The sequence below is a fragment of the Medicago sativa genome, chromosome 6 (genome assembly GCF_051527215.1).
Source record: "Medicago sativa cultivar Bolivia chromosome 6, Bolivia_mono, whole genome shotgun sequence".
NCBI lineage: Eukaryota > Viridiplantae > Streptophyta > Magnoliopsida > Fabales > Fabaceae > Medicago > Medicago sativa.
The window spans coordinates 35083447-35155535 of NC_140754.1; the positions used below are offsets into that span (position 1 = coordinate 35083447).

A 72089-nucleotide genomic window follows, 5' to 3' on the forward strand; every position below is an offset into this window, starting at 1 on the left:
CTCTCCATCTCTCCATAGGCACAAAGGGTGGGGATAGTAGGATCCTCGGGTGGGTCAAGCTCTAGGGGATTACCGAGATATGTGTTAATGGTGTCTCGGTCAAACCTTACATTGGTACCCCTTACAAAACTAGTATATGTGAACCTAGCATCCATCTCCGTTTTCTCACAATTAGGCAAAGCATTGGCGTAGAACTCTCGCACAATGTCTGGGTTGATTTGGGTTTCAGGTGTCAAAAGCTTATCCCACTTCCTAGATGTTATCATGTTAAGGATGTGGGCATAATTGCCAGCCGGGTTGATGTTGAATGTTTTCTCATGCCAGGTGCCCTTGTTTAATTCATTGTACCTCAAAAGATGTTTCCCGGAAGAGTACCGGTTACGGTCAAAAATACGTGGTACGGGTATGGAACGCTCAATGGTTCCGGAAGTGGAACCTCTAGTTCGTTTGGTGCCGGTGGTTTTGTTTTTAGGTGCCATCTGCAAAACAACCAGAAAAGTCCATATACAAATGATAAAATTCAATTAGAACACATATGGAATCAACATTGTTACACAGATTCGAAAAGCACAGAAAAATAAATGACTGGGGGAGGACGCTTTTGGGACGCTTAAGCGACCTCAAAAGCGTGCTATCATGAAGACTCTGCCATTTGCACGCTTTTTGGACGCTTAAGCGTCCTCAGAATTGCTGAAAAGCGTCCTCCTTCTGCACCTGCATAATTTCATCCCAAAATCCTATACAACACTAATCCAGCATATTTTCAACAACATTATCCTTCCTCAGTTTCTAAAACTGACTAGTGATGAAGAAATATTCACAAGAAACATTCAAACCCTAATTTTTCAAAAGATTCAAAAATGGGTCCAAATTTCAAAACTTGAATGTTCATGGCATTTTTTATGCAAATCTTGTTCTTTTCATCCTAGCTTCCTATTAAAACAGTCTCTAATCACAACTAAGTCTCAAAACCTAACCCTAGCCTTTTCTAAGCATGTTACACATGAATTTTTCAATTTTAAGCAAGACAAGAACAAGCAAAACAAACCTGTTGAGATGATGAATACGGCAGCAAATGATGATGAATGAATGAATTGTGTAAGTGCTTGACTTGAAATGATTGAGGTTAGATTTTTGGGTTGTGTGTGTGAGATGAGAGAAGAAAATGGAAGTTTTGTGTGTGTTTGGGTTTGTGAAACCGTGAATGAGAGAAGTGGGGTAGTTGGTTGTGATAAAGGGGAGTTAATCCCCTTGGAAAACGTTATTTTTTTTTCAAACCAACGCGTAGGACGCTTAAGCGACCTCCTGTCGCGAAAGCGTCCTCCCCAGTATGCTCAAAATTTTGCTTTTTCCAATTCTTGCTTTGATTGCTTAATGACTAAAACTAAATGCATAACATAAATATACTTACAAAACTGGGTGTGCCTCCCAGCAAGCGCTTGTTTTACGTCATGAGCTCGACGCCTTTATCTTTGAAGAAATCACGGTTCGATTAGTGAAATCGTCGACATATTCCGATCAATTTCACCACCGAAGTAGGGCTTAAGCCTTTGCCCATTAACAGTCCAGTTGGCTTTTGTGATTGGATCTTCAAGTTCAACAGCTCCATATGGTTTGACCTCTTTAACCATGAAAGGTCCGGACCACTTAGACTTCAATTTGCCCGAAAACAGTCTTAGTCTTGAATTGAAAAGTAACACCATTTGCCCCGGCATGAATTGTCTCAGAATGATCTTTTTGTCATGATACTTCTTGGTCCTTTCTTTGTAGAGCTTTTAAGATTCATAAGCTTGATTTCTCAATTCTTCAAGCTCATGCATTTGAACTTTTCTTCTTTCACCGGCCTTCTCTTGATCAAAGTTTAGGAACTTCAATGCCCATGCTTTATGTTCGAGCTCGACCGGTAAGTGACAAGATTTGCCATAGACCATTTGGAAAGGAGTGAGGCCTATAGGAGACTTGTATGCAGTCCTATATGCCCACAAAGCTTCATCAAGTTTAGCCGACCAATCCTTCCGAGATGTAGAGACCGTCTTCTCAAGTATTCGTTTGACCTCCCGGTTGGAAACTTCGGCTTGTCCATTCGTTTGCAGATGATACGGTGATGCTACTTTGTGCTTGACTCCATAATGATCTAGGGCTTTGGCAAGTTGTGTGTTGCAAAAGTGTGACCCTCCATCACTAATAAGAACTCTTGGTGTACCAAACCGGGTGAAAATATTCTTCTTTAGGAACTTCACTATCGTCTTGCTATCCGCTTTAGGCGATGCCACGGCTTCCACCCACTTTGAAACATAATCAGCAGCTACCAAGATGTACTCATTTGAAAATGATGAAGGAAAAGGGCCAACAAAATCTATACCCCAACAATCAAACACTTCCACTTCAAGGATGAGTTGTAGAGGCATCTCATTTCTCTTTGACATTGATCTGGTTCTTTGGCATTCATCACAATGCTTGCAATGTAAATTGGCATCTTTGAAAAGAGTTGGCCAATAGAACCCGGATTGAAGTACCTTTGCGGCTGTTCTCTCCCCGTTGAAGTGACCTCCATAGGGCGAATTATGACATTGCCATAGGATCTTCTTTGCCTCTTCATCATCCACACACCTACGCAAGAGATTGTCCGCTCCAATTTTGAACAAATAAGGCTCATCCCACACATAGTGGTTAGCATCATGAAGGAACTTCTTGCGTTGTTGCCATTCAAAATCTTCCGGAATGAACCCGGTTGCTTTGTAGTTCACCATGTCGGCAAACCACGGTCTCACATTGATTGCAAGCAACCTTTCGTCAGGAAATTCTTCACGAACTTCCGGTTCATTCTTGGTTACCTCATTGTTTGTCAACCTTGAAAGGTGATCAGCTACAAGATTCTCCGTGCCTTTCTTATCTTTGATCTCTAAGTCAAACTCTTGAAGCAACAACATCCAACGGATGAGCCTTGGCTTTGAGTCGGACTTAGTAAGGAGATACTTGATAGCTGCATGGTCAGTATAAACAACAATTTTGGAACCTACAAGGTAAGAACGAAATTTCTCCATTGCATAAACTATTGCAAGTAACTCTTTTTCAGTTGTGGCATAATTGATTTGTGCCTCATTTAAAACCTTACTTGCATAATGAATAGCATGAAAAATTTTGTCCTTACGTTGACCCAAGACCGCACCAACAGCATAATCACTTGCATCACACATTAATTCAAAATTTAAATTCCAATTAGGAGCAATGATTATTGGTGCAGTGGTCAATCTTTCTTTCAAAGTTTCAAATGCTAAAAGACATTCATTATCAAAAATAAAAGACTTATCTTTGTTGAGCAAGTTGCTCATTGGCTTTGCTATCTTTGAGAAGTCTTTAATGAATCTCCGGTAAAATCCGGCATGACCAAGAAAACTCCGAACACCTTTGACATTCACCGGTGGTGGAAGCTTCCCAATAACATCGACCTTTGCTTGGTCTACCTCAATACCCTTAGCAGAAATCTTATGACCAAGGACAATACCCTCGGTAACCATGAAGTGACATTTCTCCCAATTGAGCACCAAGCTAGTTTCAATACACCGCTTCAGCACGGTATCCAAGCTATTCAAACACATATCAAATGACGAACCGAAAACTGAGAAATCATCCATGAACACTTCCATGCATTTACCAATAAAGTTGGAGAAGATTGCTTGAACACACCGTTGAAAAGTTGCGGGTGCATTACACAAGCCAAATGGCATTCTTCGATAAGCAAAAATACCAAAGGGGCAAGTGAAAGCCGTCTTCTCGTGATCATCTGGGTTCATGGCAATTTGATTTTGACCGGAGTAACCATCTAGGAAGCAATAAAAGGATTGACCGGAGAGTCTTTCAAGCATTTGATCCATGAAGGGCAAGGGGAAGTGATCCTTCCTTGTTGCTTGATTGAGTCTTCTATAATCTATACACATCCTCCATCCGGTGACGGTTCTAGTTGGGATCAACTCATCTTTATCATTAGTGATCACCGTCATTCCTCCTTTCTTGGGAACTACTTGAACCGGGCTTACCCAAGCACTATCCGAGATAGGATAGATCATGCCGGCTTCAAGCAACTTCACTACTTCTTTTCGCACCACCTCTTTCATGTTTGGATTCAAGCGGCGTTGTGGTTGTGCTATCGGCTTAAAGTTTTCTTCCATCATAATCTTGTGCATACAATAAGATGGACTTATCCCTTTCAAGTCGGATAATTTCCACCCTATCGCTTCCTTGTTGGCCTTGACGACCTTTACCAACTTTGTTTCTTCATCGATGGACAAGGAGCTACTAATGATCACCGGTTTTGTACCATCTTTCTCAAGAAAAACATATTTCAAATTAGATGGTAAAACATTTAATTCTACCTTGGTGTCATCAAATTTTGCTTCTTCCTTGGATTCTTCTTTCAAATCTTCAAGTATGGCTTGATTAGGAAGAATCTCCTTCAAGGAATCTAGCTCCTTCAAACACTCTTCAATGGCACTTGCTTCGTCTTCATCAATAGCATTGAGTGCGTCCACCAAAGCACTCTCAAGGGGTGTTCTATTGTGCAATTACTTCCGAGTAGTCAAGATGACTTCTTCGGTTGCATCCATTTTGAAACATGCACCTTTGTCTTTCGAGTACTTCAAGGCTTCTCGGATGTTGAAAGTAACCTCTTCATCATTTACCTTGACCTTTATGATATTATCATCAAGATCAATCATCATCCGAGCCGTTTGCATGAAATTCCTTCCCATTAAGATAGGCACATCCTCATCTTCTTCGACATCCATAACCACAAAGTCAGCCGGAAAAATAAAATTGTCCACTTTTACAAGAACATCTTCGGCCATACCTAGTGGTTTTGCAAAGGAATTGTCGGCCAATTGCAACATCATCCTAGTCCGCTTTATACAAAGTTCACCAACTCTTTTGGCAACGGACAAAGGCATGAGATTTATGCTTGATCCAAGATCAAGTAGTGCTTTACCTACATGTGTTGTGCCAATAGCTACCGGCAGAGTGACTCTTCCCGGATCTTGCTCTTTCTTAGGCAACGTTCTTTGAATAATAGCACTACAATTGGCATCAATTTGGATTGTCTCTTCATCGTTGACTCTTCTTTTCTTGGAAAGGATATCTTTCATGAATTTTGCATAGACCGGCATTTGCTCCAAGGCTTCTGAGAATGGTATATCAATTTGCAACTTCTTGAAGAGTTCAAGAAACCTTGCGTATTGCCGCTCTTTGTCTTTCTTCGATGGAGCATATGGGTATGGTAAGCGTTGAGCCACCACTTGCTTCTCAACTTCTTGTTTCTTCCCTTTATCTTTCCCCACATCTTTCATCTTCCTCTCCATCTCCTCTTGTTCCACTAGTTCTCTTTTTTGATTTTTTTCTTTTTCAACTAATTCTTCTTTATTCTTTATATACACTTCCTTCTCTATCTCTACAACATCCTCCTCGAACTTCTCTTTATCCTCCTCATTGACAACTTCATCATCCTTCTCTTCAAGAACAACATCTTCACCTACCCCTTTACCTACTACTCTACCACTCCTTGTAGCAATAGCTTTTGACTGCTATGCTTTGTGATGCTCGTTAGGATTTGGTTGAGTGTTAGCGGTGAAAGTTCCCACTTGCGGAGGACCTTGAGCCATTTGTTGTGCTAACTGACCAACTTGCGTTTCAAGGCCTTTGATGGACGCGTCGGTATTTTTCTGGTTAGCCATGGACATTTGCATGAATTGCTTCAAAGTTTCTTCGGTGCTTTGGGAATTGTTAGGTTGTTGGGGGTTATTTTGTGGTGGAAATTGGTATTGATTATTGAATGGTTGTTGGAATTGAGGGTAAGGTTGTTGGTAGAAGTTTGATTGTGGATATTGGTAGTTATTGTTGTAAGGTGCTCTCCATGGTCTTTGAAAGTTTTGATTGGCCGGATATCTTCCTTGAAAGTTGGAAGTACCCGGATTTTGGGATTGTTGTGAGGTTCCGGCTTGTTGTGGTTGGTTAGGTCTTTGTTGGTTTCCCACATAGTTGACCTCTTCCTCTTCAAAAGAACCGGGTGCGGGACAATAGCCGGTGGGATGATCCCCCGTACAAAGTCCACAAGTATTGACTTGAGCGGTTCCTCCTTCTTGCTTGAGAGATTCAAGAATTTGTTTTGGCATAGCTCTCATCTCCTTTTGCATAGCTTCTATTTGTTGAGTGAGAAGCTTATTTTGAGCTAATACCGCATCATTTGCTTCTAGTTCAAGGATACCAGCTTTCCTTTGTTGCGGATTCCGGTTGTGAGAAGATTTTCTTGTGTTGAGAGCCATTTGGTTAATGATTTTGACAGCATCAGCTGGATTTTTCATAGCAATAGAACCTCCAGCACTTGCATCTAGCATCGTCTTGAACATGTCTTGAAGCCCTTGACGAAAAAGATATAGTTGCATTTGGCTATCAAAACCATGCTTTGGACAATTCCTTAGCAATGATTTATAGCGCTCCCAAGCTTCACAAAGAGACTCACTTTGGCCTTGAGCAAAAGTTGTAATTGATGTTTTAGCCTCAAGATGCCTATCCTCCGGAAAAAATCTTTCTTGAAACGCTTTCTCTAGCTCAGCCCAGTTTTCCATCAAAGAAGTTGGTTGATCAATATACCACTCCTTTGCCTTCCCGATTAAAGAATGAGGAAACAATTTCACAAACATACCCTCTTCCTCATCTTCCTTCAAACCAAGTGTCCCGGCGATACCATAGAAGTTGGTTAAATGTCTATATGGATCCTCATGATCCATACCGGTAAACTGGTTATGAGTTATCAAGTTTATCAAGTTTATCAACCCCGACTTCAGCTCAATTGATTTGGCATTTTGATTTCCAAGATTAGCTAGCCTCCTCGGACTAACCCACATTGGTAGAGCATCATTTTCACCTTCATTAGCCATGACTACTTCTGGTTCAGTCCTTGGAGATGATAGTTCAGAAGAGTGTGAAGAACCACTAAGTGAAATAGTATGCACCGAACCGGAAGGAGAAGGAATAAAAAGTAAAGATTCCGGCTGAGCCAGCCTGGCTAATCTCCTAGCTTCCTTTGCTTGCTTCCTCAGTAACCTAGCAGTTTTCTCAATCTCAGGATCAAATTGTAGGTCTTCTTTAGCAACGGTACCTAGCATAAACAAAGTTCACCAAGACTATACCAGATGGTTAGCATAAAAAAATAATGAATGATATATGTATATGCATGAAAGAATTTTGTGCAAAAATTGACTTAACATGACAAAATTGTTTCAATACTTATGATAAAAATTTCCTTTACTCCCCGGCAACGGCGCCATTTTGATGTAGTTTTTCTACATGTCATATAACTATGTACACGTGAGTATATATAGGATCGTTTCCACAGGGAGTTACGTTAATCATAAGCATTTTCACAATTGTTCACATTAAGGGTTTGGATATAATTTGTTTGTTTGTAACACTATATCCATAGATGACAATAAAGTAAAAACAAGAGGGGATCGAACTATTTCGCTTGCGGTATAAGATAACGAGCAAGCATAACAGCAGCAATCTCTCGATCGATTAACAGACTCTAGCTTTATAACCAATATTATTACAATCATTTCTACAACATCCTTCGTGTCCAAAGCGACATCGTTATTTCCAAGTTAACGTTTAAACATTCGTGTCCAAATTCCTTAAACGATAACAAAGTCGATCGGATAATTTAATCGACCGTGTCCAGCCTGATTAAGTATCCGAAAGCATTAAAATCTTGATTAAAAGTAATTATCAAAGGTTTACAAACTTGTCAAGAGTGATATAACATAAGATAGATTGTTATTCTAGTTCTAGATTCAAGAGTTCGTATCCAAATCATCTTGAATCTCTTTGAAAGCATTAAAAGCAAGAATAACAACAATATTGAATCATTAAGCTAGAACCTTATATATTAAAAGATCAAAAGATTACATAATAGCTTGATTGTTACCTCAATACTACAAAGAAGGTGATAGCTACACATAGACATGTAAACTAATGCAAGGAATGAAGGAAAGATGAAGATTCCATGCCAAGATCCTTGATGTCTCAATAAATCTAGGGTTGAATCTACTCCTTAATCACTTGCTTTGTGTTTCTCTCTTTGAAATAGCTCTAACCTCTCTCTAGAAATGTATAAAATGTTTTTAATGGAATAGTGAATAGTCCTAGAGAGAGGGAAAACTTCTATTTAAATGGGGCTGAACTCGTGTTGGACTCTTTCGCGTCCTCTGGACGCTTAAGCGTCCTTCACAAAATATCTCCCAGTGACCAATAGCGAACTGCCACGTAATCAGCATAAATATCTTCTGGCAAAAGTGAATGAGTACGCTTTCGCGTACTAAAAGCGTGCAGAAAGCGTCCTAAGACAGTTTGTTCTGGAGCTTGCACGCTTTCGCGTGCTGAGGACGCGAAAGCGTCCTACTTGAATTATGAAAAGCATCCCAAAAGCGTCCTGAAAGCGTGCCCTTAGCTGCATTCGACATTGTGGACGCTTAAGCGACCAGAGGACGCGAAAGCGTCCTACCTTTGGTTCAAAAGCTTCTTTCTTGAATCTTGCTTGTTATTTCCTGCATAAATTGGGTAGAATTAGGCATTTAAAGCATAAAGGGTATAAATACAACAATTGGTAGCTTTTCCTTAGATAACTTGCATAACAAGTTACTAATATGCCTCTTTTAACACATGAAAACTATTAAGTTTGAGAACTTATCAGACAGTCAGAAATAAGACTCTCGAGTGCATCGGGCATGAATTCAACAAATGATAAGAGAAGTTCAAATCAGCTTTGAAACCCCCAGAAATCAGGTGGAATTGACAAGTCAAATCCGAAAAACTTAAAGTACATCAATTCCTTACAAAAGATGACATATATGGCATTTGATCGAGATGTGTTGCGTGGATCACAAGCTCAAGATGTTTAATATCTCTCTTTGACAAACACGGAATCCATGTATCAAGGTGTTCATTTGTGATCTCGAATTTGTAGTCACGAGGTATGAAAAGACAAAACTTATCTATCGACCCTTTGTGTTACATAAGTACATCTGTGATAATTTTATAATCTATTGGATCATCGAGATCCTCGTATTGATCAAAAAAGTGTTCGTTAAACCGTAGTCATGGGAGTGGGACATAATTCCACATATACCTCAATTGTTTAGACAAAGTACTAGTCCCAACTAGGTCTTTGATGTCCATGTGTGCTAGGATGTCGTCAATGGCATTGCTAGGTAAGTCACAGATCTGATCAATATGATCATCTTGACTGTCAACAAGAGTGACATGATTTACTGCACTAAGACTATTTCCAACAAGAGTGACAGTCAAGATGATCATACAGATCGGATTAGTGACATACCATGCAATGCCATTGACGACATCCTATTGCACTTGGACATCAAAGACCTAGTTGGGACTAGTATTTGTCTAAACAATAGAGGTATATGTGGACTTATGTCCCACTCCCACGAATATGGTTTGACGAACACTTTTGATCAATACGAGGATCTCGATGATCCAATAGCTTATAAAATTATCACAGATGTTCTTATTCAACACAAAGGGCCGAAAGATAAGTTTGGTCTTTTCATACCTCATGACTACAAATTCGAGATCACAAATGAACACCTTGATACAAGGATTCTGTGTTTGTCAAAGAGAGATATTAAACATCTTGAGCTTGTGAACCACACAACACATCTCGATCAAATGCCATATATTGTCCTCTCTTGTAAGGAATTGATGTACTTAAGTTTTTCGGTTTGACTTGTCAATTCCACCTTATTTTTGGGGGTTTAAAAGATTGCTTCAAATTCACTTATCGTTTGTTACATTCAAGCCCGATGCACTCGAGAGTCTTATTTCTGGCTGTCCATTACTTAAAAATCTTCATATTGTATTATGCAAAGATTTTGAGTATTTTGATTTTGCTCCTCCTACTCTTCAAGTCTTATTGATAGAATTTAAACCAAGTATGAAGTCAATTTGTCTCGAGAAAGCACAAAATCTGATTGATCTTACATTCATAGCTACTGAGGGCTGCGTATTTGGTTTGATCAAAAGTTTGCCAAAAAACATTCAAAGGCTTTCAGTCCATGAATCGGTTTTCACAAGGTTTGAAAACAACATTACTATAAATTGTATGTTTATTATTTTTACAGTTGGGTAAGATTCTAACTCACATGTTAGTTTCGTATTAAACAAAGCATAATTTCTGTTGACATATATGGACTTGCGGTTTGTATAGTTAAAAGAGAAGATGTTGATTTTGATTGATAGTCCAATCAAATATTTATGCTGAAAGTTATTTGTTTTCCTTTGTATAGATTGAGTATGCAAATATTATTCCTCAAACACTGCTAAAAGGCTCCTTCAACTCCATAAAGTATCCGAAATTGGGTGGTGTGAATTTCAATGATAGAGGAGAACTTTTTTATATTCTTAGTGCACTCCAATGTGGTCTTGGCTTGGTTGAGCTTGTTATAGAGGTAAACATGATTAATTACCTGAGCTTGTTAACTTATTTCTTATTGTTGTATTTTGACTATTTACTTTTTACACTTCAGAGTTACATCGATGTCTATAACGTACAAGTGTCGGATCATTTAGAGGAGTTGGAATGCAGTAGTGATTGCCTTAATAATCTGCAGATGGTGAATATCCATGTTAGAGCATATAGAATTTCTCAGCACGCAATGAGTTTGATACGGTTCAGACTTGCTAATTCTACATCGTTAAGGACTCTTACTTTTAATGTTTTTCCTGGTTCTAAGAGTTTAGATGCGCATAGAATTTCACAAGACTTGTTACGGATGGAACGAGCATCACAAAGAGCACAAGTTGGAGTTCCTTCCCGGTGACTTATTTACAAACCCATCTTGTGATAAAGGAAATGTGGGTATTTGAAGATGACAGTGAATGTATTGTTTGTTTTATTTTATTTTTCTATTCGATTGGTATTATGTGGGCATTATTTGTAATATAGTTTGGGAATTAGTGGACTCGTTCACTTTCTGTTGTGGTTGTTTGTTGGTTGATTTCAGTTTTTTTTTTTATGATGAATCATAAATGTTTAAATAACAATTTCCATGTTTTTGAATTACCGGGCTAATTTTTTTTCCAACAAGAATAAATAATGAATTTGATATTTAAAAATTGTTGAGTATCAAGGAAGTTGATTTTTTCAATTTTTTTTTTAATTATACCATTATTTTAATCCACCAATAAATTGGAGTGATGAATTTAACTTTTTCAATTATCGCTTCGTTTCTTTTAAGTGTTTTGATACTATGCATTAAAGTTGCAATGAACTTTTCCAATTATCTCTTGAGCTATTTGGTTATATGATGATGTAATCTGATTGCAGATATATTATGCATTTTCGTAATCACGATAGGTTTGACAAAATCATGGTGCCATGATTTTCCCAAATCCTCCACAAATCCAAATAATGCAATTAATTTACTATTATTTTATTCTTGTATTCTAATAAATATTTACTCTTTTACTTGAATATTTAGTTGCCTTATAACTCTCATCAAGAATTAGGTCAAACAAAATGATCACATTGATCGAATTAGTGGCCCACCGTGTAAAATTATTCATGGCATCGTAGAACGCTTGAAAATTGAAGACCTAGTTAGGACTAGCATTTTGTCAAAACAGTGGAGATATATATGTGGACTTCAGTCCCATGACTTTGGTTTGACAAAAAAATTATTGGTAAGTTCGTGCATTATGATGCCATGGATGTTCTTATGCGCCACAATCGACCGGCATAAAAGTTTATTCTTTTCATAGAACAAGGCTCCATCTTCAATCATTTTCAAGAGCACAATTGAAGACATTAACATGTGGACTCTATTTTTGTCAAGTAGGGGCATGGCATATCTTGAGCTTACGAACTTATGATTCAAAATATATCTTGAACAAATGCCATATCCTATCTTCTCTTGTAAGGAATTGACTTACTTTAGATTTGGCGGATTTAGCTTGTTAATTCCACCTAATTTCTATGGCTTTAAAAGATTGCTTGAACTTAGCTTAGAAAAAGTTACGTTCAATTTTAGTGTTCTCGAGAGTCTTATTTCTGGTTGTCATTCTAATTCTCATCACCAGTGGCGGAGCCAGGAATTTTATAGAGCCTGGGCAAAAAGTTTATCGCAAATTCATGTGACATAATATATATATAAATAGTCATAAATCGAAATAAAAGAGGTTCATCCTTTTTTCAATAAAAGTACAATTTTAAATAAGAAAGATAAATATAACCTGCCAATAGCGTGCTAAATAAAATTAGGAGGTAAATGCCCTTTCCGTAACCTCTTTCGAGTGAATGTTCGAAAAGGAGAAGAGTATACGCGCTGAAAAACTAGAAACAAAACACTAAATTCTATCTCTTTTTTTTTTAAGTAGGAAAAATGGCATTGGACTGGGCTTTTACAAAGCAAGCAGCAGTATAGCCTGGGCTACAGCCCAGCCTAGCTGGGTGGTGCCTGCGCCACTACTCATCACATAGAGATTCTCTAAACTTAGAGGTGAAAGCGCTTCCTTTAATCTAGTTATTGGTTCAAGTTGTGTCTTCGAAACAACCACGATGCAGTAAAGTATAAATAGAAATACCAATGATATTGGAGGTCAGAATTGCTGCCAAGGAAGAGTTGCTTGTGTTTTTCCGCATCAATGAGCCTTTATGGGTCATTTATCAAGTTAATCAAAAACTTGTTATTCAACCAGAAAACTATGAAGATGTCTTCCCTAAGGTTGATCACTTCAATGGTGATAAAACAAATATTGAATCATCAAAGGATTCATGAACACTTTGAATTGAAGCAACACATTTGGTGGACATGCTTCTGAATTCGATAAGCATTTATAATATAAATATTTTCTCATAATGATTTTTATTGGGCTTATAGTACTTGGATGAGGCTTTCTCTCAAAATTTTATAGTACTTTAAATTAAAGGTGGACAATTTTCTATCTAGGAAAAATAGACAAACTTCCCACCTATTGTTAGCAAAGCATGTGAATTGTTCATTAAGGTACTATGATTTTGTGAGGAGCCTTTTTCATGTACTTTGATTGTCTGAGCTTTGCTAACAACAAATGGGAAAAGATTTGTCCATTTTCCCTAGTCAGAAAATTGTCCATCTTTACTTTAAAGTACAGTAAAAAAAATATGAAAGGAGCTCTTTCAAGTACTATGATCCCAGTAAAAATCATTGTGGAGAAATATTAATATTATAAATGGTTACCGAATTTAGAAGAATGTCAACCAAATGTGCTTCTTCAATTCTCTGTATCCATGAATCTTTTGATTATTCGATATATGTTTTAATACCATTGAAGTGATCAACCATAGGGAAGACATCTTCAGAATTTTCTTGTTGAAGAACGAATTTTTGATTATCTTGAGATGTGACTTCCTAGAAGGTGAATATTCTTCAAATAAAAGAGAGTCTATTATTAGAACAGAATTGAAGGTATTGACAGGAAAGGTTGTGGAGTTATTCTTACCTCAAACTTGCACTAGGATAAGGTTTATGAATGAGAGAGTTTGATAATGATGCGGAAGTGGCCTGAGGTCAGTGTGTTGGGTTAAGAATATAAAAGGAAGGAAGTTGAGAGAATTAAGGAGGAGATCGTGTGAGTGAGTAGAAGCTGTAACCGACTTAACTAGTGAAGTGAGTTGGACAGATTAGGTCTGGGAGGTGTGTATGCTAGTGACTTGATGCAAAAACTAAGGATGACTAAGTCCACCGATAACTGATTTTCCCCACATGTTTAATATTTTTCTCAAAACTTCTCTTCTAAATATAAAAAAAAAAAATATATGCATAAATTTGAAACAATTTAAGCTCACCAGTTCCAGAAGCACGTGCGGTCAAGAATCTCTTATTCTCACCTGAAATTTCTTCAAGAATCTCTTCAAATTAGCAGAGGTTTAAAAGTATAAGTTTTTTGTAACAAAAGAATAGTATAAGTTTTTTGTAACAAAAGAATAGAGATTTTGGGGTTTTTACATTACCTTTTGAACTTGAAATATATAGAGAAAATTGTAGAGAATCGGAGTTCTCCGTTACCTCCATTAAAGCCAGCTCTGACAGTAACCGAATAGGAAGAGGGAACCGATGGAAGTAGCAATAGATTTGGAATGAATCTATTCTGAAATCAAGAATCAGTTCAAGTATGAGAGATTAAAGGGTTATGAGAAGAAATCTAGAATAGATCTGAATCTGGAATCGATTGAAGATTTGTGAGAAGAAACCCGAAATCGATTTGGATTGAAGGGTTACGGGAAGGGGTTGAGCGATTGAGTTCAGGGAAGGAGTTCAAGGAATCGATCTGGAATCTGAGAAGATTTTGGGTGAGGAACGGTTCTGGAGTTTTTGTGGTTTGAGAGAAAGAAAAAGGTGAAAAAATTAGAAGAGACTGAAAAATTGAGCACGGATTGTTTAAAGTTTTGGAGGTATTGAAATATATAGGGGCGCGTTTTACCCAAGACCCTATACCAACGGCAGGCTTGCAATTTCGGTCCCAATATGCTATATATACCAACGCATTTCTTTACAGTCACTAAAGGTGACCGTTGCTATATGGCAAATTTCTTGTAGTGATTAACCTCCCAACAAACAGATATTTTGAAGGAGGAACATGAATGAACCACAAGATCTTGCCCTATCTAACCTCTTGCAGTTGATGAGACTTAAATTTGTAGGCATCCTTCAAGCTCAGAGAGCCAATGTTGGTATGTTTCCAAACCAGGTCATCATTTCTGGCTTGATGTAGGACTGTTACTTATAGCACACAGGAATTCATGTGGACAAAAACTTAGAAAATCTTGAGGCAAGTTCCAATGTGAGTCAAGAATGAAATCTGCAATCGTTGTATCTTCATCTATTAAAAGATTTGGAGAAGTAATGAAGTTGACTAAAGGCTAACCATACCATGCATTTGTCCAAAATCTAATTTTCTTACCACCGCCTAGGAACCAGGTAGAATTTCCCAAGATAACATTATACTCATTTTTCATGCTTGACCATATTGAAGAGAAAATGTGATAGTTAATTGGCTTACTATTTCTGATTGTTCTACCCCAAAGAAGCTTAGCCCAACATGAAAGTGCCGACAAGAAATAAAGGTTTTTGCTGCTACATGCAAAAATCTAAGAAAAGGGAAGTCTTGTTTCATGAGGTTTTGCCGAAAATGCCTCTCAAACATGTTTGTCTCATGTTTTATTTTAAATTATTCGGAGTACAAAGGTACAATAACTTATTGTGTGTATGTTATTTTTTGTATGCTAACGATTACTGTGTGTTGAATTTAGATATGGAGAAAAGGCAAAAGAGGTAAACATTTTGAATAATTGGATGTGACCAAAGTGTAGAGTCATTTACAACTGTAGTGTATGCATGTAAGTTGTGGTTTGAACATGTTTTATGATTTTAACGAAGACTGACCATGTAGGAAACTAAAGGGCCATCCACCTACATGGGCACTTGTTCGTATAGACAAAGCATCTGGTTTTATATGTGTGTCAGAAATGCTAGTAAGAAGGAAGCTGAAAAATTGGAACTTTCTATGGGTAATAATACTGATGTTGGGCCTTTAAAGAAAGATGCCTTGGCAAAGGTTGGTTTCTCTCCACATTTTTATGTAATTTTTGCATTAAGTTTTCTTTATTTGATGATGAATAAGGCTCTTGTTTGTCTATGCAGTTTCAATTAATGATGATAAGTGCAAAACTCTGTTGATTATCATTGTATTTTAAATATTTGAATTTCATATTTGTTATTATGCTACAGGAGGTTTTAGTCGAAGACAATTATTGCACGACTCATTGTATGGTAAAGGGTACCGAAGATTGGGATGGAAATGATTTCTTTTATGATCCTAGTCTATTGTCTTCAAATCATAAAATAAATTGGGATAGCACTATTGTTATTGGTGATAATGATAATGATAGCTTGAATTCCCATATTGACATAGAACAACTTCAAAAACTTGATAATTATGCTATAATGCCAGAGCGAGAAATAATTGAGGAAGAAATTTCTTTTCCCTGTGGACCAAACATTGAAAATGTATTGGACATTGAATTTCAACGAAAAGATGCTGCGAATGCAATGCAGTTTATAGACTTTTCCACAAATCAATGTATGGAGAAGTCTACAAACTGCATTGTATTCGCAACATCTTCTCGTTGGAACTCAATGTCCAATACATTTTCAATGTTTGGTCCAGAGGGAAAACAAATTTCTTCCTTAATTATTTCTCTATGGCCTTATAGCATTATTATCAAGTTTTTGAAGTTGGTCTATGTCCATATGGGAATTCAAGCTATCATTATCATTATGACCAATAACAATAGTGCATCCCAATTTATTTTATGATTTTAAGACAAAGGACTAGGATCATAAAAGAAATCTTTGTCAGCTCAATCGTCGGTACCCTTTACCATACAATGAGTCGTGCAATAATTCTTTTCTACTAAAACCTCCTGTAGGATAATAACGCATATGAAATTCAAATATTTTAAATACAATGATAATCAACAAAGTTTTGCTCTTGCCATCATTAATTGAAATTGCATTGACAAACAATAGCTTTCTTAAATATCTAATAAATGAAAATAATTGAGACAACTACATAAAAATGGGAAGAGAAAACCACCTTTCTCGCTATCCCAAAGCATCTTCCTTTAAAGGCCCATCATCGTTATTATTACTCTTGATAAGTTCCAAATTTTTAGGTGCCTTCTTGCTAAGCATTTCTGACACACATGTAAAACTAGATGCCTTGGCTATCCGAACAAGTGCCCTAGTAGACGGCGGACTTTTTAGATTCCTACATGATCAATCTTCATTAAGATCTAACTCGTAAAATGTAACAAAAGGAAAACACCAACCCAAAATCATAAACCATGTTCAAAACCACAACTTTCTTGCAAACACTACAGTTGCATATGCCTCTACACTTTGGGCACATCCAATTATTCAAAATGTTTATCTCTTTTGCCCTTTCGCCATATCCAAATTCAAAACACAATAATGCTTAGCATGCAAAAAAGAAAGCACACAATAAGTTCGTGCACCTTTAGATATTCCTTTAATTGTACAACTTCCTAGATTGAGTGTTATTTCTCCTAGAGTATTCAACTTCCTAGACTAGTGCTTACTAAATAAGCATTCAATGTATTTATTGTAAAGCCATTATAAATACAAGGTGTGTGATCACATTATACACACAAATATTCACACAGAAATACAAATTCTATATGGTATCAGAGCAGGTTCTAATTTTGTGACCTTTACTTTGTGCTTCATTGCTGCCGGCGGCGCCATTTGTTGCCGGCAGCATCACTCATTAGAAGTGTTTTGTTCCTATGGCTACTGTATATTTTTCAGTTGGTGTTTATCATTGTGCTCATCTCTTCCAGTGACTTTCACACCCTTTCCCAGTGTGCAATAACCAGCTGTCACTTTTATGTTGCAACCCAACACTAAGCACCGTCACCAACCGCCTCTGGATTCTCCAACAAGGAAGACAGTTCTTTAATCACTGTCAATAGCCACCACATGCACCTTCATGCACCACCACATTCTCCGTGCTTGGACCCCACACGCCTCCTATAGATTTGCTTGTGAGAGCTTGTGCAGTCGTCTCTAGCCACCATCATTCAGCGCCACCGTCGGAACTCCTCCTCTGTTACGTTTTGGTGGTAAATCCTTCCCCACATATGGTTCATACTAGTGGTTCCTTTTTTCTTCCCATAGACGATCAATCCGATGGTGACTTTCCCACATATGGATCATATTAATGGTGCCTTCTTTTCCCGTTGATGATCACTTGATGGTGACTTTTGATTTGTTGTAACAAGCTTGGTGCATATATCTTGTGTGCTCCAGCTTGAGGAAGGGTGTTAAAATTAAGAATCTTTAGATATTCCTTTAATTGTACAACTTCTTGGATTGAGTGTTATTTTCCCTAGTGTATTCAACTTCCCAAGCTAGTGCTTACTAAATAGGCATTCAATGTATTTATTGTAAAGCCATTATAAATACAAGGTGTGTGATCTCGTTATACACACAAACATTCACATAGAAATACAAATTCTATATGGTATCAGAGAAGGTTATAATTTTGTGACCTTTACTTTGTGCTTCATTGCTGCCGGCGGCACCATTTGTTGCCAGTAGCACTGCTCATTAGAATTGTCTTGTTCATGCGGTTGTTGTATATCTTTCAGTTGGTGTTTATCACTGTGCTCATCCCTTCTAGTGACCTTCATACCCTTTCCCGCTGTGCAATAACCAACTGCCACTTTTCTAGTGCGACCCAACACTAAGCACCGTCACCAACCGCCTCTGAATTCTCCAGCGGGACGACAGTTCTTTAATCACTGTCAATAGCCACCACATGCGCCTTCCTGCACCACCACATTCTTCATGCTTGGACCCTACACGCCGCCTCTAGATTCGCGTGTTAAAGCACGTGCAACCGTCTCTACCCACCATCTTTCAGTGCCGATCTTCGAAACTCCTCCTCTGTCACGTTCTGGTGGTAACTCCTTCCCCACATATGCTTCATACTAGTGGTTCCTTTTTTCTTCCCATCGAAGATCAATCCGATGGTGACTTTCCCACATATGGATCATATTAGTGGTTCAGTTTCTTCCCATCGATGATTAATCCAGTGGTGACTCTATGACTATATTCCCACAAATGATTATTAATGGTGCCTTCTTTTCTCGTTGATGATCACTTGATGGTGACTTTTGATTTGTTGTAACAAGCTTGGTGCATATATAATGTGTGCTCCAGCTTGAGGAAGGGTGTTAAAATTAAGAATCTTTAGATGTTCCTTTAATTGTACAACTTCCTAGATTGAGTGTTATTTCTCCTAGAATATTCAAATCCTAGGCTAGTCCAACCAAATAAGCATTCAATGTATTTATTGTAAAGCCATTATAAATACAAGGTGTGTGATCTCATTATACACACAAATATTCACAAAGAAATACAAATTCTATAGCATCAGGTTGAACTTTAAATTTAAAAATAAAAGTTGTGCAACGTCAAGTTAAGCCTCTAAATATCTTCAAATTGCATTTGGGAATAAAAATCAAAAATCAAGAAACACACAGACTAAACCTTCAAATATCAAAAAACACAAAAAATTATTTCAATTTACCAAATCAACTTGGGGCATAGAATAAAAACCGCATGATTTGGTTTCGGTTGGTAAAATAAATACCGTAAACTGAACCAGATCACCCGGTTGAGTAAAAAACTGATCCGAATACAACCAAGCTAAATGCGGTGTTTTGCGGTTTCGGTTTTGGTTTCTTTGGTTTGCGGTTTTTCTACGGAATTGATTCGGTTTTGCACACCCCTTTAACATATCATCATAAACCGTTCCTTTCACTAAAAAGTTAAAAGGTAAGTTATGTACATAATAAACATTATGGGTCATTTGGAAGAAATATATAAAACATTATAATCAGGAACATAAATCCCACAAATTCATAGAAAAAATAGACAATATTTCTCAATTTAAAATATCAAATCAAAATGAATAATACTAGTAAATGTGAAAGAGGACACACACACACACAAATAAAAAATACATTATTTTTACCTTTATTAAAAAGAACAGCAGAACAATTAATCTTTCTTTGTTGTTGTTCTCATATTTAATTAAAGAAATCACAGTCGTCGGAGAAAATAAATGATAGCCTTTGAATCGAAATATGTTGCACAACTTGTAGATCTAATAGAGGCAAAACAATAGAAAATTTAATCAGATAAAAGAAAAGATATAACTAATCAATGAAAGAATCATATAAATGAATTAAATTTCAATATATATAAAGCTGCAATTTATGCACCCTCCCGAAAATATCATAATGATAAATTCAGTCATTCAAGTATATATGTGTGTCACTCAACAAAAATTTGTATTTGTGCGTGTGCGAATATATCTTAAATATCTAATAGTGATAAATATATAGATAATGAAATAGCAGATTACCAATTCTCTGTAAATACTAGATAACAGAGATGCAGAGGGAGATACAGTTTCAGATGCGCCGCAAGCTCTTTGCAATTGTCAAGGTAAGCGCAACTCAACATTTATAAGGGTTTTATCGGATGAAGGGTTTGTGTTAGGTTTATATATGTCAAAAAAACCTCAAATTGAAAAGCCCACTTTGTTAGGCCACTTATAAAGCCCCAAATTTTTTTGTCTTCGTTTGAGTGAATCTATGTTGGGTCTCATACCCACTTTTGTTGTTTTATTGATGGGCTCTACTGAGGTCCAACTTTTGCTCCAACTCAAATTTTCAACCTTTTGTAAATACAAATATTTTTTTGAAAATAAATAATGTTTGTTGGGAAAAAAATTCAATTTTCTTTTAAGAAAAAATTAATAATAAAAATTTAAATGCAAAACTAAATAGAAATTCAGTCGAATAGTGAATTATAATAAAATAATAAGAAGGGGGACACGAATCAAAGCCTTCTCAAGCAGAAACATATGTTTTTAGCTCAAAAAAATAAGATATCACCTCTGTTGAAGGTTCTTCCCTCTTTAAATGCATGTATTTAAAAGGGATACATAAACATAATCCACGGTTAAGAATAACTCAAATTTAGACCATAGATAAAGTTTTTTTATAGGTGACACATGCATAACTCAAGTTTAAGAATGACTCAAGTATACTTTATAAATAGATAAACATAGCAATATACAGATTGTAATTTTTTCTAGGCTGGCCATTTAGACAACGTACTTGATGGTTTAGATTTTGTTGAATCCTTTTTTGGGCGACCATATAGAGATTGCAATATATTTTAAATTTTATTATATAAATTTATTTAATACTTTTCCTAAGAAAACTACTATAAATGTGTAACTGGATCATATCATTCATCTTTTCTCTATATTTTTCTTTAGAAACACTAGTATTTCTCTCTGTTCTCTCTATATTTTTCTTTAAAATAAAATAGCACTTTTATGTAAGATATAGTCTACCATATTTAATTTAAACTAGTACTTGGACCTGTGCGATGTACGGGAACTTAATTATATGAATTAATAACCAGTATTTGTAAGATTGACTTATCATATATTAAAATAAAAAGACTAATCTATCACTTCCTTAAATTAATTTTGACAGAAAATACTCAATAAATAAAAATGAAATAAAATCCATATATGTGGTAGCAAGTGAAGGAACGCTGTAGATATGCTCATGAACAAATTTCATATAATTTGTTAAGCTTTTGGAGACCTAACCCACTTGGGTTAGCCTGGTGGTGTTGGCTTGGTACCTCGAAGCGTACTTCTCTCAAGCTCTAAGGTTTAATTATCCCTGGTGGTAGGCAAGCTTAGCATCTTAAAGAAAATATTTTGGAGACCAATGTACCATCCTCCATACAAGTTTATTTTCGTTTCTTCTTGAAGGCTCCCTCAGGTATCGTTTTTCCTCTTAACTATAATTTTAGTACTATTTTTTTTGGAGGGGGGGGGGGGGGGGGTGTGATAAAATGGGACACTTTATGTTTAGAAAGTGATAATGGAGGTTTTAATTTATCTTTACTGGGTAATTGGTTGTGGAGGGTATTAGTGGAAATGGTGAGTTTGTGGTTGATGATAGGTCATCTTACGTTATTATAAGCATGTTTTTCAGTAGGTTTTAGCAGCAAATAGGAGGACTATTAGAACGATTGCCTATGATTTCGAGACTTTTGTGATGTTTTCTATATTTGAGTCTGTAATTATAGTTTTCCCAAAACATAGCAATTTTAGGGGGTTTTTAAGTAATTCATGAAGAAATAATGCAAATTGGAAAATCATGAACATCCAAAAATTTGTGCAGACTTTGGAAAGACCAAGAATGAAGATTTAGGAGGCCTCTTGAGACTTTACAATGGGAGGAATTCTGTTCCCAAGTTCTGAGGCAAATTATTTGAAGACGAAAACTTAAAACGATGGAAAATCGGAGAAACTTGGCCCAAGAAGGCTTACCATGCGCCTAAAGCATGGAAAATTCTTGCCATGCCTCTAGAATACATTACCGTGCGCCTAGAGCATGGCTTTGGGTACACACTCATGTGCCTAGAGCTTTGCTCATGCTCCCCGGGCATTTGAAATGCAAGGGGCGCAGGCGTAATTTTATGCTTTCTTGTGGGTAAAACCCATGTTTTTAGCCCAAACCTAAATAGAAACTCTCACTATAAATACCAGCCTTTCTTGTGGAACAAAATATGTTTAACATTACCCTTTGAGTTTCGATGATGACAAGGTAATAAAAATTGTCAATTGGATACGCTAATATTTGTTCAAGTTTGTAGGACCATAGACAAAAAATTTAGTATCTTTAATTCAAGCATAGGTTCTGAAGAACAAATGAGAGCAATGGAAACTACAAAAGGAAGCTTGTGTTGCAAGAAAGAGGTTCTGAAGAAAGAGGTTCTGAAGACAAGAGGTCCTGAAGAAGCTGACGTCATCAGAAGCACTCTCCTCAGAAGCTGGTCACCAGAACCTGACGTCATCAGGAGCTAAAGATCATCAGAAGCTGGATAACTAGAAGCTTCAGTTTGTGTCAAAGAGCTATTCTAATCATGCCTATCATTGCAGAAGAATGGAAGCCTGATGCAACGGGTAAATCAGAGGATTTTGGAAGGCATTGGATGCTTATTCTTTGGAGAACGTTGGAAAATGACAATAGTACAATTGTATAACCACTACCTCCATTACTCTATTTTGTGTCTGCAATAGTACAAGAACAACAGTTGTGACTACACTGGTATTCCTTTATACTTGAAATGGATTGAAATTGTTCCTCCATAGGACAATAACCATATCAGGCAACAGATCATTGGTGATTTGATCAGCTTCAAACGACTCTTTTTGATGTGCTGGCAATCATCAACGTCTCTTTCATAGCTCTATATAAAGGAGTGAAGACTTGAAGATTTCCAAGTGACTCACAACAATTTTACAAGTGCCAAAACTCTGCTGAAATTGTTTTCATATCAAAGTTCACTTAGAATTTCTTAACAACTTTCATATCTTAGAAATTCTAGAGTCTTAAGAGTCTGTATCTGATTTGTATTGTAAACACCTTGATTGTATATCAAGTGTTCAACCTCAAACAATTTTCTTTGTAATTCTGTTTGAATAGAAGTCTCTTGCAGTTGTGCTTGAGCATAGGAAGTCTCTTGATTTTGTTCTTGAGCATAGGAAATCTCTTGCAGTTGTGCTTGAGTTGTTTGAAGTCTCTTGCTAGTTTTAGCAGTGAGTAGTTGTAATCAGATATTTGATTTTAGTTAAATTTCTTTCGAAGTGCAAGGGGGACATGACTACTTCTGGTTTGTGGAAGGAACCTGTATAATTGTTTTGTGTCTTTCTTTTCTCTTTCTCTCTGTTTTTATCCGCTGCATTTAGATTCTGAACATCACTTTAGAAGCTGAAATCTATCAGGTTCTGAATTGTGATTTCAATTTAGGAGAAAACGAAGAAAAAGCTAACACAATTCAACCCCCCTTCTTGTGTTTTTCTCACCATCAATTGGTACCTATAGCCTTGGTCTATTGTCTTAACACTTAACAGTGTAACAGGAAAAGATCTGAGAAAAACATGTCTGGTGAAAGCTCTTGTTCTGGTCAGAACAACAATGCTGTTCCATATGATTATGGTGTTAAGAAGCCTGACTCTGGCAAAGCTCCAAAGTTTAATGCAGATCCTAACGAATTCTCTTGGTGGAAAACCAACATGTACAGTTACATCATGGGTTTAGATGAAGAACTATGGGATATTCTTGAAGAAGGAGTTGATGATTTGGTCCTTGATGAAGAACGAGCTGTTGTTGATAGAAAGAAACATATTTCTGCTCAGTATAAGTTGTTCAAGATGAAGGATGATGAAAGTATTGAGGAAATGTACTCAACATTTCAGACCCCAGTCTCTGGATTACAAATACTGAAGAAAAGTTATGTTGCTTCTGATCATGTGAGCAAGATACTGAGAAGTTTGCCTGTTAGAAGGAGACCTACGGTTACTGCTATTGAGGAAGCTAAAGATTTAAACACTTTAAGTGTTGAAGATCTTGTCATCTCTCTCAAAGTTCATGAAATGAGTCTGAATGAGCATGAGTCTTCAAAGAAGAATAAATCTATTGCTTTTCCATCTAAGGGAAAGCGATCTAAAGTTCTCAAAGTCACTGAATCTGAAGAAGAATCACCTGATAGAGATTCTAATGAAGATCCTTCTGAGAAGATGGCTATGCTTTCTAGTAAGCTTCAATATCTGGCTAAGAAGAACATGAAGTTCCTGAGCAAGAGAGGTGGTTATAGAGGCTCCAAGAAAGAGGGTCAGAAGGAATGCTTCAACTATTAGAAGCCTGGACATTTCATTGTTGATTGCCCTGAACTTCAGAAGGAGAAATCAAAGGATAAGTCGAATAAACCAAGCTTCAACTCAAGCAAATTCGGACTATTTGATAACACACGTGCTTCCTTCCAAAAAAAAAATGTGCTTCTTTGGTGCGGTGATAAAGTTTTCAAGAATGACCTTGTACGACATTAGTTTTTTTTTTGTATGGACGGAGTTTGAACCCTAGACCTTACATATATTATGACCTTGTATGAAATTAGTTTGATTCATGCTAAAACTGTTTTGAATTTAATTGAATTGATATGAGAACTAATACTATTTAATGTGCAAATTAAAGAACAAAAGAAAAAATAACAACATAAATAAATAACTCTGACAATATATATTTAGGCAAGATTACTCCAAGGGTCATTTAACTTATTTATTTGTAACACTTGAGTCCATTATTCCGTTCAAATACTTTATCTGGTAAAATGTGTACAAGTTAACCCTTTTTTAATTTTTTTAATAATAATTTTAAATAATTTTATACAATATTATAAATATTCATCTTCTTCTTCATATGTTTATCATCTTAACCATCATCATATTTTTCATCAAACACAAAAAATTCAAACCAAAACCTAAAAATATCAACCCTAATATATGTGGCTAACCTCATTAATGTTGTTTTTAATGAAAATAAAAAAAAAAAAAAAGATTAACTTGCAAACATTTAAAAAAAAGATTTGAATGAGACAAAAAATAAATTAAGGCTCACTGTTACAAATAAATATGATAAATGACCCCTAAAATAATTTTTCCATATATTTTTTTTTTTGAAGAAGAACTTTTGATATATTTATTTGGTGGGTTAATATGTCACAAATGCATGTTGGCTTAGTGGTAGAGTGCAACTTGTGTAAGGGAAATGCGTGTATTTTTTTTTTTTTTTTGTTAAAATCAAATTAGATTAGACTACAATCCTCATGAACAATGAAAGATGAGCACAAACAGCGAACAAAAACAACACTTCGGTAGGGGCACTACAACTAAACAAAGGCAAAACCCCCTCAATGTTATGGATGATAATATGATCCATCAAATTCATATCCATCCAATCCATCCACCAAATAATTTTTTTAATGAATAGGATTCAATCCATCTATTTAAAAATAGGGTATTACTTTTCCCACCCTGCAGAATTCTGGCGCGCCCTGTAAATTTTCCAAAAATGCCCCTATGCAATCCGGATTTTAAAATCCGCATTCAGTTTTTCCTTTGTTATAGAATGAAAATTTGAGTTTTTCACAAATTCGGATTTTTCCGGATTTTGTAATCCAGAAACTTCAAAAAATAGGGCACGCTACATGATTTTTCCGGATTAGATGCATAATACGAACACCCCATAAACACGCTTTTTCAAGGGAAAAACAGTTCGGATTATATAATCCGAACTGTATCAGCATATATTTTAAACATAATTGTAACATGTATAGTCATTTTAGGGACAATATTAATCTTTCTAACTCTCATCCTTCTGTTTTGAGTCATTGTTACCTGTTCTTAGTCGTTTCGACCCATTTTTCATTTTTTTTAATTTTTCATATTCTGAGAAAAATCCGAAAAAATTTGCATTAGTTTTATTTGATTTTTAGAATTTTTTGGTGATATTTTTATATTTTATTTGACAGGCTTTTAGCATTTTTTTTAATTAGTTTTTTTGTTGTTTTTAAAAGCAAAACTCAAAACTGCTGAAATGTGAGAGAGTCTGATGGCTAATTATACATAAGAATTGTCCGGATTATAAAATCCGAAATAGTAAACATAAATCCGGATTTTAAAATCCAGACTGCACAAGGGCATTTTTGAAAAAAAAAGCAGGGCGCGCGAGAAACCTGTAGGGTGGGAAAAGTAATACCCTTAAAAATATGGATGGGCCCAATTCATCCACTTATAAAAAAGTAGAGATTTACTTTTCCCACCCTATGCTATTCTCTCACGCCCCATAAAATTTCCAAAAATACCATTTGTCCGGATTCTAAAATCCGAAATTACACTAACTACATTTTCTGTGTTGTATTTGATGTCAAAGGTCTCTACTGATCGTTGTATAATCCGCGCAAAAAATGCAATGCAATTGCAAGGATTCTATGAACGGTCAGGAGGGACCATGACATATAAACACTGCTAAAAAACTAAAAAATGTTTAAGAAAGAGTAAGAAAATATGGGAAGTGAAGTATGAAAGAAATTGTTGAAGCATGCAATGCTATTTATAGCCATAAACTAGAATTAGATCATAACTACAGTCAAAAGAAACATTTTTCATATTTCAACGCCAGAGTCCACCTAATCTGGAGGTTTCAGATTTTACAATCTGAATCCCTAGTAATATTTTCAGATTATACAATCCGAACAGCACCAGATTGTGTTTAAGTTTGATTTTTAGTAGGTTTCACGGCGAATGACATAGGAAAAAATTAAAAAAAGGTAGAAAAATAATTAAACAGCTTAAAACAACACAATAACAGAAGTCTCGAAACTTTTGTAGCTGACCTGCCAACTAACATATTTTGATCAGCAGGTCAACTGGATCAAGTTTATAATAACCTCTTTCGAATCAGATCTGTAACATAATGATGAAAGATAAGGTGTTTCAAGAGGATTGTTTTGAGTTGTATCCTATTGCCTTGCCAACTAACATATTTACATTGCCAAGACAACACAATCTAGCTTATAGCAACCTCTTGGTGTTCATATCGTTCAGAAGATTTTTGAGAATTTTTTCTTGTGTTTTACCACAAATGAACGTAGCACACTTATTTATAGAGATTTTTGTGTATCGTGGACCACATAAATTGTCGGTGCAATGTGGACCACACAAAAACTCGTGTTGAACTGGTTCAGATTATATAATCTGATCCGGACTTGAAAGCTATATATCTTGGTATATTTGACAGCATGATTAAGATCTATATTCTCTATCTATCTATCTATGTTCTTAAATGAACATCTTTACCGTAAAGTTCAGTGGATAGATATTTGACAACATGGTCAAGATCTCTATTTTCTATCTATCTACTTTTTTAAATAAACATCTCTAGCGTAAAGTTTAGTGGAGAGATATTTGACAACATGATGAAGATCTTCAGAAGACAACTTTTCTCTTCGTATTTCATGAATGTGTTCCTTAGGTGTAGCCAAAAATAAATTTGTACGAAGAAGAGGGAAAAAACAAAATAAAACATAGATATATTCTAGGAGAATTCAGGTTAACTGACCATAGATATATTGATTTTAACAACATAATTCAACAACATAAAACACGTAATAAAATAACACATAATAGATAACATATCAGCTAAATTAATGTCTTCGTCTGGTCCCTCCAGCAGAGCCCTGATCTCTTCGTAGTTGCTTGGTCGGATCAAACTTTTCTGTATTTATCAAACATATCTGATCAATGAAGCGTCCAAATCGATCAGTCCTTTAGTAATGTAATGACCAAAGATCGAGAACATGGTTCTCACATCGTCGTCATTCGTGTGCTTCAACTGCTGAACTGCACAATGTCAGCTGAGTTGGTCGATGGACGACGATACTCAACCTCATCCACCTTTCTTGTGTCAATGTGGTTGAGTTGACAGTTGATTCGATCCAGTTGGTCCTTCTACTCGAAGAGATTGACATAAGTGAGAGTCAAGAACAATGGGGTGATTTTCTTCCATTGTAGGAAACTGTATCTAGCTTGGTGTTCAGATCAATCATAGAAATTTCCATGGGTTTTTTTGTTGTTGTGTGGTTTACTAGTTTGAAAATAGGCACACTTGTTTTTAGAAGTTTTTGGGCATTGTGGACCACAGAAATTGTCGGTGCAATGAGACCATACAAAAAAAATATTGTACGTAATATTTTCAGATTTTATAATCCAAAATATCCCTCACCCTACAAATTGTGTAGTTTGACTTATTTTAACCTGAATAGTTTTGATAATTTCAGATTATATAATCTGAAACCTGTCAGAGTTTTGGACGGAAAGAGTAACTCATGGAACACATTTTTCAAAGGTAAAACCCTTTGAACACATTTTTGACTCAAAATTAAGAGTCATTAAACTTTATGAACCAAAATCTTCACAAATTTCTCCTATAAATACCCTTCACACCTTCACCATTTCTCACACCATGATCTCACACTCTCTCCTCCTCTTCCTTCAACAACAACGTGTTTCCATCGTTGGCCTTTCGACTGTATACATCCAAAACAAAATAAACACATACTTTAATTCCCTGAAATTTCTTTGACTAGCTTATTGACTACTAGGAATTTCTACACCAATTCAATTATTGTTTTAATCGTGTCTGAGAATTCAATTCAATTGATTTTTTGCACCAATTCAGTTCAATTCAATTGATTTTCTACACATACTTCAATTCAATTGAATCTCTACACCACTTACAACAACATGAAACCTAATTTTTTTTCACCACGAATCAATCTCAAAGGAAAGAAATCTGGTGGAATTCGAGTTGGAAAAAAAATCCCGTGTTCCTGGCAAAAACACCTTGATAGTTTATTATTTATTTGGTTATCTTAATTACAAAAACACCTTGATAATAACATATCATTAAGAATCATTTATATTTTTCTATTTATTTACATTTTTCTTGTTTAAATTTATTTATTTGTTAATGTGGTGTCCAAGTTTTTACATGAGCTTCATAGTTTCATATTTGTATGGTATTTAACTTATGAATTAAGGGAACACATATATGAGTAAGAAGTGTGCATGGTTGAAGAAAACACAAATTCTCAACAATATTTTGTGCTTAATGTTGCCTCTACTTGGCATGACACTCTCTCTTAATGTGAAATTTGACCAGTTTTTTATGGATCGGTTTTTTTTTTTGGGTGTATACATGATTATGAATCGGTTTTTTATGAATTGGTTTTTTTATATTGTCATCTCAGGACCCATATTGTGATTGCATACCTTTTCTACGCCCCTAGTTAATTTGATAAATTGAAATAATTGTGTGTGTGGTTATTGATATTTGAAGGTTTACTCTGTGTGTTTCTTGATTTTTTTATTTTTATTCATTTTTTTATTCTTAGATGCAATTTGAAGATATTTAGAGGCTTGATTTGACAAGCTAAATATTGTACATATTCTATTTTTAAATTTAAAGTTCAATTTGATGCTAACATGAATATTGTTAAATTTTCCACATGAATGTGCCGACAAGAAATAAAGGTTTTTGCTGCTACATGCAAAAATCTAAGAAAAAGGAAGTCTTGTTTCTTAAGGCTTTGAACAAAATGCCTCTTAAACAGGGTTGTCTCACGTTTTATTTTATATTATTTGGAGTACAAAGGTACAAGAAATTATTGTGTGTATGTTTTTTTTTGTTGTATGCTAACGATTACAGTGTGTTGAATTTAGATATGGAGAAAAGGCAAAAGAGGTAAATATTTTGAATAATTGGATGTGCCCAAAGTGTAGAGTTATTTGCAGTTGCAGTGTATGCATGTGAGTTGTAGTTTGGAACATGTTTTATGATTTTGGTGTTGGAGTTTCCATTTTGTAACATTTTGTGTGTTAGATCTTAACGAAAATTGACCATGCAGAAAACTAATGGACCAACCACCTACATGGGCACTTGTTCGAATAGCCAAGACATCTGGTTTTATGTGTGTGTCAAAAATGCTTAGTAAGAAGGAAATTGAAAAATTGGAACTTTCTATGGGTAATAATATTGATGTTCAGCCTTTAATGGAAGATGCGTTGGGAAAGGTTGTTTTCTCTCCACATTTTAATGTAGTTTTTGCAATAAGTTTTCTTTATTTGTTTATGAATAAGACTCTTGTTTGTCTATGCAATTTCAATTAATGATGACAACAGAAAAACTCTATTGATTATCATTATATTTCAAATATTTGAATTTCATATTTGTTATTATCCTACAGGAGGTTTTAGTAGAAGAGAATTATTGCATTACTCGTTGTATGGTAAAGGGTATCATGGATTAGGCTGGAAAGGATTTCTTTTATGATCCTAGTCCTTTGTCTTCAAATCATAAAATAAATTGGGATGACACTATTGTTATACATGATAATGATAATGATAGCTTGAATTCCCATATGGAGATAGATCAACTTCAAATACTTGATAATAGTGCTTTAAGGCCAGAGAGAGAAATAATTGAGGAAGAAATTTCTCATCCCTCTGGACCAAACATTGAAAATGTACTGAACATTGAATTTCAACGAGAAGATACTGCGAGTGAAATTCAGTTTGTAGATTTTAACTCATTGATTGGGAAGGTATGCATTTTCTATGTCATCCTTAATACTTGTTGGATATATGGTAGTTAGTTATGTCTTTATAATTTTGAATTTTCTCTTAAGTCTTGATTGATTAATTTCAACATAATGATGCATCTAGTAATTTACCAACTGAATAAATTGATCCTCCAAATTCGTTTAAACATATCAATGGTCACAAATCAATGATATCGTCTGAATAGACTCAGATATAATGGAGTTATGTTTAAACAATATCATTAATCTGCGACCATTGATAAGTTTAAACGAATTGAAGGATCAATTTATTCAATTGGTCAATTACTAGATGCATCACTATGTTGAAATTAATCAAACAAGACTTGAGAGAAAATTCAAAATTATAAACACATAACTACCACATATCCAACGAATATTAAGGATGTCATGGAAAATGCATACCTTCCCAATCATTGTGGAAAAGTCTACAAACTGCATTGCAGTCGCAGCATTATCTCGTTGGAACTCAATGTCCAATACATTTTCAATGTTTGGTCCAGAGGGAAAAGAAATTTCTTCCTCAATTATTTCTCTCTCTGGCCTTATAGTATAATTATCAAGTTTTTGAAGTTGTTCTATGTCCATATGGGAATTCAAGCTATCATTATGATTGTCACCAATAACAATAGTGTCAACCCAATTTATTTTATGATTTGAAGAGAAAGGACTAGGATCATAAAAGAAATCATTTCCATCCCAATCCTCAGTAGCCTTTACCATACAACGGGTCCTCTAATAATTCTCTTCTACTAAAACCTCGTGTAGGATAAACAAATATGTAATTCAAATATTTAATATACAATGATAATCAACACGGTTTTTCTCTTGCCACCATTAAATAAAATTGCATAGACAAACAATAGCCTTCTTAAATATCTAATAAAGAAAAATAATTGAGACAAATACGTAAAAATGGGGAGAGAAAACCACCTTTCCCACTATCCCAATGCATCTTCCATTAAAGGCTCATCATCGGTATTATTACTCTTGATAAGTTCCAAATTTTCAGGTGCCTTCTTGCTAAGCATTTCTGATAGACATGTAAAACTAAATGCCTTGGCTATACAAACAAGTGCCCTAGTAGATGGCAGACAATTTAGTTTCCTACATGGTCAATCTTCATTAAGACCTAACACACAAAATGTAGCAAAAGGAAAACCCCAACCCCAAAATCATAAAACATGTTCAGAACCACAACTTACCTGCAAACATTATAGTTGCACATGCCTCTACACTTTGGGCACATCCAATTATTCAAAATATTTACCTCTTTTGCCTTTTCACCATATCTAAATTCAACACACAATAATGGTTAGCATGCGAAAAAGAAATTACACAATAAGTTAGTGTACCTTTGTATTCCGAATAATTTAAAATAAAATGTAGGCCAAACGTATTTAAGATTCCATTCAATGCTCGCACTGAGGGGGTTCCCTTGTCTGCTCCAAAATAATTTACCTTTTCCTTAATTAGTTCACTTACTAGTTCAAGCATCAATATCCGGCTCATTTCGGGCATTCGAGTCCTTCACTTCTTATATACTCTACATCCACTGAGAGCTTATGGATTCCATTGTGTGTGTGTGTGTGTGTGCGCGCTCGTGTGTGTGTGTGTATCGACTATTTTGCCTTAATTCTATCCTCCATCATTAGTGCTAGCAAAGACATACACATTAACATAAAGGAATTTAGAACAAATTAAAAAGGGTGTCTAGCTAAATCATTAGTGCTAGCTAACACCATAACCATACTAACTATATCAAATCATTCTAATTCAAAGGTTGTCATTCATGTGGAATAAATTCACTACCCAAAAATGGAGGGTTTACTAACAAAGGAACTCACCTTAGCATTTTCCTGAATCCTATACACCATTTAAGTCCCAAATAAACTCCTGTCAGCTCCTTCATCGTTCTTCTGCAAAACGGATTATTTCAGCCCATTGCGTCTAGCTTCTAATTTTCTGCATTTCAGCTTCAAAACAAACACTTCTTCAGTCCTTTGAACATTCATATTAAGTTCTGGAACCATTCGCCAACTTAAATTCACGTTTTAGCTTATTCTGGAAAAATTCATGTCAAACCCATAAGTCATTTTCAGCTTAACATTCCAAACTTTAAACGTGTTTTTCGGATCCATGTCTAATCCGAATCATAGAAATTTATATCCGAATTGAATTGAATTAAACGTAGAATCCAAAAATTCAATAATTACTCAATTCCAGGTTACACGGTCAAGACCATGACAAAAATATCACATATATGCCATATGAATTTTGATTCAAAAATCATGAAGTTCAAGCATAATCCCTTATAACAACAAAAACAACTACAGCTTCATATACATCAACAGTTCATCAAAGTTGCTAAATCATTTTTCCATTATAAACCGTTCCTTTCAATAATAAGTTAAAAGGTAAGTTAAGTACATAATAAACATTATTGGTCATTTGGAAGAAATATATAAAACATTATTATCTGGCACATAAATGCCACAAATTCATAGAAAAAGTAGACAATATTTCTCAATTTAAAATATTAAATAAAAATGAATAATACTAGTAAATGTGAAAGAGGACACACACAAAAAAACACATTATTTTTACCTTTATTAAAAAAAACAGCAGAACAATTAATCTTTCTTTGTTGATGTTCTCATATTTAAATAAAAAAATCGCAGTCGTCAGAGAAAATACATGATAGCCTTTGAATCGAGTTATATTACATAGCTTGTAGATCTAATAGAGGAAAAACAATAGAAAATTTAATTGGATAAAAGAAAAGATGTAACTAATCAATGAAAGAATCAGATAAATGACTTATATTTAAATATATATGAAGCTGCAATTGATGCACCCTCCCTAAAATATCATCATTATAAATTCAGTTATTTAAGTATATATGTGAGTGTCATTCAACAAAAATTTGTATTTGTGCGTGTGAGAATATATCTTAAATATATAATAGTGATAAATATATAGATAATGAAATATCATATTACCAAATCTCTGTAAATATGAGATAACAGGGATATGTAGGAAGATAAAGTTTCAGATGCGCCGCAAGAATTTGCAATTGTGAAGGTAAGCACAACTCAACATTTATAAGAGTTCTATCAGATGAAGGGTTTGTGTTAGGTTTACATCTGTCCAAAAAACCTCAAATTGAAAAGCCCCCTTTGTTAGGCCTCTTATAAAGCCTCGTGTTTTTTTTCTTCTTTTGAGTGAATCTATATTGGGTCTCAGGCCCACTGTTGTTGATTTATTGATGGGCTCTGCTGAGGTCCAACTTTTTCTCCAACTCAAATTTTCAACCTTTTGTAAAAACAAATATTATTTTGAAAATAAATAATGTTTGTTGGAAAAAATAATTTTTATTTAGAATTTTCTTTTAAGAAAATTTTTATAATAAAAATTTAAATGCAAAACTAAATAGAAATGCAGTCGAATAGTGAATTATAACAAAATAATAAGAAGGGGGACATGAATCAAAGCCTTCTTAAGCAGAAACACATACCTTAGAGTCAAACCCAAACAAAAAAAAAAAGAAATAAAGATATCACCTCTGCTGAAGGTTCTTCCTTCTTTAAACGCATGTTTTCAATGGCGATACATAAATATAATTCATGGTTAAGAATAACTCAAATTTAGTTCATAGATAAGGTTTTTTATAGGTGACACATGCATAACTCAAGTTTAAGAATGACTCAAGTATACTTTCTAAATAGATAAACATGGAAATATAGAGATTGTAGTTTTTTTTAGGCTGGCCATATAGAGAAGGTAGTTGATGATTTAGATTTTGTTGAATCTTTTTTTGATGGCCATATAGAGATTGCAATAAATTTTAAATTTTATTATATAAATTTATTTAATAATTTTCCTAAGAAAACTACTATAAATGTGCAACTGGATCATATCATTCACCTTTCTATATATTTTTCTTTGGAAACACTATGTATATATCTCAGTTCTCTCTAACTTTATCTTAACTATACTCTAATCTCTTTATTATTATTTTTCTGTAAAAAAAGATAACTCCATTGTTGACATTTATAAACTAAAATAGCACCTTTATCTAAGATATAGTCTACCATATTTAATTTAAACTAGTAGTTGGACCTGTGGGATGTACGAGAAGTTAATTATATGAATTAATAACTAATATTCGTAAGATTGAATTATCATATATAAAAATAAAAAGACTAATCTATCACATCTTTGAAAAAATGATGATTGCTTAGGACTGCACCAACAACATAATCACTTGCATCACACATAACTTCGAAAGGTAAATCCCAATCGGGTGCAATGATTATTGGTGCAGTCACCAACTTGGTTTCAATCAAACAAAAAGCATTTAGACATTCAAAATCAAAGTTAAACTCATTTTCTTTGACCAAGAGGTTACAGAGGGGTTTGGAAATTTTAGAAAAAATCTTTTACGAAACGCCGATAGAAACTGGCATGCCCCAAGAAACTTCTTACTCCTTTAACATTAACATGTGGAGGAAGTTTCTCTATAACCTTTATCTTAGCTTGGTCCACCTCAATGCCTTTAGCACTTATTTTATGCCCCAAAACTATACCTTCGGTTACCATAAAATGACATTTTTCCCAATTCAAAACAAGGTTAGTTTCGGTGCATCTTTTAAGTACAACATTTAGATGGAACAAGCATTGATCAAAAGACTTACCAAAAACAGAAAAGTCGTCCATAATTGTAGGCACAATCATCATAAGCATAGTATTCATCATTCACAACCACACCTTGATCTTGCCTTTTTTTCCAATCATTCTTGCCATAAAAAGTGGTGTGAGCACTATCCCAACCACCATAATTAGTTGTGGCACCTTGCAATGATTATATCAAGATAACGACGTGAATTGAATGAAATCAAATAATTAAGAAAGGACTTATGAAAGGACTAGGCATACTTCTGATTGTATTTCATTACTTTCTATCAGTTTGTGAATATGTTTATCTATCTACATCACTAATTAAGAATATCAGTTTCTTAATTAAGATAACCTATAATTATCTCACTCGCACAAAATATATATGTGAAAGGCTTTCAAACTCGAGACTTTGTATTTTGCCTTTAGATATAATCAGTTTGTATTTTGCACAAAATATCTACATCACTAATTAAGAATATCAGTTTCTTAATTAAGATAACCTATAAGAATATCAGTTTCTTAATTAAGAATTGCAGAAAAGAAACAATATTTGAACAGAAACAGAAACAGAAACAATATTATTCTAAGCAGATTCATGCCAATCTCACATAATAATAAAACCAAATACATTAAATTCATATACCCTGGACACTTTGTATTTTGCCTTTAGATATAATCAATTCAATACCTTTTCTTGCATTATATTCATCGGCCTTAGTCAGTCCATGATTTTGTCTTTTATCAACCCTCCCATAGGAATGAACACTTCGCCAACCACTATAGTTAGATGGTTCTGTAGATCAAGCATATAGAAATCAGAATTATTCTAAGCAGAATTGGGAAATCCAGCAGAATTAGGAAATCCAAAATTAAGAACGCTACCTGTGGACAATGATATATGTGGTGGTGGTGCTGCTGGACTAGTACATGATTGAGAAGGCTACGATGGATCAGTAAAACCTCTCCCTTGACCATTTCTAATTCCTCCAGTTGATTGCCTCAAATTGTTGGAAAATCCAAAGCTGACTCCTTTACCTTTTTTCACATTATTTGCATCAGATGCGGAAAATGACGTATATGGTGGTGGTAGTGCTGAACCAGTACACGGTTGAGAAGACTCCGGTAGATCACTATGACCTCTCCCTTGACCATGTCTAATTCCTCTGCTTGATTGCCTCAAATTGTTGGAAATTCCAAAACTGACTCCTTTTCATTTTTTCACATTATTTGTAACAGCTGCTTGGTGATTGTCTCCTGCATCTTCAATATCGTTGGATGGGTAGTATTCATTAGTATCTTCATAATCAGAAGTGTAATTATGCTTCTGCTTTGATGCATCATCTATCCCTAGCTTCTGCCTTTTGTTTTGGTCATTCCGGACACCTATATACATTGAGGAAAATAATTTAAAAAGCTGATGCAAATAGTATCCCAGTTTTAATTTCAAAAGGACCACATCTGGTCCAACTAATATACATGGGGAAGGCTCTGGTGGATTGCGACCTCTCCCGCTACCAAGCTTTGTTCCTCTACCTCGGATTGCCATGTTAAGATATCTAGAAACAACTTGAACTTATTTTTGTTACAAAATAAATACACAATTAAACCTTTAAAAACTCAATTTGATGGAAATAAATACATAATGAAACCGTAAAACAATAAACAATAAACAACAAAGGAATCAATAAACAATAAACAACAAAACGATGAAAGACCAATAAACAACAAACTGAAACAAGCTACTATTTGAATCTGTATAATTGAAAAAAGGTGAGGTTACAAACTACTATCTGAATCTGAATCATATAATTCTTCATCTTCATCAAAGGAATCATCATTTTCACTATCATCACTCTCACTCTCACTTATGAATTTATCATCAAATGGAACTCCCGCTGGATTATATATATCATTTTCTTCAACTTCTTCCATTGGGGAATTTATATCAAATAAGAAAACCTGCTCATCTTCTACGACGACAGGTGTTCCGAAGGATCCATCATCTTGGTAATAATCTTTAGCATCCAGCTGATTCAAATCAGCGTGTTCATTATTGAAGCTCTCAGCAACGAAGAGTTTTCGTCTAACTTTGCAAGCTTCCCACCAATCCCCACTACCTCTACCATTGCTTTGTGGGTACATTGTATAGTAAACTTGTTGTGCTTGTGAAGCTAACACAAAGGGCTCATTTGTTTGAAGCTTCGATTTGGGCTTAACATCAACTAACCCATATCTCACATCTACCTTAACACCATTAATTGGGTCCAACCAGTGACATCGTAAAAGAAGTACCTTGTTTTGAATTCCTAAATAAGACAATTCTAATATCTCCTCAAGAATGCCATAATCGTCTAGATCATTCTCACCATATATGCTTCCTCGAACACATACTCTGCTATTCATTGTAGCTTTATTCTGTCCATTTTCCTTGGTGTGAAATCTGTACCCATTAATTATGATGCCATTATAACAAGTCACATATTTAGATGGACCATAGCTCAACTGTCGAATCAATTTTTCCTCAACTTGGCCAGAACTCTCCTATATAAATCATTATAAAGACAAGTAATTTTAATATTCAATACAATAAATGTAAATTTTAACATAGTATGTTAAATAGTAAATGAGGGAACTGACTTGTTGTTTTATCCACCCATTGAAGTCCTTGTCCCGAAGTTCCAATACTTGATCATCAGTGATATCAGGATATGTTTGTCTTAGTGAGTCTTCAAATTGTCTGACGATTATAATAAAAATTAGCATTTATTGTAACTTATGTGAAAATTCATTACAAAGTTATAGAGTAAACTTACTGGAGTAATGGTTCAACCTCCTTGCAATTTACAAGCACATAAGTCTCAGCAATGTGAAGCTCACATCTGTCAGAAATCTGTTTCTACCTTTTCCACTAGGGCGACAAGGGTATTTAAAAATAGACAAGCATTCATCAACCATACTATGTCCACCGTCATCATTTCTAGGAACTGTAGTACGCTTTGTTTGCAATTTTGGATCAAAATGCAGGGAAGCATGATTCGAAATCTCTTCTAAAATATACGCTACTGCAATAGATCCTTCAACTCTCGCCATATTTCGAACCTTACTTTTCAAGTATAACATGCCTCTCTCAAACGGATACATCCACCTATACTGTACTGGTCCTCCAACCTTGGCTTCATATGGGAGATGTACAACTAAATGTTCCATCACATCAATGAAAGCTGGGGGGAATATCTTCTCTAACTTACAAATTATTTCAATAATGGCAAGCTCTGCAGTCTCCATAGTTGCAGCACGTAATTCAGTTGCACATATTTCTTCAAAGAATAAGCTAAGTTCAGTCAATGCCCTCCATATAGCTTTTGGCAATATACCACGAGACGCAAGACGAATCAACCTTTGCATAAAAACATGACAGTCATGACTTTTCATCGGATATATTTTTTCGTCTTTGACATTGATACAACGTGAAATGTTGGATACATACCCATCAGGAAATTTCAATTGTTTGATCCATCCACACACCATCTTCCTTTGAATATCATTCAACACATAAGTTGCCTTCGGTTTTTTGATATTGCCATTCTCAACTATTAACTCTAAGGAGAGGCGCTTACAAATTATCTTCATGTCCATTCTTGCATTGACATTGTCCTTTGTCTTTCCCTTTATATCCATGATTGTGTTAAAAATATTCTCAAACACATTCTTTTCAACGTGCATAACATCTAAATTATGCAGTATGTAACACCCATACTAGACGTATCTAGAAAGTCTAGCATGTGTATTAGTTTAGTACTGGAGTGCTTTAAAAATTTACAACATAAAAACTTCGAATGAATATTATAAGTTACAAATGCGTTCGTACAATAGATTACAACTCAAATTTCCTAAAACATGTCATATGCATCCTTGAACATCCATGCCATGCTGCAGCTGGTACGAACGAACACCTGCTGAAACATCCATCCGGCTACTAGCTTGCTAAACCTTCCTGATATCTGAAACAAATAAGGATTGGGATGAGACATAATGTCTCAGTGAGTTCCACCTAAACCTAGGCTATAGGCAACCACGGGGGAAACCTACGGTCACAACGTGTCTACAATACAACCTGTCGGTTGATTATACGTGTGTGGGGACTTGCTTTCTTAGACGGCGGTGCTTGTTAGGGCCGTCTTAATATTCTTAACTTGTCATAGGCTTCTATGCTATACGTGTCATGGCGGTGAAGGGGGAACTAAAACCGCATTGCCAAGAGTACACTCTAAGCATCAAGGCTCTCTTACATCTCTATCATGATACGATTCTAAACCGGACGATTAGGGGTAACCTAAGATTGTCGTCGGCATATCTTTCTTTAATTGTTTCTACTTGCTTAATATGTTGTATCTACAACATATCATCTCTTATCACCTAAGTGATTCTTGCTATCTTACTACTTCTTGACGAACTACGCCAAGTCTCTACTTGTTCTTGACGATCTACGCCAAGGCTATATGACATAACATAAACATGTATAGTAGAAATGCATAGTTAGCTTCATTGATTATGTTAGCGTGTAACAAACAATTATCTTGAATTCATTTTATGGATTAGTCCCGAGTGGAGTAACCCCGGAAGATAATCCCTTACTACCGGTGAAGTGCTTAGCAAGAGCGCACCGGACTCCCTTAGTGAACGTGCGGGTCCCTTACGGCTTACCCCATTCCCCCTTGGAGAACCTTTTGTACCCAACCTTGGAAGGTATACAAAAGACACGACACCTTAACTTAGTGAAATGCGGCTCCCTTGCGGCTTAACCATTCCCCTTGGGGAACCCCTTGAATCCAATTTGGATAACAAGAGACATGACACTCTTTCTTTCTTAAAAGTCTTTGTCTTATGCATGAAAATTAACTTAAGCATGCTAACTCTTTACCTTGGATCCCTAGACGATCCACTAGAGGTAACTATATGCTTGCTCAACTTACTTCGTGAATGGATATAAAATCGATTCACGTCTTGCCATACTCGTATGGCACTTAACTTCTATGCGAAGATAATAATCTATATCACCTCGCGTCTTAATAATCTATACCATGCTTTACCACACTTGCCAAAATACTTGTTTCATTTATAAGAAAATCTCCTTTTAAAACTTGAACATTTAGGATCTTGGTTTGAGGGGTTTATTTCTCTTAGAAAGACTATACAAGAAAACCGCTCGCGAAACGCCGAAACGACTTGAGGCGAACAAAACAATGGGTTTCCCCACTGAGTTGCTCGCCTAGGCGAGTAGAATCACTGGGGAGGCGAGCTCTTACTCGCCATGGCGAGTTGGGGGCGAGCAGGACCCCCCTGTTCGGCCCTCTAGCTCGCCTCGCGAGCCATTTGCTCGCCGTGGCGAGCTGTGACAGTCCTGCAACCTAAAAATTGATATTTTTGACTTAAAAACCTCAAACCAAGCATCTCCAAGTGCTATGTGACACTTAGGATCATTAGAAACCTGTAAAAACAGTCATTGAACAAGTGTACACAAGTATGGCAAGCATGGTAAGAAAAGGGTTAACTAACTTATGCTTTAAAACCTTAAAAATACATATTATCTTTGCAAGATAAATACACAATCCCAAAGGGTGGGAAACTAACTAAGGAACTCACCTAATCAAGTTTTGAAGCATCCCCAAGTTCCAAACCCACTTAAGCCAAAACCCTAGTTTTGAACACATGCTTCCTTGACTTAGACCAATCCATCTTATTGCTCTTTCTTGCAACCCTAGCACCATGATTCTTGATCATGAAATAAACCTAGATTGAATCCTCTTCCCTCATACCAAGAGCCCAACCCCAACTCTTGACTTCAAAACAAATTCAACTTCAAGGTTGTTTTCTTGCTTCACTCTCCAACTCCATGAAATATGACTAGTATAAGCTCCAAATCCACAACCAAAAGCCCTAACTTCATGTTAAAATCCAAACCCTAGACTTTTGATTCACTTCTTGAGAGGAGGGGTAGAGGAAATCAAACATGAATCAAACTTCTCTTGAATTGAAGGATCATGAGAAAACATATTCTTAAGACTTGACATGAGAAGAAAAGAATTTAGAAGACTTGGTGGTGAGAAGAGAGGATAAGGACGTGAGAAGCGAGGAGAGAAAGAGAGAAATTTCTTTTCCATCATGAGAGAGAAAGGATAAGGGAAAATAAGATATTTTTCACCCAAAACATATAAATATCTCTTTACCGTGAAATTACAATTATGCCCTTGCCTCAAGCGTGTTTAAAACGACTCCGATACTTTTCCCGTGTTATGTTGACGTGTCATAAAATATTGACTATAACCACTTTCCATGAATTATTTCCTCTGGCACGATTGACGGGTAATATTCCGATACTAGCAGGCGGGATATTACATTCTACCCCCCTTAAATAAATTTTGTCCTCGAAATTTAGAAACCATATACCAAACTCTGAGATTAAACTCGTCTTCTTCGGTTTTTAGTTAAACAAAGTCTGTTCGTACTCACTCCCAAAGGGTTAGAAGCATATAACTCATCCTCTTTTTTTTTTTTCCGCATAAACGAATATAATCTCCTCAATCTTAATATCTTCCTCAAAATCATAGAACTAACTCAGAATATTGTGTTTGACACACATTAGCTACATGCGGACTAGTTGCCTCAATTCCAAATCTCATTTGTTTATCATAACCATTCACGTAATTAACCTTTCGAGAACTAAACACTCAGGATTTGCCTTTATACTGGGGTCCTAACGGAATCCAGGTTTTCCCTGCAGTGCTTACTTGCATTTAAACATCTTATCATGCATACATTCTATCATGCATACATAATCTCTCTTATCGCAATTTGCGACTTATTCTTCTTACTTGTGTTACTCATCTTGATGGTTCCACACATCTCTTAACTCTTCAATTTTTTTTAAGAAACCTTTTTATCCCTTCTCAATCTCCTTGCATTCTCATTCCTTTAAGTACCGCTTCTTGTTAGTTAATAACGATACCCATTCAAGCACTTCACTTTTAAAATTTCTAAACTTTGGTACATAGGTTCTTGGAACGAACATTTACTTCAATAAAGAAAATCTCATTTTTGAAACCGAGTTTGTAATGGTACCTCAGAACCACAGGACGAATCTCTAAATTTTTATTAAAAAGGTTTTACAACTCGCCCCAAACTTGTCTATATCAAGTTGGTTCTAAAGTCCTTACGTCTTAAGTGAACTTGCTCACTCACGACGCAACTCATCAGTTTCATCAATGTTTAAAATCATATTTTTAAAACAATTTCGTTCCCAAGTTCCTTGATATCAATCTTGACTTTAAGAAAGTTACACTCATAGCTTGACACTATTCTAACAAGTATCGTTATCATTTAACAAGTTTGATATAGGAGGGTATGTACTTCATCGTATAAATCTCATGAACCTTATCCCAATATTTTAGCATATGCTCTTCTACACATTCGATTAGGCAATCCGACTATTTCATCTGTGGTAACTCTAGTCTTCTTTGTCTTGCTTAAGTGAAGATACATCCTTTAAACTTTTACCTTATTCATCACTAACGGTATAAGCATCAATACTTACTTATCATGATGAAAGTTCCTCTCGCTCGTCTCGTAGTACTTTCTTTACTAACACTGTATTACCAACTTGAACATTCTTCGCGAAGGTTCTTACTACTAAATTCTATAGTTATTGTCAACAATTTTGCTGAGTAACTTCCGTCGCGCTACTCTGATCCCACCGGTTGGCTTCAACCAATACTCTAATCTGTTGAGACGAATGTAATTCGCCCTTCTTCTATCATTACATTACTAACTTCTTGAACTCTTCTCAAAACTTTCTATGTTGCCATCAACTCTGCACCCTTGCTCTACCCTTTGTTTGCAAAATTAATCTCAAGATCAACTTATCGTATACTCATAATGGTTTACTCGGAAATAGACTTCACGTTCTTACCAGTTGGATTCACCTTCTGATATATATACATATCATACTTAAACTTGTTCCGTACGAACCTCAAATTCCCTTAGTAGACTCATCTTACACTTTGACATACCTTCCTTAAATAACTATCATTGTATCTTAGTATTCTCGCATACTATATTTTGCTTAATCATTCTTATGCTTGCTCGTTAGTCCTTCTTCTAACGAAAATTTTATAAACTAGCACATGGGTCATGGACGTTGACGATTCCTCACTATATAAATATACTGAACCTAGACCCCATTTGTTACTCTAAAATCACAGAACGAGTTGATAACACATGTGTGTCGTCGAATCTTGGTTCTAGTGAGTTTAGCCCACTCTACGCGAGTCATAATAAATCGGTACCTACAACATTTTATTTTTAAATTTCGAAATGTCAACTTCAATCACCCATATGCAAATATCTTTCTAAAATCATATAAACTTTACATTTTAACATCGTAACTAGCTTTAGCAAGTCGATTAAACAAAACATATATTCGTGGAATGCTCTTAGTCCCACAAAACGTGAACCTTGTGATTTCACACTACTTAACATCTTGCTTCAAGCTTTCTCATCCGTGATGTCCATTCCACATGCCGGAACCTTTAAACTCTTAGGCTAAACTCATCCTTAACTCTTGATACATTAACTTCCCAAGTTACCTTAAACTGAACCGACTTCGTTAATGGTTGCCCATGCCTTTTCCTATGGAAACCTTAGAATGTGATGTGCATTTGTTACTTGATGTCATAAAAAGGTTTTCGTTGCATGAAAAATATTATGAAAACAACCCTCTAATAGTCAACGAAACTCTGGAGATGAATTAACGGTTTTCATGAACTAGGAAATCTCATTCCAGGTTTGCTATTGGCGAGTTTCTTCAGTTCAATTCCCTGGAAAAATATTTTACTTACTATTATCATTCCTCAAGTAATCCAGTGCACATCAGTCACTCCTACCTTCATAAAATACTTTATCATCTATGCATGGCAAGCATCAACCTAATTCGATACAATGTTCGGTACGTTGGAAATTAATGCATCAGTCCTGATGACATAAAATTCTCGCTTAAATTCTTAGCTTCTTCCGCTACGAGTAGCTTCCCTCTCTTCGTGTTGCTTAACACAATCTTCCGAACACTAGAACCTTCTCCACTCCGAGCATACAGAATTTTAATTTTATCACATAACCACTTCTTGAGAGCTTACTAACTCCGTCAACATACGTCGACTTCTCCTTATCTTAAAGCCTTGCGCTGACGTTCTGGAATACAAATACTTCTTATAAAATAAGCTGTTCCAACAACAAATCTTACTGAAACTTCAGATCATATTTAGACATTTCCAAACTCTTACCTACGGTATACGAAGTTTCATTAACAACTTACCCAACACTTTCGGAACGACCCTTCTCAACATTGTCTTACATTCCCGGAGGATTCATACTTCTTACTTTGTTCACCGGCCACCTACTGGCACGATCAACTTCTTACTAATACTCATTCTGAGTTCTTACTTCTGAGTTCACACTTTTCGGTGCATCTTCATCACATACTTCGTTCCTCCAGGGTCCTATTCAGCTCTCAGGCATCCATTCTAATCGTCGAATGCTAAATTGACTTGATCAGGCTCAACTAACAACAACAACTAGAACATTTACCCAGAACCCAATGGTCCCACTACTTTTGTTGTAACTTAATGACCCAAGGCACGGTCTGGATCGACCTGCTCTGATACCAAATGTAACACCCATACTAGACGTATCTAGAAAGTCTAGCATGTGTATTAGTTTAGTACTGGAGTGCATTAAAAATTTACAACATAAAAACTTCGAATGAATATTATAAGTTACAAATGCATTCGTACAATAGATTACAACTCAAATTTCCTAAAACATGTCATATGCATCCTTGAACATCCATGCCGTGCTGCAGCTGGTACGAACGAACACTTGCTGAAACATCCATCCGGCTACTAGCTTGCTAAACCTTCCTGATATCTGAAACAAATAAGGATTGGGATGAGACATAATGTCTCAGTGAGTTCCACCTAAACCTAGGCTATAGGCAACCACGGGGGAAACCTACGATCACCACGTGTCTACAATACAACCTGTCGGTTGATTATACGTGTGTGGGGACTTGCTTTCTTAGACAACGGTGCTTGCTAGGGCCGTCTTAATATTCTTAACTTGTCATAGGCTTCTCTGCTATACGTGTCATGGCGGTGAAGGGGGAACTAAAACCGCATTGCCAAGAGTACACTCTAAGCATCAAGGCTCTCTTACATCTCTATCATGACACGATTCTAAACCGGACGATTAGGGGTAACCTAAGATCGTCGTCGGCATATCTTTCTTTAATTGTTTCTACTTGCTTAATATGTTGTATCTACATCATATCATCTCTTATCACCTAAGTGATTCTTGCTATCTTACTACTTCTTGACGAACTACGCCAAGTCTCTACTTGTTCTTGACGATCTACGCCAAGGCTCTATGACATAACATAAACATGTATAGTAGAAATGCATAGTTAGCTTCATTGATTATGTTAGCGTGTAACAAACAATTATCTTGAATTCATTTTATGGATTAGTCCCGAGTGGAGTAACCCCGGAAGATAATCCCTTACTACCGGTGAAGTGCTTAGCAAGAGCGCACCGGACTCCCTTAGTGAACGTGCGGGTCCCTTACGGCTTACCCCATTCCCCCTTGGAGAACCTTTTGTACCCAACCTTGGAAGGTATACAAAAGACACGACACCTTAACTTAGTGAAATGCGGCTCCCTTGCGGCTTAACCATTCCCCTTGGGGAACCCCTTGAATCCAATTTGGATAACAAGAGACATGACACTCTTTCTTTCTTAAAAGTCTTTGTCTTATGCATGAAAATTAACTTAAGCATGCTAACTCTTTACCTTGGATCCCTAGACGATCCACTAGAGGTAACTATATGCTTGCTCAACTTACTTCGTGAATGGATATAAAATCGATTCACGTCTTGCCATACTCGTATGGCACTTAACTTCTATGCGAAGATAATAATCTATATCACCTCGCGTCTTAACAAGCATATCACTAATGTTTAGCATTATAATTCTTTACTAACTATTCTATTTCTCGATAACTATACCGAGGCTCTAGTTCTTCCCTTTCTTTAAAATTTATCTTGCTACCCGATTCAAACATCATACTCTCGTTTACCATGCTTTACCACACTTGCCAAAATACTTGTTTCATTTATAAGAAAATCTCCTTTTAAAACTTGAACATTTAGGATCTTGGTTTGAGGGGTTTATTTCTCTTAGAAAGACTGCACAAGAAAACCGCTCGCGAAACGCCGAAACGACTTGAGGCGAACAAAACAATGGGTTTCCCCACTGTGTTGCTCGCCTAGGCGAGTAGAATCACTAGGGAGGCGAGCTCTTACTAGCCATGGCGAGTTGGGGGCGAGCAGGACCCCCCTGTTCGGCCCTCTAGCTCGCCTCGCGAGCCATTTGCTCGCCGTGGCGAGCTGTGATAGTCCTGCAACCTAAACATTGATATTTATGACTTAGAAACCTCAAACCAAGCATCTCCAAGTGCTATGTGACCCTTAGGATCATTAGAAACCTGTAAAAACAGTCATTGAACAAGTGTACACAACTTATGCTTTAAAACCTTAAAAATACATATTATCTTTGCAAGATAAATACACAATCCCAAAGGGTGGGAAACTAACTAAGGAACTCACCTAATCAAGTTTTGAAGCATCCCCAAGTTCCAAACCCACTTAAGCCAAAACCCTAGTTTTGAACACATGCTTCCTTGACTTAGACCAATCCATCTTATTGCTCTTTCTTGCAACCCTAGCACCATGATTCTTGATCTTGAAATAAACCTAGCTTGAATCCTCTTCCCTCATACCAAGAGCCCAACCCCAACTCTTGACTTCAAAACAAATTCAACTTCAAGGTTGTTTTCTTGCTTCACTCTCCAACTCCATGAAATATGACTAGTATAAGCTCCAAATCCACAACCAAAAGCCCTAACTTCATGTTAAAATCCAAACCCTAGACTTTCGATTCACTTCTTGAGAGGAGGGGTAGAGGAAATCAAACATGAATCAAACTTCTCTTGAATTGAAGGATCATGAGAAAACATATTCTTAAGACTTGACATGAGAAGAAAAGAATTTAGAAGACTTGGTGGTGAGAAGAGAGGATAAGGGCGTGAGAAGATAAGATATTTTTCACCCAAAACATATAAATATCTCTTTACCGTGAAATTACAATTATGCCCTTGCCTCAAGCGTGTTTAAAACGACTCCGATACTTTTCCCGTGTTATGTTGACGTGTTATAAAATATTGACTATAACCACTTTCCATGAATTATTTCCTCTGGCACGATTGACGGGTAATAATCTGATACTAGCAGGCGGGATATTACACAGTATTAGATTATTAGACCAATAGGGCAGTTCCCAAAAGATGCTCTTCTTCACCCAATTGTGATCTTTACCAAGGCCAGGTTGCTTCGGATTATGTGAAGACAACCCAAAAACGAACTCCTGAAGTTTATTCACTCTATTCATGACCTCAACCCCACTTAGTCGATGTGGTGGAATAGACTTATCCACTGTTGACTTCGTAAAAGCGTTTCGATCACGACGAAATGAATGTTCAAGTGGTAGATATTGGCGATGGCAACCAAACCAGCTACATTTCAGACCATGAGTTAGTCTAAATGACTTAGTGCGCTTCATACAATACGGACAAGCAAGTTTTCCATGAGTACTCCACCCACTTAGCATTCCATAAGCTGGAAAGTCACTTATTGTCCACATTAATGTTGCCCTCATGGTAAAATTCTGCCTTTTCCAAGCATCAAAAGTGTTTGCCCCATCTTCCCACAATATCTTTAGCTCATCAATAAGAGGTCTAAGATATACATCTAAACTTTTACCTGGTGACTTTGGTCCCGGGATCAGAAGGCTAAGGAAAATATACTCTCTTCTCATACACATACTTGGTGGAAGATTATATGGTGTGACAAAGACAGTCCAACACAAGTGTGGAGTAGCTTAAAAACCAAACGGACTAAAACCATCTGTACAAAGGCCAAGCCTGACATTACGAGGCTCTAGTGCAAAATTCGGATATATGGCATCAAAGTGTTTCCAAGCCTCGACATCAGCAGGATGAGTGATTATTGATTTATCATTACGCACTCCATCTGCATGCCAGCGCATATACTGTGCAGTACTTTTAGACATATATAGGCGTTGGACTCTAGGAATAATGGGAAAATATCGCAACATGGAGAAAGGCACATTTTTTCCTTTTGCTGAACATCCAACCTTTGGTTTGAACCGTGGGTGCCCACATACTAAGCAAGCAGAGCAAACAATTGGATCCTTGTTTTCTCTATCATATAACATGCAATGATTAGGGCAGGAGTCTATTTTCTCGTATCTTAATACCAACTCGGCAACCATTTTCTTTGATCTATAAAAATTTTCAGCCAACTTTTCTGACTCAGGAAGCATGCTCTTAATTATGACAACCATTCGATCATAACAACGCTCACTCCTGTTGAACTCAGACTTTAAATTCAAAAGTTGAGTTACAGCTTACAATTTTAAGTGCTTAAGACATCCATTCCATAGTGGTTCGTTAGCATCTCTTAGCAAAGAATAAATCTTTGAAGCTGATGGATTGGGATCCTCCTCCAAATCTTCAGAAAGATCATCATCCATGGCATCTATAACCATATCTACATAGGGATTCCTAGTCTCTGTCTCTTCATGATGGGAAGTTGATGCTAAGCTACTTTCCCCCCATTGATCTTCACCATGAAGAATCCAATTTGTATAACCTTCCATAAATCCATCTTTAAACAAATGTTTCGCTACCAAGAATGTTTTATCCCTATTAGAATTCTTACATTTAGAGCATGGGCGAAAAATGCGACCTAAGACATCAGCAACTTTTGGATCTCTTTTAGAAATCTTGATGAATTCGTCAACTCTATTTTTGAATTCTTCAGTTATTTGATCAGTAGGATTTGTTCTATGTTTCATCCAACTTCAATTGGGTCTCATGACTATCAAGGGAATCTAGTAAAACAGAACTATACCTTATTATCATAACATATCATATTAAAATCTTGTTTTTTCTTATAGTGAATCAGAACATTCGAACAAGAAGTTCAGAACCAATCAAACCATTAGTCAAACCTAGTTATCATGTTAATATTACACACAAAATTTCAGAACATTCGAACAAGAATTATGTATCACCTTACATACTTGCATACAATTAATAAATATTCATAGCTTCATTAAATGATATTTTAATGTAAAACTTATACTCCAACATGAATAAAGTAACAGGGTTTCATATTGTAACAGGGGTGCATAGTGCTCCACCTAAGGTTAGCATTAAAGTAATGGCAATGTCAATGTAAATATAGGGATGTCCTATGTCTATACTTTTACTAAGTTGAATTACACTATTATTTCATTTAGGTTGTAGTCTAACTAGTTAGATTCCCACTTAACTTCTATGACTAACCTGCATAATAAGTTATGTCATCAAACTTAATTCATCATCCAAGAAACAGAAAATTAGAATTTGTAAGAGAACCACTCCTAACACGTTCTCCACCAATTCAAAGCCTTACACAAATGTCTAATATGAACAACATATGAAAGATCCACAAACATTACACTGATCTTATGTCCACTTTTTAAACATTTAAACACCGACATGTCGACATGCTATATTCGCCACTACTTCTCAACACAAAACATTGTAAAATATAATTTAGACACAAACCGTCAGAACTTCAAATCTATGTGAAGTGAATGGATTCAAAACTTAAGACCACAAATCAGAGACAAAAACATAAAGCAAAACTAGAATTACATAATTATTTCATCTATTAAGCACAAAACTAATTAATGTGGAAATAAGCACTTATTTCAAGCTTATTTCACAAATTAATAGCCTGTTTAGATTGACTTACGTGAACTTATTTACAGAAATAAGCACTTATGAGACCATTTGTAAGACTTAAAGAATCAACTTATGAGGTGTCCATGTGTTGTTTTTTAGCTTATTTACATAAGCTCTCTGAGATAGCTTTTGAAAATAACTTACAGCTTATCTACAAACATTTTGACATCAGTTTGTTATAACTTATTACTTATTATCATTTTGAATGCCTAAATCCGTATTCACACACATGTTAAATTGCAAAATCAAATCAAACATAGCAATTGCAACTGAAAATCAAATCTAGGAAAAAGCTTCAACTCATCCACAATCATAATCTCGTTATTCATAATCAATCACTGACATATAATATTGCAATATTCAGAACAACAAATTGAGTTAAATAATCATAAAATACGAGTTAAGCAAAGTTTTAGATACCTCAAATCAATGACAGATCAAAGAAAATGCGGCGGCGGTTGCGAAACGGAGAACACTTTTGATGTGAGCTCGTGGAAAAGTGAGAACCAGAGATTCAGTGCTGAATCAAGGATTCGGTGAACCAGGAATGAATCGGCGATGGTGCATGCGATGTTGAATCCGAGATTTGATGATGATGGATCGGAGATGGTGATAAATCGGAGATTGATCGGAGATGGTGAAATGGTGAGATTGGAGATTGGAGATGGCGAAATGGAGATGATTATGATGAAGATTGCGTTTTAAATTTGATCGATTCTGAGAAATCGATCGTGATGAAGATTGTGATTATAGAGAAGAGATTTTATTTTATTTATGTGAGCCAGTTTTTTTATTATTAAAATAGTAAAAAAAAAGTAAAAAATAACAAACGCCAAGGTGTATCTGAATTAATAGGAGTTTTTTTTATTAATGAGAGTTATCCCGGTTAAATAAAAGTATTTTTAATTGAGTTTTACTAGGAACACAATCCGTAGTGCAATTTTGGTAGCATATCCTATATTTTCTTGTAGTGAATTTGACATAATCAATAATCTTTTTGAAGTGTTCATAAAATCATAGACCTATTTAAGAGTGTTTCACAAAGTCACAGACTAATTTTGTGGTTTACTCACCAAATACTATTCAAGAAAAACATATAACACACTATCAGAAGGATGATAGAACCACAAGAGGGTGTTATCGGAGTTTGTCTGAGCGGAGAAAGAGGAGTATGTGTCTTTTTTTTCACAAAGTTTCCAACAGAAACCAATGAAGTAGGGCTTTGTAATTTAGTAGGGTTCACGATGTTTTCATTCCTTCCAAAAGCTTCAATTAAGTTTGGGAAAAGGTTTAAGTTTGCTAGGTTTTGTTCTGTGTTGTAAAGTTAGCAAAGTTAATGTCTTTAGGTTTTGAAGGGAGTTAGCAAAACCCTATTGCTCGGGCCCTCCTTCTGGTTACTCTCTTAGGATGGGGGTGATGATCCCAACATCAGAAAGACATTCGTAGGAGTTTAGCTTTGCTCCATTTATAGAGTTAAGAACCTCTCCATTTATATTTCTCTATTTATTATCCATAAGTAGGGCTCACTTATTAAAATAGGCACAATAATCTACCACTTGTGTCAATCTACCTTATAAATAGATAATAGAGAAATAGAGCAAAGCCATACTACATTTGTAGAGGTAACCTACAAGGTGGTGATCTTTAGTTGGCAAATGGCAATTAATTCAATTTTATATGGAACGACGCAAATGCCAATTTATCAATTTGTTTTTGTTTTCTTATAATTTAATTAAGAGGACAAGTTTGCTAAGTAGTAGAAATTATAAAAAAAGAGTTCACTCATATATATGATTAAATAATACAAGACAATAACAAAGAATCAACTGATCAAACAAAACAAAGAAACCGCTCGTAATTTAACATATCATAATAAATCGTTGCTTTCAACATTATCGATCATTTGGAAGAAATATATAAAACATTATAATCAGCCACATAAATCCCACAAATTCATAGAAAAAATAGACAATATTTCTCAAATTAAAATATTATAAATCAAAATGAATAATAATAGTAAATGTGAAAGAGGACACACAGAAAAAAAACACATTATTTTTACTTTTATTAAAAAGAGCACTAGAACAAATCATCTTTCTTTGTTAATGTGGGTTATAAACATGTGTTGTGGATTACAGTGGAATCGCTCAAAGTTGACATTTTTGTTTGTCGTTTGTTTTGAATCCAATTTCAGCAAAAGATAATTTCTTTAGGTGCCATATTTTGGCTAATAATGATATTCAAAATTTTGATTGTTTGGAAGATCGAGACCACTTATTTTTTTTAATGCAACTTCTATGGTCGACTTTGGAGTCAAATTTCTAGCTGGTTGGGTTTTTACACGGTTCATAACGGTAATCTTTTAGATCATCTCCTCCAGTTTGATGGGCTAGGGAGGTTTTCCAATGATTCTAGCCTAGCTTTTAACATTATTTGGATTTTTGTGCCTTACATCTTTTGGAAGAGATGAATGGTAAGATTTTCAATCATAAGGCTATTCTTATTCAATTTTTAACCAAGAAGGTTAAAATTCAGACTTTTTGGTGATTAATATCATATATTGTCTTGTTTGATTTTGATTATCTCACTTGGAGGTTGAATCCTTTGTTGTGCTTAAGGCAATTTCTTAATTTTTTATGTTCTTTTGTTGTATGTGCATCGTTGTTGTGCAATGTAAACTTTTTGGATTATTAAGTTTCTTTGGTACACCTTGTGCTAGAGGGTATTATGTTGGTTTTTAATATATTTTCTTATCTTTTTCAAAAATATATATAAAATGAGAGTAGCCATTGAGCATGAATTATTTCTTCCAAAAGACAAAGAATCAAAACCATAAATAACTTTGACTTCTCATTTTTAAAACAGATATATTGTTGAAATGAAATATTTAAATTATTTGCTTGTTGATTCCATGATATTGTTATAGACTGGGGTGTTCATGGGTACGGTTGTTCAATAATATTGTTATATATCTATTTCAATGTTTGAAATAGATATAAAGGTAGATATCAAATTAAGGTTCAATTGTTTAAAGTAGATATCAAATTACAACATTAACTTTGTTTTTTGGCTCCAAAAGTTGTTTAAGAGACTTAACAACATTTTTACATATAATATAAGATAGTGGCAAAATATAGGGAATTCAAGTTCAATCAAAAAAATAATAAATTTAGTTTCAATTAGTTAGAATAAAAATAAAATTACAATTCTAACCTTGTTTTTTGTTACAAAAGTTGTTGACTAAATTGTACAGTTGGTCCACTGAATAATTTATGAGTTTCATTTTTGGTCCCCTAAGAAATCAAATATTCGTATTGGACCCTTAACTCTATCTCAACTGCCAACTCAACGACATTATTGGAACACCAATCTTTAGATTTAAATCATCGTTCGACAATCATGAAGAATTAATGGTATTAATTAAGATAGAGCTTGAATATCATTAGAACTATTAATATTTCCACCTAGTGTACTTGAGCTATCAACCCTTACGTATGCTTTTGCCTCATCAGGAACAATATTAACCTTGTTTTTGGTCCAAAAAATGTTTAAGAGACTTAACAGCTTAAGGTGTATTTGGTTAAAAAAATATAAAATTATAATATTAGCCCTTTTTAAGTACATTATTAACCCCATTTTGTCTTCAAATCTTGTTTTAGAGACTTGACAATTTTTATATATAAGATAAAATATGGTTATATTTAAGAAAAACTTATGCATAAAATTAGGAAATTTATAACATATTTTTTGTTGCAAAAAGTTAGTTAGGAGACTTAACAACTTTTATGTATACTTTGTTTTTTAAATAAGTGAACAAGAAGCTAACTCACCACCATGTATTAAAAGAAAATTGATACAAAAGAGAGATATGGGACCAAGCCAAGACCATTTCATGCAAAGTGTCATAATTAACAAGAGATTCAAAGTCAGACCTATATTTGCTAGTTTGTCGGCGCAAACATTTCCTTCTCTATAGATGAGTTATCACAAATTTGATACTCGAAATATAGTCTAGCGTACCTACTTTGTTCTGTAATCTCTATAGCTCTTATTACACCACATAGTTCAACCAATAAAAAATTATCAATTCCTAATCCTTCATCAAATCATCCTAAGAATAAAGCTGGACAGTTTCTGAAAACTTCCCCACAAGATGATAATCCAAGATTTCCATTAGAGGCTCCATCACAGTTACATTTGATCCAATTGAGGATTGGGGGATGACAAATGACCTCCCTGATTCTGCTATGCTTAGGAGGGTTAATTTTACAATTAAAAGCTTTTAAGAAAGAAAACTCTAACATTGAGGAACTAGCAGCCAATTTTGACTTGCTTGCAAACAAAGAAACCCCAACAATATGGAGGTGATTGTTGATTTCCATTGTGTGATCTTGTAGTTAAGCCTGGCTGCATTTCTGGATTGCCAAATGACATAGAAAATGTTCATTAATGTAGCATTTTGGGGGAATATTGCAGCCTCTCTGCTTTAGCTTGTCATAAAAAGGGACTTTGTCATGCATTAACCTCCCAACAAACAGATATTTTGAAGGAGGAACATGAATGAACCACAAGATCTTGCCCTAGCTAACCTCTTGCAGTTGATGAAACTTAAATTTGTAGGCATCCTTCAAGCTCAGAGAGCCAATGTTGGTATGTTTCCAAACCAGTTCATCATTTCTGGCTTGATGTAGGAGAGTTACTTATAGCACACGGTAATTCATGTGGACAAAAACTTTGAAAATCTTGAGGCAAGTTCCAATGTGAGTCAAGAATGAAATCTGCAACCGTTGCATCTTCATCTATTAAAAGGTTTGGAGAAGTAATGAAGTTGACTAAAGGCTAACCATACCACAAATCAATGTATGGAAAAGTCTACAAACTGCATTGTATTCGCAACATCTTCTCGTTGGAACTCAATGTCCAATACATTTTCAATGTTTGGTCCAGAGGGAAAAAAAATTTCTTCCTTAATTATTTCTCTCTGGCCTTATAGCATTATTATCAAGTTTTTGAAGTTGGTCTATGTCCACATGGGAATTCAAGCTATCATTATCATTATCACCAATAACAATAGTGTCATCCCAATTTATTTTATGATTTTAAGACAAAGGACTAGGATCATAAAAGAAATCTTTGTCAGCTTAATCGTCGGTACCCTTTACCATACAATGAGTCGTGCAATAATTCTTTTCTACTAAAACCTCCTGTAGGATAATAAGGCATATGAAATTCAAATATTTTAAATACAATGATAATCAACAAAGTTTTGCTCTTGCCATCATTAATTGAAATTGCATTGACAAACAATAGCCTTCTTAAATATCTAATAAATGAAAATAATTGAGACAACTACATAAAAATGGGAAGAGAAAACCACCTTTCTCGCTATCCCAAAGCATCTTCCTTTAAAGGCCCATCATCGTTATTATTACTCTTGATAAGTTCCAAATTTTTAGGTGCCTTCTTGCTAAGCATTTCTGACACACATGTAAAACTAGATGCCTTGGCTATCCGAACAAGTGCCCTAGTAGACGGCGGACTATTTAGATTCCTACATGATCAATCTTCATTAAGATCAAACTCGCAAAATGTAATAAAAGGAAAACACCAACCCAAAATCATAAACCATGTTCAAAACCACAACTTTCTTGCAAACACTACAGTTGCACATGCCTCTACACTTTGGGCACATCCAATTATTCAAAATGTTTATCTCTTTTGCCCTTTCGCCATATCCAAATTCAAAACACAATAATGGTTAGCATGCAAAAAAGAAAGCACACAATAAGTTCGTGCACCTTTAGATATTCCTTTAATTGTACAACTTCCTAGATTGAGTGTTATTTCTCCTAGAGTATTCAACTTCCTAGACTAGTGCTTACTAAATAAGCATTCAATGTATTTATTGTAAAGCCATTATAAATACAAGGTGTGTGACACATTATACACACAAATATTCACACAGAAATACAAATTCTATATGGTATCAGAGCAGGTTCTAATTTTGTGACCTTTACTTTGTGCTTCATTGTTGCCGGCGGCGCCATTTGTTGCCGGCAGCATCACTCATTAGAAGTGTTTTGTTCCTATGACTACTGTATATTTTTCAGTTGGTGTTTATCATTGTGCTCATCTCTTCCAGTGACTTTCACACCCTTTCCCAGTGTGCAATAACCAGCTGTCACTTTTATGTTGCAACCCAACACTAAGCACCGTCACCAACCGCCTCTGGATTCTCCAACGAGGAAGACAGTTCTTTAATCACTGTCAATAGCCACCACATGCACCTTCATGCACCACCACATTCTCCGTGCTTGGACCCCACACGCCGCCTATAGATTTGCTTGTGAGAGCTTGTGCAGTCGTCTCTAGCCACCATCATTCAGTGCCACCGTCGGAACTCCTCCTCTGTTACGTTTTGGTGGTAAATCCTTCCCCACATATGGTTCATACTAGTGGTTCCTTTTTTCTTCCCATAGACGATCAATCCGATGGTGACTTTCCCACATATGGATCATATTAGTGGTGCAATTTCTTCCCATCGATGATTAATCCAGTGGTGACTCTGTGACTATGTTCCCACAAATGATTATTAATGGTGCATTCTTTTCCCGTTGATGATCACTTGATGGTGACTTTTGATTTGTTGTAACAAGCTTGGTGCATATATCATGTGTGCTCCAGCTTGAGAAAGGGTGTTAAAATTAAGAATCTTTAGATATTCCTTTAATTGTACAACTTCTTGGATTGAGTGTTATTTTCCCTAGTGTATTCAACTTCCCAAGCTAGTGCTTACTAAATAGGCATTCAATGTATTTATTGTAAAGCCATTATAAATACAAGGTGTGTGATCTCGTTATACACACAAACATTCACATAGAAATACAAATTTTATATGGTATCAGAGAAGGTTCTAATTTTGTGACCTTTACTTTGTGCTTCATTGCTGCCGGCGGCACCATTTGTTGCCAGTAGCACTGCTCATTAGAATTGTCTTGTTCATGCGGTTGTTGTATATCTTTCAGTTGGTGTTTATCAATGTGCTCATCCCTTCTAGTGACCTTCATACCCTTTCCCGCTGTGCAATAACCAACTGCCACTTTTCTAGTGCGACCCAACACTAAGCACCGTCACCAACCGCCTCTGAATTCTCCAGCGGGACGACAGTTCTTTAATCACTGTCAATAGCCACCACATGCGCCTTCCTGCACCACCACATTCTTCATGCTTGGATCCTACACGCCGCCTCTAGATTCGCGTGTTAGAGCACGTGCAACCGTCTCTACCCACCATCTTTCAGTGCCGATCTTCGAAACTCCTCCTCTGTCATGTTCTGGTGGTAACTCCTTCCCCACATATGCTTCATACTAGTGGTTCCTTTTTTCTTCCCATCGAAGATCAATCCGATGGTGACTTTCCCACATATGGATCATATTAGTGGTTCAGTTTCTTCGCATCGATGATTAATCCAGTGGTGACTCTATGACTATATTCGCACAAATGATTATTAATGGTGCCTTCTTTTCTCGTTGATGATCACTCTATGGTGACTTTTGATTTGTTGTAACAAGCTTGGTGCATATATAATGTGTGCTCCAGCTTGAGGAAGGGTGTTAAAATTAAGAATCTTTAGATGTTCCTTTAATTGTACAACTTCCTAGATTGAGTGTTATTTCTCCTAGAGTATTCAAATCCTAGGCTAGTCCAACCAAATAAGCATTCAATGTATTTATTGTAAAGCCATTATAAATACAAGGTGTGTGATCTCATTATACACACAAATATTCACAAAGAAATACAAATTCTATAGCATCAGGTTGAACTTTAAATTTAAAAATAAAAGTTGTGCAACGTCAAGTTAAGCCTCTAAATATCTTCAAATTGCATTTGGGAATAAAAATCAAAAATCAAGAAAAACACAGACTAAACCTTCAAATATCAAAAAACACAAAAAATTATTTCAATTTACCAAATCAACTTGGGGCATAGAATAAAAACCGCATGATTTGGTTTCGGTTGGTAAAATAAATACCGTAAACTGAACCAGATCACCCGGTTGAGTAAAAAACTGATCCGAATACAACCAAGCTAAATGCGGTGTTTTGTGGTTTCGGTTTTGGTTGCTTTGGTTTGCGGTTTTTCTACGGAATTGATTCGGTTTTGCACACCCCTTTAACATATCATCATAAACCGTTCCTTTCACTAAAAAGTTAAAAGGTAAGTTATGTACATAATAAACATTATGGGTCATTTGGAAGAAATATATAAAACATTATAATCAGGCACATAAATCCCACAAATTCATAGAAAAAATAGACAATATTTCTCAATTTAAAATATCAAATCAAAATGAATAATACTAGTAAATGTGAAAGAGGACACACACACACAAATAAAAAATACATTATTTTTACCTTTATTAAAAAGAACAGCAGAACAATTAATCTTTCTTTGTTGTTGTTCTCATATTTAATTAAAGAAATCACAGTCGTCGGAGAAAATAAATGATAGCCTTTGAATCGAAATATGTTGCACAACTTGTAGATCTAATAGAGGCAAAACAATAGAAAATTTAATCAGATAAAAGAAAAGATATAACTAATCAATGAAAGAATCATATAAATGAATTAAATTTCAATATATATAAAGCTGCAATTGATGCACCCTCCCGAAAATATCATCATGATAAATTCAGTCATTCAAGTATATATGTGTGTCACTCAACAAAAATTTGTATTTGTGCGTGTGCGAATATATCTTAAATATCTAATAGTGATAAATATATAGATAATGAAATAGCAGATTACCAATTCTCTGTAAATACAAGATAACAGAGATGCAGAGGGAGATAAAGTTTCAGATGTGCCGCAAGCTCTTTGCAATTGTCAAGGTAAGCGCAACTCAACATTTATAAGGGTTTTATCGGATGAAGGGTTTGTGTTAGGTTTATATATGTCAAAAAAACCTCAAATTGAAAAGCCCACTTTGTTAGGCCACTTATAAAGCCCCAAATTTTTTTGTCTTCGTTTGAGTGAATCTATGTTGGGTCTCATACCCACTTTTTTTGTTTTATTGATGGGCTCTACTGAGGTCCAACTTTTGCTCCAACTCAAATTTTCAACCTTTTGTAAATACAAATATTTTTTTGAAAATAAATAATGTTTGTTGGGAAAAAAATTCAATTTTCTTTTAAGAAAAAATTAATAATAAAAATTTAAATGCAAAACTAAATAGAAATTCAGTCGAATAGTGAATTATAATAAAATAATAAGAAGGGGGACATGAATCAAAGCCTTCTCAAGCAGAAACATATGTTTTTAGCTCAAAAAAATAAGATATCACCTCTGTTGAAGGTTCTTCCCTCTTTAAATGCATGTATTTAAAAGGGATACATAAACATAATCCACGGTTAAGAATAACTCAAATTTAGACCATAGATAAAGTTTTTTTATAGGTGACACATGCATAACTCAAGTTTAAGAATGACTCAAGTATACTTTATAAATAGATAAACATAGCAATATAAAGATTGTAGTTTTTTCTAGGCTGGCCATTTAGACAACGTACTTGATGGTTTAGATTTTGTTGAATCCTTTTTTGGGCGACCATATAGAGATTGCAATATATTTTAAATTTTATTATATAAATTTATTTAATACTTTTCCTAAGAAAACTACTATAAATGTGTAACTGGATCATATCATTCATCTTTTCTCTATATTTTTCTTTAGAAACACTAGTATATCTCTCTGTTCTCTCTATATTTTTCTTTAAAATAAAATAGCACTTTTATGTAAGATATAGTCTACTATATTTAATTTAAACTAGTACTTGGACCTGTGCGATGTACGGGAACTTAATTATATGAATTAATAACCAGTATTTGTAAGATTGGCTTATCATATATGAAAATAAAAAGACTAATCTATCACTTCCTTAAATTAATTTTGACAGAAAATACTCAATAACTAAAAATGAAATAAAATCCATATATGTGGTAGCAAGTGAAGGAACGCTGTAGATATGCTCATGAACAAATTTCATATAATTTGTTAAGCTTTTGGAGACCTAACCCACTTGGGTTAGCCTGGTGGTGTTGGCTTGGTACCTCGAAGCGTACTTCTCTCATGCGCTATGGTTTAATTATCCCTGGTGGTAGGCAAGCTTAGCATCTTAAAGAAAAGATTTTGGAGACCAATGTACCATCCTCCATACAGGTTTATTTTCGTTTCTTCTTGAAGGCTCCCTCAGGTATCGTTTTTCCTCTTAACTATAATTTTAGTACTATTTTTTTTTGGAGGGGGGGGGGGGGGGGGGGGGTTGTGATAAAATGGGACACTTTATGTTTAGAAAGTGATAATGGAGGTTTTAATTTATCTTTACTAGGTAATTGGTTGTGGAGGGTATTAGTGGAAATGGTGAGTTTGTGGTTGATGATAGGTCATCTTACGTTATTATAAGCATGTTTTTCAGTAGGTTTTAGCAGCAAATAGGAGGACTATTAGAACGATTGCCTATGATTTCGAGACTTTTGTGATGTTTTCTATATTTGAGTCTGTAATTATAGTTTTCCCAAAACATAGCAATTTTAGGGGGTTTTTAAGTAATTCATGAAGAAATAATGCAAATTGGAAAATCATGAACATCCAAAAATTTGTGCAGACTTTGGAAAGACCAAGAATGAAGATTTAGGAGGCCTCTTGAGACTTTACAATGGGAGGAATTCTGTTCCCAAGTTCTGAGGCAAATTATTTGAAGACGAAAACTTAAAACGATGGAAAATCGGAGAAACTTGGCCCAAGAAGGCTTACCATGCGCCTAGAGCATGGAAAATTCTTGCCATGCCTCTAGAATACATTACCGTGCGCCTAGAGCATGGCTTTGGGTACACACACTCATGTGCCTAGAGCTTTGCTCATGCTCCCCGGGCATTTGAAATGCAAGGGGCGCAGGCGTAATTTTATGCTTTCTTGTGGGTAAAACCAATGTTTTTAGCTCAAACCTAAATAGAAACTCTCACTATAAATACCAGCCTTTCTTGTGGAACAAAATATGTTTAACATTACCCTTTGAGTTTCGATGATGACAAGGTAATAAAAATTGTCAATTGGATACGCTAATATTTGTTCAAGTCTGTAGGACCATAGACAAAAATTTTAGTATCTTTAATTCAAGCATAGGTCCTGAAGAACAAATGAGAGCAATGGAAACTACAAAAGGAAGCTTGTGTTTCAAGAAAGAGGTTCTGAAAAAAGAGGTTCTGAAGACAAGAGGTCCTGAAGAAGCTGACGTCATCAGAAGCACTCTCCTCAGAAGCTGGTCACCAGAACCTGACGTCATCAGGAGCTAAAGATCATCAGAAGCTGGATAACTAGAAGCTTCAGTTTGTGTCAAAGAGCTATTCTAATCATGCCTATCATTGCAGAAGAATAGAAGCCTGATGCAACGAGTAAATCAGAGGATTTTGGAAGGCATTGGATGCTTATTCTTTGGAGAACGTTGGAAAATAACAATAGTACAATTGTACAACCACTACCTCCATTACTCTGTTTTGTGTCTGCAATAGTATAAGAACAACAGTTGTGACTACACTGGTATTCCTTTATACTTGGAATGGATTAAAATTGTTCCTTCATAGGACAATAACCATATCAGGCAACAGATCATTGGTGATTTGATCAGCTTCAAACGACTCTTTTTGATGTGCTGGAAATCATCAACGTCTCTTTCACAGCTCTATATAAAGGAGTGAAGACTTGAAGATTTCCAAGTGACTCACAACAATTTTACAAGTGCCAAAACTCTGCTGAAATTGTTTTCACATCAAAGTTCACTTAGAATTTCTTAACAACTTTCATATCTTAGAAATTCTAGAGTCTTAAGAGTCTGTATCTGATTTGTATTGTAAACACCATTGATTGTATATCAAGTGTTCAACCTCAAACAATTTTCTTTGTAATTCTGTTTGAATAGAAGTCTCTTGCAGTTGTGCTTGAGCATAGGAAGTCTCTTGATTTTGTTCTTGAGCATAGGAAATCTCTTGCAGTTGTGCTTGAGTTGTTTGAAGTCTCTTGCTAGTTTTAGCAGTGAGTAGTTGTAATCAAATATTTGATTTTAGTTAAATTTCTTTCGAAGTGCAAGGGGGACAGGACTACTTCTGGTTTGTGGAAGGAACCTGTATAATTGTTTTGTGTCTTTCTTTTCTCTTTCTCTCTGTTTTTATCCGCTGCATTTAGATTCTGAACATCACTTCAGAAGCTGAACTCTATCAGGTTCTGAACAGTGATTTCAATTTAGGAGAAAACGAAGAAAAAGCTAACACAATTCAACCCCCCTTCTTGTGTTTTTCTCACCTTCAATTGGTATCTAGAGCCTTGGTCTATTGTCTTAACACTTAACAGTGTAACAGGAAAAGATCTGACAAAAACATGTCTGGTGAAAGCTCTTGTTCTGGTCAGAACAACAATGCTGTTCCATATGATTATGGTGTTAAGAAGCCTGACTCTGGCAAAGCTCCAAAGTTTAATGCAGATCCTAACGAATTCTCTTGGTGGAAAACCAACATGTATAGTTACATCATGGGTTTAGATGAAGAACTATGGGATATTCTTGAAGAAGGAGTTGATGATTTGGTCCTTGATGAAGAACGAGCTGTTGTTGATAGAAAGAAACATATTTCTGCTCAGTATGAGTTGTTCAAGATGAAGGATGATGAAAGTATTGAGGAAATGTACTCAACATTTAGACCCCAGTCTCTGGATTACAAATACTGAAGAAAAGTTATGTTGCTTCTGATCATGTGAGCAAGATACTGAGAAGTTTGCCTGCTAGATAGAGACCTACGGTTACTGATATTGAGGAAGCTAAAGATTTAAACACTTTAAGTGTTGAAGATCTTGTCATCTCTCTCAAAGTTCATGAAATGAGTCTGAATGAGCATGAGTCTTCAAAGAAGAATAAATATATTGCTTTTCCATCTAAGGGAAAGCGATCTAAAGCTCTCAAAGTCATTGAATCTGAAGAAGAATCACCTGATGGAGATTCTGATGAAGATCCTTCTGAGAAGATGGCTATGCTTTCTAGTAAGCTTCAATATCTGGCTAAGAAGAACATGAAGTTCCTGAGCAAGAGAGGTGGTTATAGAGGCTCCAAGAAAGAGGATCAGAAGGGATGCTTCAACTATTAGAAGCCTGGACATTTCATTGTTGATTGCCCTGATCTTCAGAAGGAGAAATCAAAGGATAAGTCGAATAAGCCAAGCTTCAACTCAAGCAAATTCAGACTATTTAATAACACACGTGCTTCCTTCCAAAAAAAAAAATGTGCTTCTTTGGTGCGGTGATAAAGTTTTCAAGAATGACCTTGTACGACATTTGTTTTTTTTTTTTGTATGGACGGAGTTTGAACCCTAGACCTTACATATATTATGACCTTGTATGAAATTAGTTTGATTCATGCTAAAACTGTTTTGAATTTAATTGAATTGATATGAGAACTAATACTATTTAATGTGCAAATTAAAGAACAAAAGAAAAAATAACAACATAAATAAATAACTCTGACAATATATATTTAGGCAAGATTACTCCAAGGGTCCTTTAACTTATTTATTTGTAACACTTGAGTCCATTATTCCGTTCAAATACTTTATATGGTAAAATGTGTACAAGTTAACCCTTTTTTAATTTTTTTATTAATAATTTTAAATAATTTTATACAATATTATAAATATTCATCTTCTTCTTCATATGTTTATCATCTTAACCATCATCATATTTTTCATCAAACACAAAAAATTCAAACCAAAACCTAAAAATATCAACCCTAATATATGTGGCTAACCTCATTAATGTTGTTTTTAATGAAAATAAAAAAAAAAAGATTAACTTGCAAACATTTAAAAAAAAGATTTGAATGAGACAAAATATAAATTAAGGCTCACTGTTACAAATAAATATGATAAATGACCCCTAAAATAATTTTTCCATATATTTTATTTTTTGAAGAAGAACTTTTGATATATTTATTTGGTGGGTTAATATGTCACAAATGCATGTTGGCTTAGTGGTAGAGTGCAACTTGTGTAAGGGAAATGCGTGTATTTATTTATTTTTTTTGTTAAAATCAAATTAGATTAGACTACAATCCTCATGAACAATGAAAGATGAGCACAAACAGCGAACAAAAACAACACTTCGGTAGGGGCACTACAAGTAAACAAAGGCAAAACCCCCTCAATGTTATGGATGATAATATGATCCATCAAATTCATATCCATCCAATCCATCCACCAAATAATTTTTTTAATGAATAGGATTCAATCCATCTATTTAAAAATAGGGTATTACTTTTCCCACCCTGCAGAATTCTGGCGCGCCCTGTAAATTTTCCAAAAATGCCCCTATGCAATCCGGATTTTAAAATCCGCATTCAGTTTTTCCTTTGTTATAGGATGAAAATTTGAGTTTTTCACAAATTCGGATTTTCCCGGATTTTGTAATCCAGAAACTTCAAAAAATAGGGCACGCTACATGATTTTTCCGGATTAGATGCATAATACGAACACCCCATAAACACGCTTTTTCAAGGGAAAAACAGTTCGGATTATATAATCCGAACTGTATCAGCATATATTTTAAACATAATTGTAACATGTATAGTCATTTTAGGGACAATATTAATCTTTCTAACTCTCATCCTTCTGTTTTGAGTCATTGTTACATGTTCTTAGTCGTTTCGACCCATTTTTCATTTTTTTAAATTTTTCATATTCTGAGAAAAATCCGAAAAAATTTGCACTAGTTTTATTTGATTTTTAGAATTTTTTGGTGATATTTTTATATTTTTATGATTTTATTTGACATGCTTTTAGCATTTTTTTAATTAGTTTTTTTGTTGTTTTTAAAAGCAAAACTCAAAACTGCTGAAATGTGAGAGAGTCTGATGGCTAATTATACATAAGAATTGTCCGGATTATAAAATCCGAAATAGTAAACATAAATCCAGATTTTAAAATCCAGACTGCACAAGGGCATTTTTGAAAAAAAAGCAGGGCGCGCGAGAATCTGTAGGGTGGGAAAAGTAATACCCTTAAAAATATCGATGGGCCCAATTCATCCACTTATCTTAAAAATCCAATGGATCACCATCTCAAATATAAAAAAGTAGAGATTTACTTTTCCCACCCTATGCTATTCTCTCACGCCCCATAAAATTTCCAAAAATAAGGATGCGCCCTGCTTTTTTTGAAAAAAAAGCAGGGCGCGCGAGAATCTGTAGGGTGGGAAAAGTAATACCCTTAAAAATATGGATGGGCCCAATTCATCCACTTATCTTAAAAATCCAATGGATCACCATCTCAAATATAAAAAAGTAGAGATTTACTTTTCCCACCCTATGCTATTCTCTCACGCCCCATAAAATTTCCAAAAATACCATTTGTCCGGATTCTAAAATCCGAAATTACACTAACTACATTTTCTGTGTTGTATTTGATGTCAAAGGTCTCTACTGATCGTTGTATAATCCGCGCAAAAAATGCAATGCAATTGCAAGGATTCTATGAACGGTCAGGAGGGACCATGACATATAAACACTGCTAAAAAACTAAAAAATGTTTAAGAAAGAGTAAGAAAATATGGGAAGTGAAGTATGAAAGAAATTGTTGAAGCATGCAATGCTATTTATAGCCATAAACTAGAATTAGATCATAACTACAGTCAAAAGAAACATTTTTCATATTTCAACGCCAGAGTCCACCTAATCTGGAGGTTTCAGATTTAACAATCTGAATCCCTAGTAATATTTTCAGATTATACAATCCGAGCAGCACCAGATTGTGTTTAAGTTTGATTTTTAGTAGGATTCACGGCGAATGACATAGGAAAAAATTAAAAAAAGGTAGAAAAATAATTAAACAGCTTAAAACAACACAATAACAGAAGTCTCGAAACTTTTGTAGCTGACCTGCCAACTAACATATTTTGATCAGCAGGTCAACTGGATCAAGTTTATAATAACCTCTTTCGAATCATATTTACAACATAATGATGAAAGATAAGGTGTTTCAAGAGGATTGTTTTGAGTTATATCCTATTGCCTTGCCAACTAACATATTTACATTGCCAAGACAACACAATCTATCTTATAGCAACCTCTTGGTGTTCATATCGTTCAGAAGATTTTTGAGAATTTTTTCTTGTGTTTTACCACAAATGAACGTAGCACACTTATTTATAGAGATTTTTGTGCATCGTGGACCACATAAATTGTCGGTGCAATGTGGACCACACAAAAACTCGTGTTGAACTGGTTCAGATTATATAATCTGATCCTGACTTGAAAGCTATATATCTTGGTATATTTGACAGCATGATTAAGATCTATATTATCTATCTATCTATCTATGTTCTTAAATGAACATCTTTACCGTAAAGTTCAGTGGATAGATATTTGACAACATGATCAAGATCTCTATTTTCTATCTATCTACTTTTTTAAATAAACATCTCTAGCGTAAAGTTTAGCGGAGAGATATTTGACAACATGATGAAGATCTTCAGAAGACAACTTTTCTCTTCGTATTTCATGAATGTGTTCCTTAGGTGTAGCCAAAAATAAATTTGTACGAAGAAGAGAGAAAAAACAAAATAAAACATAGATATATTCTAGGAGAATTCAGGTTAACTGACCATAGATATATTGATTTTAACAACATAATTCAACAACGTAAAACACGTAATAAAATAACACATAATAGATAACATATCAGCTAAATTAATGTCTTCGTCTGGTCCCTCCAGCAGAGCTCTGATCTCTTCGTAGTTGCTTGGTCGGATCAAACTTTTCTGTATTTATCAAACATATCTGATCAATGAAGCGTCCAAATCGATCAGTCCTTTAGTAATGTAATGACCAAAGATCGAGAACATGGTTCTCACATCGTCGTCATTCATGAGCTTCAACTGCTGAACTGCACAATGTCAGCTGAGTTGGTCGATGGACGACGATACTTAACCCCATCCACCTTTCTTGTGTCAATGTGGTTGAGTTTACAGTTGATTCGATCCAGTTGGTCCTTCTACTCGAAGAGATTGACATAAGTGAGAGTCAAGAACAATGGGGTGATTTTCTTCCGTTGTAGGAAACTGTATCTAGCTTGGTGTTAAGATCAATCATAGAAATTTCCGTGGGTTTTTTTTGTTGTTGTGTGGTTTACTAGTTTGAAAATAGGCACACTTATTTTTAGAAGTTTTTGGGCATTGTGGACCACAGAAATTGTCGGTTCAATGAGACCATACAAAAAAAATATTGTACGTAATATTTTCAGATTTTATAATCCAAAATATGCCTCACCCTACAAATTGTGTAGTTTGACTTATTTTAACCTGAATAGTTTTGATAATTTCAGATTAAATAATCTGAAACCTGTCAGAGTTTGGGACGGAAAGAGTAACTCATGGAACACGTTTTTCAAAGGGTTTTACTAGCTGGCCGGTAAAACCCTTTGAACACATTTTTGACTCAAAATTAAGAGTCATTAAACTTTATGAACCAAAATCTTCACAAATTTCTCCTATAAATACCCTTCACACCTTCACCATTTCTTACACCATGATCTCACACTCTCTCCTCCTCTTCCTTCAACAACAACGTGTTTCCATCGTTGGCCTTTCGACTGTATACATCCAAAACAAAATAAACACATACTTTAATTCCCTGAAATTTCTTTGACTAGCTTATTGACTACTTGGAATTTCTACACCAATTCAATTATTGTTTTAATCGTGTCTGAGAATTCAATTCAATTGATTTTTTACACCAATTCAGTTCAATTCAATTGATTTTCTACACATACTTCAATTCAATTGAATCTCTACACCACTTACAACAACATGAAACCTAATTTTTTTTCACCACGAATCAATCTCAAAGGAAAGAAATCTGGTGGAATTCGAGTTGGAAAAAAAATCCCGTGTTCCTGGCAAAAACACCTTGATAGTTTATTATTTATTTGGTTATCTTAATTACAAAAACACCTTGATAATAACATATCATTAAGAATCATTTATATTTTTCTATTTATTTACATTTTTCTTGTTTAGATTTATTTATTTGTTAATGTGGTGTCCAAGTTTTTATATGAGCTTCATAGTTTCATATTTGTATGGTATTTAACTTATGAATTAAGGGAACACATATATGAGTAAGAAGTGCGCATGGTTGAAGAAAACACAAATTCTCAACAATATTTTGTGCTTAATGTTGCCTCTACTTGGCATGACACTCTTTCTTAATGTGAAATTTGACCAGTTTTTTATGAATCGGTTTTTTTTGGGTGTATACATGATTATGAATCGGTTTTTTATGAATCGGTTTTTATATTGTCATCTCAAGACCCATATTGTGATTGCATACCTTTTCTACGCCCCTAGTTAATTTGATAAATTGAAATAATTGTGTGTGTGGTTATTGATATTTGAAGGTTTACTCTGTGTGTTTCTTGATTTTTTTATTTTTATTCATTTTTTTATTCTTAGATGCAATTTGAAGATATTTAGAGGCTTGATTTGACAAGCTAAATATTGCACATATTCTATTTTTAAATTTAAAGTTCAATTTGATGTTAACATAAATATTGTTTAATTTTCCACATGAATGTGTGTTATACCCTAATTTTGGACCTAAAAATACTAGCTCAATTCTTCTTTTCTTGCATTTCAAGTCATTCAAAATATTTTTTCTTACATTCCAAGTCATTTGAAATTATTTCTGATTAATTGCATCTTTCTCTGCATGTTATTTCAATGTTATTTGCAAAATTTATGAAAAAGGGTATTTTGGTCATTTCCTGCATTCAAATTCATTTTAGTCATTGAAAATTGTTTGTGTCTTTTCATTTGATTGGTATAAGTCCTTGTTTCAATCTCATGTCAAAATCCATTTCAAAAATTACGTTTAAAGTCATTTTGGGTCAGTTTAGCCCCTAGGGGCATTTTAGTCATTTCCTATGTTAAAATTTCTTTCAATCTTCGAAAAATTGTCCCTAAGTCCTTTCAATTGGTTTGAATGATTTTTTTGTTTAATTCCATGTTAAAATCCATTTCAAGAATTTGCATCTGAGTCATTTTGAGTCAGTTTAGCCCCTAGGGGCATTTTAGTCATTTCCTGTGTTAAGATTCCTTTTAATCCCTAAAAAATTGTCTCTGAGTCTTTTAATTTGCTTGTATAAACTCTTGCTTTAATTCCTTGTTAAAAACCGTTTTAAAAATTGCATTTGAGTCGTTTCGAGTCATTTTAGTCCTCAGGGGCATTTTGGTCATTTCACACGAAATTTTGACAGAGAGAGGTTACTTTGAAGTACCTCATTTAAGTAGTTGGTTCATTTTAGTCCGTTTTGTCATTTTTAATCGTTTCACTTTACGTTATTTTCCGTTTACCAATTTTAATTCAATTTTATTTTTAATTTTTATTTTAGTCCTAAAAACTTCTAAAAAATTGCACTTTAGTCCTTTTATTTCATTTTATTCCGTTTAGGGTTTTTCTTATTTTAATTTTTAGTCCTTTAAGTCAAGCTTTTGTTCTAAGTCCTTTTTAGGTCAGTTGCATTTCAGTCCCAAAGTTTTAAAAATTACAGAATAGTCTTTTTTTAAAAAATTTATAGATTGGTCCCAAACTTTCGAAAATTGCAGAATGGTCCTCAAGCCAGTTTCAAGCCAAGGACGAGTTAGTTACAGTCCAACACAGGTGTCAAGAGCTCATTGGTTCAGATATCACAGCTGGCCTATAAATACAGGCCAACTCATCACATGTGTCAGAATCACCATTCATTCAGTGCTAAATCATCACAAACAGTTTCATACTTCTCTCCATTCAGTTACGATCAAAATACAGAAGCTCCAAGAACACAAAGACCACATTGAAACCCTAACTTTTCCAGAATCAAGATTGCACCAAATTGAAGCTGTTTCTTCACCGTTCTCAGTGATTCAAAGATGAATCTTCATCATTGAATAGTTTTCCTCTGCAATTCAAGCACAAATCCATAATCAGTATAGAAAATAGGTCAAGTTAGGGTTTAGTTTCAAGACGTTTCGAAAAAGATTTGAAACCCTAGAAACCGAAAGTTTGAGTTCCGATCTACTTCGTTTCAACCGCAATTTCACAAAAATAGTCTCAGATTCGTAAAGAGGGGAGGAAGACGAATAGTTCTGTGCAATTAGTTTCAAGAAATAACGTCAGATCGTCGGAGAAGATGAAGATTCCGATGAATCTTCATCTTCCTCCGCCGTCCTCCGCCGTCCTCCCCAGTTTACGGCAAGGCTTTGCTTCAGAGAAAAGATGAGAGAAGAACGAGTAAAGAGAGAGAAGTTAGGGTTAAGAATGAAGTGAACCGGCCTCCTTTCGTTTATAAAGGGGAGTGAACCAGACCGGTTCAGCTGAGCCAGTCTGGTTCGTCCCTGAACCATGTGTTTTGACCATCTGATTTAGGTTTAGATTGACCTGGATCAATCCAACGCCCCTGATGCGCTTGGATGATCCAGGATCCAACCTGTGCTTGGGCTTGGGCCTAATCTTGTGGTTGAGTTCGTTTTGCCTTGTATTTTTGCTATTTCGACACTATGTTTTGCTGATGGAACCTCTGTTATGCCTAAAACCTTGTGAAAATTACTAAAAAATTCCTGGATGTTTCTTGATGTATTTGTGATGTTTTTGTGATGGTTTTACATGTTAAAAAATGATAAAAATGTGTGTAATATTTTCTTGCTTATGTGATGTGTTTGTGTTTAATTGTTGAAATTTTGCATGTTCTTGATCTATAAATCTTGATACATGATGTTGAACCTTGTCATGTAAATTTTGTAATGAATATGTCTCTGAAGTTGTAGTTTTGTTACTGATTGTGATGTGTTTCTTTTGATATCTTGCTTTACAAATTATGTGGATTTTGTTTGTGAATAATAAATGTAAGATAAGTCTAAAATGCATCATAATTGCTTAGTTTGATACTTTTCCCTAATCCTCATCATGAAAACTGAAATGAATTCTTTGAAAATTATTTGAAATATGGGGATTAAGAGTCATGTATTGGCTTTGCTTTTGTGGTTAAATTTTAGGTATATTTTACTATCTTTATGTTAAAAGTTGTGTTACTTTTTTGTCAAGCTTTTGCTATTTTGTTTAGTGTTCCTTTTGCTTATAATTTCTATTCTATTATGCCTCATGCTACTAACCCCTTTGTCTCAAGTTTCATTCATTCATAAACATTCCATCCTTCTATCCTACATCTTTAGTCCCTTATTTCTTGCACTTTAATTTCTCGCACTTTAATTTTCATGCAAAGACTTAGTATGTAAAGACCTGGGAGTTTTGTAATTTCCTTTATATTTTAATTTCTTGCAAGACCATAGAATGTATCTAGGCCAATAATGTAAAGGACAATGGACTCTAATGATGTACACCGACACAAGCACCGACACATGCACACACATCACATATATATTTTTAGATGTATGTTTAGGATATGTATGCTTAGATGTATGTTTAGGAGATTTGAAACTTAGAAAAAAAACTCTCTTTGCCAAAAAACATGAACAACGTCACTCAAATCATTTTCTTAATAAACCTTGGGATCAAATCCCATTGAATTTTCCTTTCTATTTTCTTAATCAAATTCCGATGAAA

General features: G+C 35.0%; 1 protein-coding gene, 1 long non-coding RNA gene and 2 pseudogenes across 3 annotated transcripts; 1 reads left to right on the top strand and 3 right to left on the bottom strand.

The window, feature by feature from the left end:
• Positions 1-9276: 9276 nt before the first annotated feature.
• LOC146914773 (F-box/FBD/LRR-repeat protein At1g13570-like) lies at positions 9277-16418 on the top strand (annotated as a pseudogene).
• Positions 16419-35440: 19022 nt separating this feature from the next.
• On the bottom strand, positions 35441-37023 carry LOC146914774 (uncharacterized). Its single transcript, XR_015014391.1, has 4 exons — positions 36903-37023; positions 36309-36809; positions 36115-36219; positions 35441-35600 (listed from the first exon to the last, which is right to left on the bottom strand). It is a non-coding gene; the product is annotated as an uncharacterized LOC146914774 (long non-coding RNA).
• Positions 37024-37179: 156 nt separating this feature from the next.
• On the bottom strand, positions 37180-38854 carry LOC146914775 (uncharacterized; annotated as a pseudogene). Its single transcript, XR_015014390.1, has 3 exons — positions 38240-38854; positions 38064-38163; positions 37180-37967 (listed from the first exon to the last, which is right to left on the bottom strand). The product of XR_015014390.1 is annotated as an uncharacterized LOC146914775 (transcript).
• Positions 38855-48469: 9615 nt separating this feature from the next.
• On the bottom strand, positions 48470-49468 carry LOC146914776 (uncharacterized). Its single transcript, XM_085721135.1, has 2 exons — positions 49023-49468; positions 48470-48977 (listed from the first exon to the last, which is right to left on the bottom strand). The coding sequence occupies exons 1-2, from the start codon at positions 49466-49468 to the stop codon at positions 48470-48472; spliced, it is 954 nt and encodes a 317-aa protein (XP_085577261.1).
• Positions 49469-72089: the final 22621 nt, after the last annotated feature.

Excerpts from the sequence above, each read along its gene's own strand:
- LOC146914776 (XM_085721135.1), bottom strand. The coding sequence starts at position 49,468 with ATGAAACATAGAACAAATCCTACTGATCAAATAACTGAAGAATTCAAA. Across the intron at positions 48,978-49,022 it reads TGTCTTAAGCACTTAAAATT|GAGTGAGCGTTGTTATGATC; the intron begins GTAAGCTGTAAC and ends TGAGTTCAACAG.